The sequence below is a fragment of the Mirounga leonina genome, unplaced genomic scaffold (genome assembly GCF_011800145.1).
Source record: "Mirounga leonina isolate KUSES-001 unplaced genomic scaffold, KU_Mleo_1.0 Mir_151, whole genome shotgun sequence".
Taxonomy (NCBI): Eukaryota; Metazoa; Chordata; class Mammalia; order Carnivora; family Phocidae; genus Mirounga; species Mirounga leonina.
In genome coordinates, this window is record NW_023270377.1 from 100,149,698 (window position 1) to 100,220,573 (window position 70,876).

A 70,876-nucleotide genomic window follows, 5' to 3' on the forward strand; every position below is an offset into this window, starting at 1 on the left:
CAATTCACATGCACTAGACAATTAAGTGTTGTTAATGACCATTTCCTCGTTGTCAGTATAATAGGTACACAAGCGAGCCTGGGTCACTTCTTCGGTGTTCTCAAAGACCAGCCCAGCCCATGTGCGAAACAGAGGTTTTCATCACTCAGTTACAGGCCAGATCCCTCTGGGGAATGCGCTGTGGAGAGAGGGAGGGAGACACCAACAGCACCAGGGGGACGCCATGGCTTCCCTCAAAACTAGGGTTGGCAGATACAACCGTGTTGTATCTGAACTGAAACTGAATTTCGGATATCCAACAAATAATACTTACTGTAAATATATCCCAATAGGGTATGTATGCACTATTGGGGACATATTCCACTAAAAAAAAAATTCATTGTTTATCGGAAATTCGTATTTACCTGGGCATCCTACATTTGTATTTGCCGAATCTGCCAACAGCGTTCAACGCCCAGCAGTCTTGTGAGAGAGGCTGTGCGAATGAATGATGGGATGGCTGCCTGAGGCAGAGAGGCAGAGGTTAACGTGGAAGTCGTGTGCGAGGTGTGAGGCAGGCTTTCTGAACGGGGACGACAGTCCCTTTCCCCTGGAGTCTGCCGCGTGCCAGGCCCCCTGTTATGGGTCAGCTCTTTGAGTCCTCACATCCTCCTGGGCAGAGAATCCCGAGGATCCCAGAAGCCAGGGGGTTCCTCAAGCTGGTGAAAACCCACAAGGCCCGTGCGACCCCGAGGCCTGGCAGAATCAGGGAAGGACTCTTCAGGCGCCCAGAACTCCAGCTCGGTCAGCTGTGCTGGGCAGGAGGGGCAGTGGGAGACAGCGACCCTGCCGGCCTCGGCCTGGGACACCAGAGTCTTCTTTCTGGAGTCACCCACAACGACCCACAACAGACCCACCGCCTCCTCCTCCTTTCTTACGCTACCAATTTGTCCTGCCTCGTCTGCTTAAGGGACACAAGGAGGTCACATTACTTTTACTCTTCGAAGTTCACAATTTGTATCTCCCATCCCACCCATAACAAGAATGTCACACTCGCCTTCCAGGGGCTCCTTTTTCCTCCCAGGATAAGGCCAAGCCCCCTGGGGAGTCCTCCTCAGCCCCAGAGACTGGTCCTGATGAGCGCTAAGGAGCCAAGACCTTTGACTGCCCCAGCTCGGTGTCCTGCAGGCTGCTGTTGGATGGACGTCCATCTGCTGTGGGGCCAGAGGCTCACGCCACCATGACTGGATACATAGTGGTTCTCCAGGTGGAGGAGGGCAGAGTGGCCTGGGGTATGGCGCACACACACACACACACACACACACAGATGTACACACATATGCACAAAATTCAAAAGAGTTACTGAGGGTCATCCAAGAGCTGGGCCTGGATCCAGGTCCAGCAAGGGATACTACCCCAAGCCTGCCCTGTGACAAAGGGGACACACCATCAACAAAAACCAGACTTTACATGTGTGATAGAAAACCAGGGTGTGAGAAGTGCTACAGAGAAAGACTAACATATGGCACGGGGAGAGGGACTGGCTGCAAGAGCCATTCAGAGGAGGCATCCCTGAGGAGAGACCTGACCACAGGAAGGAGCAAGCCGGCTGTCATTTGGGGACAGAGCCATCCAGGCAGCTGGGACATCATGTTCAGAGGCCCTCAGAGGAAGTGCGTGTGGCCTGCGGGAGGACTAGGGAGAAGAAGGCCCAGGTAGCTAAAGCAGAGGGAGCTGCAGGGAAAGGGGTAGGGAAGGAACACAGAGGTGGCCAGGAGGCTGGCCACGCAGGATCTTGCCGCCAGGACTTTGGATTTGGGATTTCATCCTAAGTCAGGGAGTCCTTGGAGAGTTTTGAGCAGGGGAGTAACAGGAGCTATTTTCTGTTTTAAACACACTTTAAGGGCCCATGTGGAGAACTGGCCATAGGAGCAGGGGTGGAATGAAGACCATGAGAGAAAGCTGGCACCAGAATGCCGCAATCGGAACTCCTGCCGTCTGGCACCAGAGCCTTTTGTGAGGGTGGGCTGGCCGGGCTCATCCCAGAGTCAGGCATCTTGTGACACCAGCAGAGGACAACAAACGTGGGTGCTCCTGCTGGAATCAGGGAAAAAGGTGCAAAGCAGGGCTCCCCTGGGACACAGCTCCCCTGCCCGCCACCCTAAGCCAGGCATCTGCAGGGTAAGGGCCGTGCTCTACGGCTGGGACATGGGGTGGACGGTGGGCCAGGCTTTATTCTATTTATTCATCTGAGAGAGAGAGAGCAAGAGAGATCACAGAGGGAGGGGGAGAGGCAGTCTCCCCACTCAGCGATGCGGGGCTCAATCCCAGGACCCTGGGCTCATGACCTGAGCTGAAGGCAGACGCTTCCCCGACTGAGCCACCCAGGCGTCCAGGGCCAGGCTTTATTCTGGGAAATGATGCTGCTCTTCTTGGATAGAGAGATCTCAACCTGGCTGTGCGTCAGAAGCACTTGGAGACCATAAACACACGAAGCCTGAGCCCTAGTTCAGACCCAGCTCAGACCAGCCGGGGTAGGACTCGGGTAATAACAGTTTTTCAAGCTCCCTGGATGGATCTGCTGTGCAGCCAGAGTTGAGAAGTCCTGGCCTCTAGGATAAAGTCCACATTGCTTACAACGGGGCTCCAGGCCATTGCTTCTCCATGTTCCATCTCTAGTTTTCTTTGACAACCTCTTCTCTCCCTTCGGGGAAGCGGGGAGAGCCTGGCCTTGGTGCTGATTGGTTGCAGACAAATCTCAGCTCCTCTCTGACAGTGGGGCTCTCTGAACATGTCCGAACTTCCATTTCCTGGTACGCAGTCTCTGCTACGCCCTTCACCATGGGCTGTCCCCCACAATGGGGGGAAGTGTGAAAATTAGGAAGTGTGAAAAGTGTAAATTAGGAAGTGTGAAAAGTATACCTGGCATTAACAAGAGCTCAAAAATAGGAGAGCCCCTTACCTCACAGGGTGGGACCTAGGCATCGGTAATTTTTTAAAATTATTTTGAAATCATTTTAGACTTAAGGAAACCTTGCAAACTTCATACAGAGAGTCCCATGGATATTTTATCCAGCTTTCCCTGACGTTCACATCTACTATGGCACAATTATCCCAAACCGGAAATTAAAATTGTCATAGCGCCATTGATAATCTTCTATCGATGATTTCCATGAGCGCCCTTCTCCCTCACTTGTTTATTTATTTAGTTAGTATTCAGTGTTTATTTCTATCAGAATGGAATAATGGATGTTTATTATATGTGCTATAATACAACACTATCCTTTATTCTGTTGCTCAAATTGTTCCAGCTTTGGCCAATGGGAACTCCTTCAGCTTCACTCTGTGCCCTGTCAGCATGCCCCCATCCTTTCCAAAGTACTTCCTTACTTTATTAAAAGATATTCCAGGGGCGCCTAAGTGGCTCAGTTGGTGAAGCGTCTGCCTTCGGCTCAGGTCATGATCACAGGGTCCCATGATCCAGTCCGGCATCGGGTTCTATGCTGTGTGGAGTCTGCTTAAGTTTCTCTCTCCCTCTCCCTCTACCCCTGCCCCCCTACCCCTCTCTCTCTTTCCCTCTCTCTCAAAATAAATAAATAAATCTTAAAAAATAAAAAAATATTACAGGTTCATCTTGTATTTTCTCTGCCTCAGCTCTGGAGTCAACTATTTCTCTAGAAACCCTTTTGTTGATGTTATTATGAAGGATGCTTAGAAACTAATACCTGGGTGCTCATTGCTCCTGGGGTCTCTGCTTCTGGGCTCTCTCAGTGGACAGAGCTGGGAAATCGATGTATTTTTACCAACCCACACATATACACACATCCATATCTCTGTCTCTCTCTCTCTCTCCCCCTGTATACATCAAGAACATAAAATTGATACTGATACTTCTGATTTTTTTAAAAGACTTTATTTATTTATTTGACACAGAGTGAGCCAAGCAAGGGGAGTAGCAGAGGGAGAGGGAGAAGTGGGCTCCCCACTGAGCAAGGAGGCTGATGTGGGGCTCCATCCCAGGACCCTGGGATCATGACCTGAGCCGAAGGCAGCCGCTTAACCGACTGAGCCACCCAGGCGCCCCTTCTGATTCTAATCACCAGTTTGTTTCAGCTTTCCTTTTAACTCCTTTGTAACTTTTTTTTCCTCCCACAGTGATTAACCCCACTCTCATTATCTACAGTGTGTTTATTTGTTCACTTTTAGCACATCCGTGAAGGAATGTCCGAATTGCTCACCTATCTCCCTGTGAGAAACACGTGTTTTAACTAGATTACAGTATTTGCCTTCTTCTTGTCTTTAGCATTAGAGTTCAATTAAAATACAGTTTTCCGAAGGTAAGGCTTTTATTTTTTTTCCTCCACTCTTGTTCATGTGGTTACGCCATGCATTTGGGATAGAGTTAGGCTCGTCTGTTCCTGTTTATATTCCATCCGTGGTTCCCCCACATCCTAGTTGGGTTTAATTATCTGTTTATATTTAGGGTATGCGCAGGGTTTGCGGAACATTACCATGGTTCTGAGAGCCAGAGCCACACAAAAAGATGCTCGGGGAAGGGTCTGTCCCTCCTCATCTTACCACCCCGTTCATCCCCACCCTGTAGGTAACCAGGCTCTTCAGTTTCTGGTTTATCCTCCGAATTGGTAATTTTCGTACATCTCTCTGGAACTGAGAACCCCACTCTCCTCTCTGCATTCCTCCTCCACACTCTCGCCTCTCAGAAGTTCCCCAAACACAGCCCGCTCGGGCACACCCTGAGCCTTGGCCCTTGCTGTTCCTAAGGTGCTGTTCCAACACCTTCTGGCCTTCCCATCCCAGTTCAGACTTTCCCTGGCCCCCGTTGGCCGCCGGTTCTCTGGCACTGCACCCCCCTCTAAGGTAGGGGTTAAGTCTTTCATCTAGGCACCTAGTCTCTGCCACTACAGAGGAGGGAGGGGCCCAGCCTTGGTGCTCCAGGCACTCCCTGCCCTCAACACCCAGATTCAACACCACTTTGTCGACTGCTTCGTTCTGCACGTCCAGCCTGCCATTAGTGAGCCCCTGGCTAACCCCACCTACGCCTTCCCCCTTCCTTCCTGGGTGCCCAGCACTGCTGCTCAGGGCTTGTTACACGGCTTTGAAGCTGGGCTCCTGTCAGTGCATGTATTTACATCCATCTCCGGTTCCCCACCTAAAAAGAGGGCCAATTTCTTTTGTTTTCTCTCCCTGCCTTCCAAGGGTCATTTTACAGCCCTGGGGAGTATTGTGCGACTGTGTTGGGGATGTGGCGCCACCTGGTGGATGCCGCAAGAAAGGCCTCATCTGCTTCCCAAATACACTGTGGCCGACGATTTCCACCAGGAAACAAACCAGCTTCAAAGGTCGAATACTGTCTGTGCTTTTCTTCCTTTTTTTCAGACCACCTTTAGATGGGAAAAGGCAAGGAAACCTTCTATGCATTGTCTTCCATGATCAATCCCACAGGAAAATTTTCTTCAGTGGAATCCCTGACCCCATGAAGTTTGGGGGCTTCCTTATGGGATTAGTTAGCCCGGTTCTCCAGGGATTGTGGATATAGTCGAAGGTTGGCTGCATGAGTGAGGAGCTCAGGGTTAAACAGTGGTCTCTCAAGACCTGCCAGCTTCTTCTCTCTTGTGTTTACTCAGATTATCTCAGCTCTCTCTCTAAAGCAGAGAAATAGAAAACCATAGAACCGGAGGATAATTCACTACCGTTGCTCCATTTTACAAGTAATTATAATTGCTTCCTTTTTTAGGGCTTTAAGTTTGTGAAGCATTTTCTCAATGATCCTCAATGTCCTGAGGCACACAGACTGGCTGTTATTATCGTGACATATATGGGGAAACTGAGGCCCAGAGAGGTTCATGGACTTGCCCAATTAACAGAAGAGCCAGGTCTGGGCGGAACCCGGGCTGCCTGATTCCAAATCCACTCTTCTCGCTACCACATGAAAAAAAATCAATGGAAGTAGAAATTTTACAGTTTTATATTTCTTTACTTTTTACTTAAATGTTCAGATTTGGGGTTTCTAAGTGTCACATAATGTTATTTAGAGGCGCCTGGGTGGTGCAGCCAGTGAATCCTCTGCCTCTGGCTCAGGTCATGATCCCGGGGTCCTGGGATCGATCCCCGCATCGGGCTCCACGCTCAGCGGGGAGTCTGCTTCTCTCTCTCCCTCTGCCCCTTCCCCTGCTTGTGCTCTCTTGCCTGCTCAAATATATAAACAAAATCTTTTTAAAAATATTTATATTTTACTTAATTATTTGTTCTTTAAAATATATAATATGGAAAAAGCACAAGTTAGCAAATTTCCTAGCTCTAAAATCAGTTTGGATCTAAAGAAATCAGACAGTATGTTTACCCCAAAGGGCAGTGGCCACATTTATGTGTCCCCAGCACACAACAAGATGTTTGGCACAACATAGGATCTCAATAAATGTTTGTTGAATGAAAGAAATATGAATACTATGGGTCTAATATCCATTTACATTCTCAGGGACATGTGTTTATAGAGTGCATTCCCTATAGAAAAAAATAGGAGTTGAAGATAATAGATGAATTTCGAATCTAGAACATCAGAGATGGAAGGATGTGGAACATCATGTAGCCCCACCCAGGTAAATATGGGTGTATCTCTGCAAAATAGCAAGTTCGTGCAATCTCCTTGCCCTTTATTAAACAGGGGAAATAACAATATTAACTTTATGGGGTGGTTGTGGAGTTAGATGATTCTGACAGTGCAGTGCACAATAAATATTAGCTATTGTTAGCATCTCAGTATTTGTCGAGAGAGTGAAGCTGAGTCCTTACCTGCCACCCTACCTTCCTCAATTCCTCTGGCCACCCTCTACCATCCACCTCCCATGCTCCACTAGCTAAGCTGAGAACTGCACGTGGAAGAGAACATTCTAGATGGTGAGGGGGGTGAAGCATTGCACTAAAGAACACTAAGTCTCTCTCTTCCAGCAGGGTCTGGGAATATGGGTTTGGGTAAATGTTTAAAGTGGGAGATGGTTGGAATGTGGGCCTCCTTAAAAGTGGGGAATGGACCGATTGGCTGAGTGGTCTCTCATGTCCCTTCCAAAGATGGAGGACTTTATCTCGGGTCTCTGTCCAGACCTTACAGCCTTCCCTTTCCTACTCAGATCATACACCATTCTCCTCCACCCAGTAAATGGCATCATGGAGAGAGGTTCATTATGAAGGCAAGGAGAGCTACCTCTTCTAGAGGACATCCAGAAGGTCCCTTTATTTTTTTTTTTTAAGATTTTATTTATTTATTTGAGAGAGAATGAGATAGAGAGAGAGCACATGAGAGGGGGGAGGGTCAGAGGGAGAAGCAGACTCCCCGCCGAGCAGGGAGCCCGATGCGGGACTCGATCCCGGGACTCCAGGATCATGACCTGAGCCGAAGGCAGTCGCTTAACCAACTGAGCCACCCAGGCGCCCCTAGAAGGTCCCTTTATCCAGGGGGCAGCCGCTTACTTCCAAGGTGGAGAGCCCGTAGCACACCTCCCTCTCCTTCCTCCTACAGTGAATCCAATCAGAGCAAGCAAGCACCTTACCCAAAGGCTGTAGGTCAACAGGAGACCAGGGACCAATAGTCTGTCATTAAAAGATAGGCTGAGTTAGGGCACCTGGATGACTCAGTCGGTTAAGCGTCCAACTCTTGATCTCAGCTCAGGTCTTGATCTCAGGGTCCTGAGCTAATTGAGCTAATCTGATCCCTTCTCTCAGGAATGTGAACCTGGAAGTTAAAAAGAGATTGAACAACTTAGCAACAGGGAGAGAAGCTGGATAGTTTTGAAACAGAGAATGGGGCATGGGGCAGGCAGGGGGATAGGCCCTGAGCAACTGAACTTAGGAAGCAGTGAAGACAGGTTTATAGTGTTTGGAAAACATAAGAATAAAATAGAGACAAGCGGCAAGTCAGGATGGAACCCAAGCATGCCTCTCCCTGAGTTGCCCCAATCCCAGCCAGCCCTAGTAGTGGGGTCCCCGCCTTATAACAACCCCTCTTTTACTTAAGAAGAGAACCTGTTCCCTAACACCCAAGAGCCTAATCAGATCTCAAGACTTGGCCAAGGCACAGACACAGAAGTTTCCAACAGCAGTGCCTTCAAAAAAAGGTTGCATTTCAGATACTCTGTTGGCAGGAAGTGTGTCAGTGCCATCGTGGGAAGACTTTAGAGGAAGCAGTGCAAAACAAAGACTTTGCGATGTATACAGAAGGCTGTCAGATGATGCTTACTCCCCCAGTAACCAATAGTGCAAGCCCTTACATACAGGCACATGAGCACATGCACACACCCTGCCCCCGGTCCCACTGCCAGTATCTCCACAACTAGATACCAGCAAAAGCTAGAGCCTTGGAGCGGGGTGGTCCACTGTCTCTCCCAAAGCTAGAGCCTTGGAGCAGGGTGGTCCGCCGTCTCTCCCAAAGCTCTTTTCCTTGGGCTTACTCTTTCAGTAGGAAAGATGGAAAGAGAAACAAAGATGTTTGCTTACATGTCTACTCATTGGTGGTCCTCCTACTTGTGGGTGGTGATGTGAACAGCTGATGCTGGTAGTCACCAAGTTCCTGTCACCTTCTGCTAGCCCCTCTGCTCATCTAGCTTAATTTGTGGTGGTGGTATGGCAATAGGGGAAGCTGGTACCTCTGAAAAGAAAATATTTTATATTAAAACAATATTTAAGGTGTGCCTGCATGGCTCAAGTTGGTTAAGCGTCTGCCTTCGGCTTAGGTCATGATCTCGGGGTCCTGGGATCGAGCCCTGCATCATGCTCCTTGCTCAGCGGGAAACCTGCTTCTCCCTCTCCCCCTACCCCTCTCTCACTCTAATGTGCTCTCTCTCACTCTAATGAATAAATAAAAAATCTTTTAAAAAAATATTTAAGTATTCAGGTTGGAGTTAAGTTGAAAATTATATGATACATGATATTTTTTTCTGGATCTGCTTCTAGAGTAGTCTGCGGTGCTGTAGCCCACCCCCAATATCAAGTAGAGTAGGGCAACATGTGCCCAGAACACCTGGATTTTGGTCTCATACAATTCCCCAGCAAGAACCGAGGAGCCTCGGAAAGTTTCTGATTCTATATTTTGGAGCGAGGATAATTCAGATGGATCTGGAGCATCACTTTGTTGCCAGAAAGTTTACCTCCAAAATGATCCAGGGCAATTAAGGGATAAAGGAGCTGGTTAAAAGGGCTCCCACTGAGCAAACTGTGACAATTACGGCACATAATTGAATGTGCCAATTATATTCAACCTCCCAGCTCAGAGGTAGCTCTCCTTGCCTTCATAATGAACCTCTCTCCACGATGCCATTTACTGGGTGGAGGAGAATGGCGTCTGATCTGAGTAGGAAAGGGAAGGCTGTAAGGTCTGGACAGAGACCCGAGATAAAGTCCTCCATAGAAAGCAGAACTTCTCTGCACAACCATATGAGGCATACTAAAAAAAAAAGGAAAAGAAAAAAAAAAAGCACGTACAACTTTTTAATGATGTTTACAGTACATTGACAGAGCCAAACTATGTGTATATTATATTCAAGTTTTGGTCAATGTCAAAATTTCATCATTGCAAATCAAACAGCTAAAAGATTAATTGGAATCCTGGCAGGGGATGCAGAATCTCATCAACTCTACTCAAGAAATAAAAAATTATGGAAGATTTACTATTAAAAAAAAAAACCACAGGGGAGCCTGGGTAGCTTGATTAGTTGGGTGTCTGACTCTTGGTTTCAGCTCAGGTCATAATCTCAGGGTCATGGGATCAGGCCCCATGTTGGTCTCCCAGCTCAGTGCAGAGTCTGCTTGAGATTCTCTCTCCCCCTCTGCCTCTGCCCCTCCTCTCTCTTGCTCTCAATAAATAAATAAAATCTTTTTTTAAGATTTTATTTATTTATTTATTTATTTGAGAGAGAGAGAAAGAGCATGAGTTGGGGGGAGGAGCAAAGGGAGAGGGAGAAGCAGACTCCCCGCTGAACAGGGAGCCTGACGCCACAAGACTCGACCCAGGACCCTGTGATCGTGACCTGAGCAGAAGGCAGATGCTTAATCTACTAAGCCACCCAGGCGCCTCTAAATAAATAAATCTTTAAAAGAAAACACACGCACACAGGTTTGGAAAGTCCAATTATCCCCACAGAGACTCCACCTAATAAACACAAACTCATGATGAATCTTCCTGGAAATCATGGTGGACCTCCACCTTGGCAAGAATATACCACTAAAAGTTCAACCCAGAACGCAGCAGTATGGAGTGCCTTGATGGATGGTTCTGTGCCCCTGGCTTGGAAGACTGCATTTGTCATGTCGGGATGAATAAAAGATTCTACCTGAATTGATACTTTGGTGCTGGTTAGGTTATCTGTAATAACAAGTTTCATTCCACAGTTTCATTTGTACTTCAAGAGGTTTAAAACACGTCAGAGAATCTGTTATATTTAGTGAGTGTTTTTATTAGATTTACAAGAGTTGCTTAAGGGTTTAGAAAGATTTTGCTTATTAGATAAAAGCTACATTTGGGGGGTAGTGCATTTGAAAGAATCAGCTAAATTAAATTTGAAAATGTGATTTGAAATGTCTAAGGGAATTTGATCAATTAAGTACAGGAGTGGTGTGGTATAATTAAGGAAGATTTAATCTGTAAAGCCCATGGTTAATTGAAAGTTAATCAAAGAACAAGTAGAAAAAATTCTTATTTTATATAAAAAATAGTACTGGGTTTATTAATAAGATAATATTTGAAAATTGAGGCTCTAGGCTTAGGAGACATGGGATATTTAAGCTTACTATTTTATTTTTTTTATTTTTATTTTTTTTTAAGATTTTATTTATTCATTTGACAGGGAGATAGAGCCAGAGAACACAAGCAGAGGAAATGGCAGAGGCAGAGGGAGAAGCAGGCTCTGCACTGAGCAGGGAATCCCGATGCGGGGCTCAATCCCAGGACTCTGGGATCATGACCTGAGCCGAAGGCAGACGCTTAACCATCTGAGCCACCTAGGTGCCCCTAAGCTTACTATTTTAATCAACTAAATAATAATTAAAACACAAATCACTTTTAAGTATTCCTATCATGCCCAAAAGCCCCCTCAGAAATTTTTTTCATGAAGAAATAGAGAAGCTGAGTAGACCGGTACCAAGTAAGGAGACTGAATCAGTAATTTAAAATCTCCCCACAAAGAAAAGCTCCAGAGCTGATGGTTTCACTGGTGAATTCTACCAAATAATTATTTATTTATTTACTTACTTACTTATTTATTTTTAAAGATTTTATTTATTTGACAGAGAGAGAGACAGCAAGAGAGGGAACACAAGCAGGGGGAGTGGGAGAGGGAGAAGCGGGCTTCCCGCTGAGCAAGGAGCCCGATGCGGGGCTCAATCCCAGGACCCTGGGATCATGACCTGAGCCGAAGGCAGACGCTTAACGACTGAGCCACCCAGGCGCCCCTCTACCAAATATTTAAAGAGATAATACCAATCTTTCTCAAAATTCTGCCAAAAAATTGAAAAGGAGGAACACTTCTTAACTCATTCTGTGGGTCAGCATTACCCCACTACCAAAACCAGAAAAAGATACTAGGAAAATTCAGCAAATTTCCCTTATGAACACTGATGCAAAAGCCCTCAACAAAATACTAGTAAACTGAACTCAGCAGCACATTAAAAGGATTATACACCATGACAGAGTGGGATTAATTCCTGCAATGCAAGGACGGCTCAACATATGAAAATAGATCAACAAATACACCACATTAACAAAATAAAGCAAAAAAGCCAATTGATCATCTCAACCGATGCAAAATTTGGCAAGATTCAACACCCTTACGTGAAAAAAACACTCAACTCTTAGAAGGTGGAGGAGAGTCAGTAATGTATCCTCCAGACTGAGAAGGCACTTAAATACTGAAACACAAAGCAAGCCACTCCATACCACCTACTCTGCCAGTAACTTACTAACAGGGGCAATCCCGAGGGCTGGCCGCTGCGACCAATCCAGGTGGTACTAAGCTTTTATTCTGCACCCATTCTCTGCCGGGCCCTGACAGCAACCCACAGCTTTTATAAAGCAAGGGGCGTGGTGGTGAGGTCCCAGGGTAGTTATCTAAAGTGGTGCCACCTGTGTGCCTGACTGGCCCTCTACCAGTTATCTAAAGTCACCTGTGCCAAGATGGAGGACCAAAGATGGAGTCAGTGTTGCCAGCACTCCTACACTCAAACAAACTAGGAATAGAAGTAAACTGCCTTGGGCGCCTGGGTGGCTCAGTTGGTTAAGCGACTGCCTTTGGCTCAGGTCATGATCCTGGAGTCCTGGGATCGAGTCCCGCATCAGGCTCCCTGCTCGGCAGGGAGTCTGCTTCGTCCTCTGACCCTATCCCCTCTCATGTGCTCTCTGTCTCTCTCATTCTCTCTGTCTCAAATAAATAAATAAAATCTTAAAAAAAAAAAAAAAAAAGAAGTAAACTGCCTCCACATAATAAAAAGCCATATGAAAAACCCATAGCAAACATCATACTCAATGGTGAGAAACTGAAAGCTTTTCCTCTAAGATCCGGAAAAAGACAAGAATGCCTGCTTTCACTGGTTCTATTTAACATCGTACTAGAAGTTCTAGCCAGAGCAGTTCAGTCAGGCAAAAGGAAAAGAAAGAAAAGGCATCCAACTGGAAAGGAAGAAGTAAAATTATCTCTGCTCATAGATGATATGATCTTATAGGTAGAAAACCCTAAAGATTCCACACACAAAAAAAAAACTGTCAGAGTTAATAAATGAATTTAGCAAAGTAGCAGAATACAAAGTCAACACACAAAATTCAGTTGCTATACACTAACAATAAACAATCTGAAAGGGAAATTATGAAAATACTTCCATTTACAATAGCAACAAAAAGAACAAAATACTTAGGAATTAACTACAAAGGTGAAAGACTTATATAATGAAAACTACAAAATATTGCTGAAAGAAATTAAAGAAGACATAAATAAATGGGAACACATCCCATGTTCATGAATTGAAAGATTTCGTATTGTTAAGATGTCAGTACTATCCATGGCGGCCGCTAAGGACACCCATGAGGACCATGACACCTCCACTGAGAATGCAGATGAGTCCAACCACGATCCCCAGTTTGAGCCTATAGTTTCTCTTCCCGAGCAGGAAATTAAAACGCTGGAAGAAGATGAAGAAGAACTTTTTAAAATGCGGGCAAAGCTATTCTGATTCGCTTCAGAGAATGATCTCCCAGAATGGAAGGAACGAGGCACTGGTGACGTCAAGCTTCTGAAGCATAAGGAGAAAGGGACCATCCACCTCCTCATGAGGAGGGACAAGACCCTGAAGATATACGCCAACTATTATATCACGCCGATGATGGAACTGAAGCCGAACGCGGGCAGTGACCGTGCCTGGGTCTGGAACACCCATGCTGACTTTGCCAACGAGTGCCCCAAGCCAGAGCTGCTGGCCATCCGCTTCCTAAATGCTGAAAATGCACAGAAATTCAAAACAAAGTTTGAAGAATGCAGGAAAGAGATCGAGGAGAGAGAAAAGAAAGGGTCGGGCAAAAACGACGATGCCGAGAAGGTGACTGAGAAGCTAGAAGCTCTCTCCGTGAAGGAGGAGAGCAAGGAGTTGGAAGACACCGAGAGCAAGGCTGGAGCGGAGGAGGAGCAATAAGCCACCTCCCCTTGACTTCCTTCCGTTCTTTTCCTCCTTTTTCTTTTTTTAAATTTTGCCCTGCCCCTTCTTTTCAGTTTGTTTTTATTCTGTTTTGTTTTTACAAGGGACTTTATATAAAGAACTGAATTCAAAAAAAAAAAAAAAAAGATGTCAGTACTATCCAAAGCAATCTACAGATTAAATGCAATCCCTATCAAAATCCCAATGACATTTTTTTACAGAAATAGAAAAACCCAACCTAAAATTCATAGGGAATCTCGAGAGACCCTGAATGGCCAAAACAATCGTGGAAAAGAACAAAGTTGAAGGACTCAGACATCCTGATTTCAAAACTTACTGCAAAGCTACAGTTTTCAAAACAGTATGGTACTGGCATAATGACAGACGAATAGAACAGAATACAGAGTCCAGAAGTAAATCTTCATATATACAGTCAAATGATTTTGGACACGTGTGCCAAGACCATTCAATGAGGACAGGACAGTCTTTTCAACAAATGGTGCTGGGCAAACTGGATATCCACATGCCAAAGAATGAAGTTGGACTCTTACCTAACACTATATACAAAAAATTAACTCAAATGGATCAAAGACCTAAATGTAAGACCTAAAACTATAAAACTCTTAGAAGAAAACATAGTTGCCATATGGTGAGAGGGCTTCATGATGCTGGATTTGGCAATGATTTTTTGGATATGACACCAAATGCGAGGCAACAAGAGAAAGTAGACAAATTGGACTTCGTGAAAATTTTAAAACTTCACAAAAAAACATCAAATGACAATGTCCACAGAGTAAAATGGTAACCAACAGAATGAGAGAAAATATTTGTAAATCACGTATCTGATAAGGGATCAATACCCAGAGTCTACTGAGAACTCCTAAAACTCAATAACAAAACAACAACCCAATTAAAACATGAGCAAAGCACTTGAATAGACATTTCTCCAAAGAAGATATACGAATGACCAATAAACACATGAAAAGATGCTCAATATCACTAATCATTAGGAAAGTACAAATCAAAACTATGAGATACTATCTCACACCCATTAGGATGGATGCTATCAAAATTCTCTGAAAACAGCAAGTGTTGGTGAGGATGTAGAGAAATTGGAGCCCTGGTGTACTGTTGATGGGAATGTAAATGGTATAGCTTTGTGGGAAACGGTATGGCTGTTCCTCAAAAAAAAAAAAAAAAAAAAATAGAATTGCCATTTCATTCAGCAATTCACCTCTGGGTCTATATAAAAGATTTGAAAGTGGGATCTTGAAGAGATATTTGTACACCCATACTCATAACAGCATTATTCACAATAGCCAAAAGGTAGAAGCAACTCAATGTCTATTAACCAATGAATGGATAAACAAAATGTGGTGCATACATACAATGGAATATTTTTTAGCCTTAAAAAGAAAGGAGATCCTGTCACATGCTTTAACATGGACAAAACTTGAGGACCTTATGCTAAGTTAAATTACCCCTTCAAAAAGAGACAAATACTGTATGTTTCCACTTATATGAGATACTTAGTCAAAATTATAGAGACAGAAAGTACAGTGGTGGTTGTCAGGGACTAGAGGGCAGGGGACATGGGGAGTTGTGAGGGATAGAGCCTCAGTTTTACAATTTGAAAAGAATTATAGAGATGCTTGCTAGTGATGGTCGTACAACATTATGAATGTATTGTACAAAGACCACTGAACTGTACACTTAAAAATAGTCAGGATGGGGTGCCTGGGTGGCTCAGTTGGTTAAGCGACTGCCTTCAGCTCAGGTCATGATCCTGGAGTCCCAGGATCAAGTCCCGCATCGGGCTCCCTGCTCGGCAGGGAGCCTGCTTCTCCCTCTGACCCTCCCCCGTCTCGTGCTCTCTCTCTCTCATTCTCTCTCTCAAATAAATAAATAAAATCTTTAAAAAAAAAATAGGATGATAAATATGTGTTTTACCACAATGGGAAAAAACCAACCACCAGATGCCTCATAATCTGTCATTCCCTGGGTGCTTATCCCTATATTTATTTCCTGTTTATACCCTAATAGAGTCCCAATCACACACCCCTTGCAGGCCTCCCAAACCTCACTGCAACCTTTAGGATGCTTGGTCCACCATCTGCAAATTCCACATACCTTCATTTCCTTCTCTGAACTTTTGCTTCTCTTGCTCGCTTTCACCAAAGCTTGGCTCTCTTCCGTGAGGATACCATAGCTCCTTCAAGTGAAGTCATTTTCTTCTTTTCTTTTCTTCCTTTTCTTTCTTCTTCTTTTCTTTCTTCTTCCCCATGCTCTCTGGAAATCAGGATAGAATTGGTGTCCTCTTTGTCCCCACGGCCATTTCCTTCACAAACCCCAGTTCCTGTGAAATGCCTGCCATCAGACCATTCCAGTACACCACCAGCCTTGCTACTATGATCCACCCACCCCTTAATCACTCTCTCTCCTTTCTGAATTACTTTAGCACCCAGACCCTCGCATTCTTTACCACTCTCCCTTTCACCATTCTTGCCAACTTCAACACTGGCAGAGACAATCCATCCAACATCTTGGCCTCTTGTAACTGAGCCTCTGGTTTTAATGGTACCTGAGACATAATTTCTGGAGGTGGCTGAGGGACAACATGAAAAGGTCAATGCCACTGAAAGAAGTACTTATTATTTACATTTCCTGAGAGGAGGGAGCACACCATGCCATGTGGGGCCACATGGGAGGTACCAGGGTCAGTCAGGAAGCAAGAGGAGCACGTAGAAAGCATGGCCCAGAGCCTCTACTGAGGTTTCCATGGGAAGGAATGGTGAGGCAGGGTGGGAAGTTTGAAGAAGTTTAGGACTGGATAGTTTCAATAATTTTGGTGGGCTCTGGGCTTACAGGGGCTCTAGTTGTCCAGGACCTGGCCCTGGGATCATTTAGAACAGAGGAAATATTGGGTTGGTGTGTGAGAGCTGAAGGAGGTGGTAGGGGGTAAGGGCTCTGGATTGGTTGGTTTGTCATATGAAAGGTATGCTTGTGGTGAAAGTGGGGGGAGTCATTTGTTATCTCTAGGAATTAGCTAGTCCCGGGAGGGGCAGCCTTTCTAGGATTAGCAAGGCCCCCAAATTGTAAAACATCATAAAATAAGGAAAATTTTAAAAACGTGACTCATACACTGCCTCATTCTCAGTAATCTCTTCCACCCCACCACAGCCATTGACTCCCACAGTCATACTCTTGACCTTGCCATCACCAATATTGACACCACCTCTGAAGCGTCCATTTCCAGCCTCCCACCTTTTAATCACCAACTCCTTATACACATTAAAAAAAACACATTTTATTATGGAAATTTCCAAACATACATAAAGTAGAGCACAGTATAATGAGCTCTCCCCTAAACTTATCACGAAGCTTCAAAAACTACCAACATTTTGTTGATGTTGTTTCATCTATGCCCCTGGTTTTTGTGGTGCTATGGTGGTGGGTTTTTTTGGCTGTAATATTTTGAACTAAATAGTGGACATCATGTTCGTTGCACCTATCAATACTTCAATATGCATCTCTAACTGATAAGGACTTTTTGGTCTACCTAAATATCATGCTTCATCCCCTAGCAAAATAAGCAATTCATTAATATCACCTGATACTCAATCCATATTCAGATCTCCCTGGTGGTCTCAAAGGTGTCTTTTTTTACAGTCAGTACACTATTGGTTCAGGATCCCAACAAAAGCCACGTATTGCATTTAACTGTTAAGTCTTCCACATCTCTTATTTTATAACAGTCTCCAGGGCAGATGATATGGTTTCTCTAAAGAAATCAATGGCATAAAAAACAATGGAAAGGAGACTATTATTTAGTTCATCCTCATCTTCCCTCACAGTCTCACCTTTCCACCCAGGAGCTAAGTCCTCCTCCCTCTTTACTCCAGGGCTTGGATGGAAAAGAGAGTCAGACACAGAGGCCAGACCCACTTGGGAGAATTAGCAAGACCCACTAGGTTAAATTCGTATGGAGGCAGGAGATGTAATGGGAAATGTACAGGGACAGAGGTCCTATGCCATTCAGGGGCATGCTAGGTGCATATGAGCTGGGTACCCTGCTCAAGCTAAATGCCTCCATTTCTTCATCTGTAAAGCAGGAATAATGTACTTTATGTGCCCACAGACTTTTTCTGTAAGGGCCAGATAGTCAAAATTTTAGGCTTTCTGGATCAGACTGTCTCTGTCCTGGCTACTCAACTCTGCCCTTCTGGGAGAAAGCAGCCATAGGCAACTTTAAAGAAATGGGCATGGCTGTCTTCCAATAAAACTTTATTTACAATAACAGGTGGCCAACTGGACTTGGTCCATCCGCAGGCTGATGATCCTTGACCTAAGCGTTGCTGGGAAGATAAGGTGACAGGCGCGACGCTGCTCTGTGGGCTGTAACGCGTGGATCATTTAAGAGGAACGGGAGGGGCAGCTGCTATGGTAATAAAATTAAGCCTAGAGCGGCTCAGGGGCGGCGAACACTTCCAGACAGGAAAGGCCACGGACCCGGCAGTCAGGTGGGCATGGGCTCCGATGGGGGCTTAGCCGTAGGCCACCTCCTAACCCACGCAGGGCCGCTGTTTCCCAGACGGCTCAACGGGCGACCGAGGCTGCCTCCCGAGTGCAGAGAACGAAGCGCTAGCCCGGGTTGCTCAGCTCGCTTCGCTCACCCGGAAGCGAGGACGTCGCAGGTCGCTGCCCCCACCCCAAGGCGCTCCGGCCCCAGCCGCCAGCAGGTTAGTACCCGCGCCCCGGTCCCGCCCCCCGGAGTCTCCCCTCCCCCCGTCCCCGCCCCCAGAGCCTGCTCTGCGCCCGGCCCGCCCCCTGTAGTCCCCGCCCCTAGAGCCCGGGCGGTGTGCTCTGCGCCAGGCCCGCCCCCTGTAGTCCCCGCCCCCAGAGCGCCGGCCGGCGTGCTCTGCGCCAGGCCCGCCCCCTGTAGTCCCCGCCCCCAGAGCGCCGGCCGGCGTGCTCTGCGCCAGGCCCGCCCCCTAAGTCCCCGCCCCCAGAGCGCCGGCCGGCGTGCTCTGCGCCAGGCCCGCCCCGCGCACGTGTCGTGGTAGCCCAGGCGGCGGCATAGGAGGTGAGCCACGGGTGGGCGGGCGGTTCGCGGAGCCGGGACGGGCCCCCTCCCCAGGGTCCCCTCCACCCTAGTGGTCGAGCCGCGGAGCTGTGGGGCGCAGATTAGGCCCCCCCCGCCCAGAGTGGACGCCCAGCGGGGAGCCCTCTGCAAGGGTTCCGCAGGCCCTCCTCGCCCAGCCTGGAGCGCGGCCTTGGCGCTGGTGGGCCCGGGGGCGTTGGGACTTTGTCCAGGACCCTTGCTTTTCTAGCCTTAGCTGCTTCGTTGGGAATATAGGCCCAAGTGATGTGCCCCTTTAGGAATTTTCGTTAAAACAGGCCAGGCGGCACCCCGCGTTCTTGTTTGCAGCAACGTACTTGGTAATTAAACAGCTATCACAGGCAGGCAGGAAGACAGTAAGCTTCAACCACAGTAAAACAATTATGAACTCTTGCTGAAATATTTACGGATGAAATAAGAGGACGCCCGGGATGTGTTTCAAAATAAGCCAGTTGGAGGAGGAATGTGGGTGGGAGAAGAGAGGAAACAAGATTGGCCATGAGTTGGTTGAAATTGGCTAATGTGCTATTTTGTCTACTTTTGTAGATATTTGTAATTTAGCAATAAATTTTTTTCTGAAATGAAAAGCTTGCTGTGAGGCCCTGATAGCCTGTGTTCAAATACTGTGCCCGTGTTAGCTAGGGCTGCCAGGACAAGTACTGGGTGGCAGAAATTTATTTTCTCGGGATCTGGAGGCTCAAAGTCCAAGATTACAGTGTCAGCATGACGGTCCTTCTGAGATCACTCTCACTGGCTTGTAGATGGTCACCTTCAGGCTTGTGCCCTCTAATCTTTCCTCTGTAAGTGTCTGTGTCTTAATCTGTTCTCTTAGGGACACCTAAGAGATTAGATTAGGACCTACCCTAATGACCTCATTTAAAGACCCCATCTGTAAATAGTTACATTCTGAGAGGCTGGGGGTTAAGACTTCAGCATATGAATTTGGAGGGGACACACAACCTGTAACGTTGCCACTTTGCTAGTTTGGGGTTTCAACCAATTAATCTATCTCTGCCTCAGTTTCCAATGTTCGAAAATAGGGGCAATAGTAGTAATTAGGTCATGGAGTTGTGAGGATTCAGTAGTTGGACAATATAAAGTCTCAGAATTGTGTCTAGCATATAGGAAGTGATAAGTTGAACATAGGTGTCACCTATAAATTCGTGATCATAGGGCCTTACTGTGGGATGACGAGTGGAGTGAGGCAGTTGGGTACTTCGTGCTGAGCCTAGCCACGGGAATAAAAGTCATAGGCATGGCAGTGTCACAGGGGCTGTCTGCTACCTTGCCGGACTCATTGCCTTATGTGTGTTCATTCATATACTCATCACAGCCACCCTAGGGATGCCATTGTCGGATGCCCGTTTGGCAGATGGGGCAGGTGATGCACAGAGGTGGGGGCTGGATCTGAACTCTGGCTCTGGAGCTCATGCTCTTAACCACCTCGTTGTATTGCCTCTGTTTCAAAGGACGTGACCCTGCGGTGTGTTCAGTCTGCAGGCCGACCCAGGGGACTGTTGGCTGATTCTTTGTCCTGGCCCAGGCTGACAGCGGCGGCAGCCCTCATGGCCGGTCCGCTGTGGCGGGCCGCCACACTTGCGCACAGACATAGGACCGGCCTGTTGGTGGGTTCCTGTGCAGTCCTGTTCGGGGCCCAGATCTCCCACCACCTCGTCCCGGACCCCGTGATGCGATGGCTGTACCAGTACTGGCCTCGGGGCCAGCCCGCCCCGCTCTCCCCAGAGCTGCGGGGGCTCTTCCAAGAGGTGCTGCAGGACATCGGTGTCCCCTCCGGCCACCGCTGCGAGGCTTTCAGCACGTTCACCTTCCAGCCTGTGAGTGCTGGCTTCCCGCGACTCCCCGCGGGGGCCGTAGTGGGCATCCCAGCCACCTTCCTGGGTGGCACGTTGATCAACACCGATCACCCAGTGGTGGTACACGGGCACAGAGTGAACTGGCAGAGCCCAGCAGGCGCCCGGCTCAGAGACGCCCTGACGCTGTCCCGTGACGCCCAGAAGTTTGCCTTGGCCAAGGAAGTGGTGTACGTGGAGAGCGGTGCAGCTGCCCTCCAGGCCCTGCCGGCCCCAGCCTGCCTGGCGGGAACCTGGGCCCTGGGTGTGGGTGCCAAGCATGCCCTGGGGCTCTACGGAGGCCCCATGAATTTGCGGGCTGCCTTCAACCTGCTGGCGGCAGTGGCGGGCTTTGTGGCCTACGCCTTCTCCGCGGACTCGCTCACTCATGCCCTGGAAGCCTGGCTGGACCGCCGCGCAGCTGCGCTATCTGCAGCCTATGCCCGGGGCGGGGTGGAGTTCTATGAGAAGATTTTGTCGGGCAACGTCGCCGTGCGCAGTCTCTTGGGCAGTCGTGGAGAGAAGCTGTATACGCCCAGCGGGAACATCGTCCCCAGACACTGGTTCCGCATCAAACACCTACCCTACACGGCCCGCCGGGACCGTGTGCTGCAGATGTGGAGGGCAACACTCAACCCGAGCCGCTCCTGAGAGACTCCTCGCAAGGACAGAGGCACCTCACGCAGGCGCCACCCTGCCGTTGACTCGGGGGGCTCTCGGTGCCTCTGGACCCACAGCCCAGTGTCAGATAAATCAGAGACTCTGGAATGGAACGGCCTAGATTCTACCCCGGTCCATGATCCCAGTGACCTTGGGCAAGTCCCTTTTGAATCTGAGCCTTGGGTTCCTCAGCTGTAAAATGGGGGTGTTGTAAATTACCTGGCAGGAATTGGGGGTTGTGTGAGCTATGGATAAAAGGGCCTGGCCAAGAGGACAGGCCGAAAATAAATGGGATGTCCCTCCTTGGTCTTTGAATTCCTGCAGGCTGTGGGGGTCAGGCCACTTCTCCCCACCAGAGGTGCTTACAGGACGTGAACACTTCCCCAGAGTGAAGAACCACCCTGTAGTTCAGCTGGTGGTCTAATCTCACTTCCTTCTACTGCGGGAGAGAGAAGAGCTTTAGAGGCCCAGGTGAGAAGCTGGTGTGGCCCTGAGAGGCTGGGAAGTGGGAGCCTGAGGTGGGGTTTCAAGGGTGGTGTATCCAGCACAGATGACATGCTCAGACAGCGCCCCTGGGTCTGAAGGGGAGAGAAGGTGTTGCTGGAACCTGGTGCGACCTATGGCATGGGAGACTTGGCAGGAGCTCTGGCCAAAGGAAGAAGACGGAACAAGCCATTGCAAAACCGAGGCCCTGCAGGGAGGGCGCCTGCTGATGTAGTCCAGAGCATGGTCCGTAACCTAGAGAGGAGAGGGACTGGGGGTGGCAGGGAGGAAGCAGGGTGGAGGTGGGTGAGATGGACTGGGCCTAGTGTCACACTCGGGGCCCAGGGGAATGCTGCACCCTTGCCCTGTTTGTTTCCCTCGAGCCTTCTGGTGGAAGGTAGAGCAGACCCCACTTTTGATCCTTGGACAGGAGACCCCTTCCCAGGGAAGGTGAGGGCAGTTGTGGCCAGCGAGCCAGACTCACTCAGCCATTCATGTATTTTTATTGTCAATTATGTTTTCCCTGGAAGAATGGAAGAAGTCAGGCCTGGCGCCAGTGTAATTCAGGGCAAAGAGACGGGGCCACACCCAGGGAAGGGCACAGAGCAGGACCAGGAAGCCCACTCAGCAGTGGCAGTTCCTGCAGGAGACTGAGTGGACAGTGAGCGGGGTGGGGTGGCAGGTCTTCCTGCTGGGTCCGTCGCCGTGGCTGGAGATCAGTGTTCGGGCTCCATTCAACCAGCCCATGGGTCCCAGCGTCAGGCCTGGGCAGACACCCCATCTCTCAGGTCCCGGGATGGCAGTGGGCACATGCTTGAAGGCAGAGGTGGATGGATGAGTTAGTGAGTGGGTAAACGAGTCTCCACTCTGGGAAATGCCACTTCAAGGGGCCCCTCGGCTTGTCACCCAAGTGCTACCACCATGTGTGAGTTTCTGATCTTGGCTGGAGAAGTGTAGGTTGGGGTGTGGATTCGGTGAGCTCCACCTGCTCACCACTCCCCACCCCAACTACTTTCAGTACCGAAGGAGCAGGGCGGCGGCTTCAGGCGTCCCTGCTGACCTGCCCCAAAGGTAAGGAATGGGAGCCCCAGTGGTCAGGGGAGCGATGCCCTGAAATGGCTGCTTTGCCTCCCTCTGCTCCATGTCACCAACTGTACTCATGAGCTACTCCCAGTCCCCACGCATGCATGCGTTAGGTGGTTCCACCTCCAAAGCTTGGCTCAGAGCCCCCACCCTGTGAGCCGCCCCTCCGCCCCTGCTGCGTTCTGCACATCCCGTATGCCCAAGCGACCCTCGGTTCAGTCCTTGCTCTCCCCAGCTGGGTCCTCCTGGCCATTGTCCCCACCTCTCCCAGCTCTCGGAAGTGCAAGTCTGACTGGGTTCCGTCCTGCTTAAAACCCTTTGCGGGCATCCCCCAGCTTTCTGGCCAGAGCTGCATCTCTGAGCCCCAGCCTAATGGCCTCTCCGGCCTCTCCGGCCGCCTGGTGTCCCCCCAGCTGTATGGATCCTAGCCTCAGGAGCACTTTGGTTCCTTCACTGCTGTCTCGCTCCTTTTCCACACAGTGCCTCGCTCTGGGGCAGTCTCTCCCGCCCTCGCCCTGTCTCAGGTACTTAGAGCTCCTCCTGCAGGAATCCCGAACCTTCCCCATTCACGCCCGCCACACACCCTGTGCCTCTCCCCAGCCCTCAGTGCTAACTGTAAGTAAGTTACCATGCAGTTAGTGCTTAGCCTCCTGTCTGCTGAAACGTTCTGTCTACAAGGGCGGGGTGTTATGTCTGGATTACTGCTGTGGACTGAGGCCCTCCGTAGCATCTTTGAGGAGATGAGCAAGGCTCTGAAGCTACAGCAGGCAGGCCGGCTCCCTAGAGCCTGAGCCATTACAGTCCGGCCGGAGGCGCACATGGGTGAGGCCATCTGAATCCAGTGTGACCCTGTCCTGTCTTCCCAGCTTGGGACTTCCCAAGGGCAGGGCCCGGCCCGGCCCGGATCTGAGACTGCTGTTCTGTTGGGGGAAACAGGACACTTCTGGTATTCCCACTCAGGCCTCCAGGGCCCCCAAGGAGTTTTGGGAAAAAGGGGAGCCCCCAAGTTTTATGGTATAAGGTGCCCCTGCACATGGATTCAGGGGTTGATCCCAGAAAGATTCAAAACCATGGGCCAGGGCTTCGTCGATGGGCCAGGTGGCAGGCAGCCTGTAGGCACTGCAGGGCGTCTTTCCTCACATGCAGGCTGCATGCCTCAGTCGTCGGCATTGCCCTGCGTCCCAGGAGAACGTTGTTCTACTGAGCTCCCCCCCCCCACCGCCCCACTACATGTTCACGGTTCTCTGAGTGTGAATGTGCAAAGGTGCCCAACACCCCAGAACAATCCTCCACAGACCCCAACTAGGCTAAGTGACGGAGGGCTACGTAAACACAAACACCCTCCCCATCCCCGCCCCGTGCGTGCACATACACGCACACGTGCAGACACAGCCGGGACACAGGGAACGGGGTCCCCGAGTCGTCATGCCACCGTTTGCTCTGCCCATTCCTGACCCTAGCAGGCCCCAGTGCCTCGTCCAGGGGCCATAGCGTCGTGCCCTCTGCGGCCGTGCCTGTCGCTGGCGCATACACGTGGACCCCGCATCGGCAGGCGGGCATGGATCACAGGCCAGGGCTGACCCGTGTGGGTCCTCACCCAGTGAGGCCCCCTGCCCACCACAGCCCTACAGTGATGTCTATCGGGCCTTTATTGTGCACCAGACCCTGTGCGAGGTTCCTAGAATCTTTTTTCACTTGTCCCCAAATTGGAACAGGTAGTTGGTAATGTTATTTCAACTTTACAGGCAAGGAAAGAGCAGAGAAAGGTGAAGAAATGGGCTGCAAACCATGAAGCTTTGAAAGCGACAGAATGAGGGTTTGAAGCCAGCAGCCTGGTTCCAGACCCCCTTTGGGTTTCGCCGTGGAAACTTGTCCTGTGGCCTCTACAGCCTTTCTCCCCTGCTGGTTAGAGGTGACTTGCTGGCCTCACCTCTCATCAGGAAAAAGTCACTGAGCAGATCTTTCTGGAACTTCCAGGGGAGGCCCTTGCAGCTAACTGAAGAGGAAGGGGCCACCCAATCTATCAGATTTGGTGCTGAGGTGGGAATGGGATGGAAGGGCCAAGTCTTTTTTTTTTTTTTTTAAGATTTTATTTATTTGACAGAGACGCAGCGAGAGAGGGAGCGCAAGCAGGGGGAGTGGGAGAGGGAGAAGCAGGCTCCCCGCCGAGCAGGGAGCCCGATGTGGGACTCGATCCCAGGATCCTGGGATCATGACCTGAGCCAAAGGCAGACGCTCAACGACTGACTAAGCCACCCAGGCGCCCCGGAAGGGCCAAGTCTTACCAAGCCATCAGGCCCCAGCTGAGGACAAGGTTACCTTAGGAAGCAGAGAGAGGACACAGACTGGGCAGCCAGCTGTGGGGTCAAATGCTGGTCCTACCACTTTAGCAGAGTGACCTTGAACAAGTGATTTCACATCTTTATCCCCAAGTTTTCTTTTCTTTTCTTTTTTTTTTTAAAGATTTTATTTATTTATTTGAGAGAGAGAGAATGAGAGAGAGAGCATGAGAGGGATGAGATTTTGAACAGACCTCTTATTCCCGGGTCCCTCTGATGAAGTATCTGTTCAAGCCGTGGGCGCACGGGAGTGGGTGTGTGCAGCACGTGGCATGATCAAAGAATGAAGACAGTATTTTGACAAAGTATGGAGGTTAATTTACACTACATAATTTACACTACATTGTACATGTCACAAAAGTAAAAGTGTCACAGGTAAAATTATAAAAGGTTAATTTCTGTCAAATGCAGTAAATGAGAAAGAAAGGTCAGTATTATCAAAAATACAGTAAAGCTTACTATGTACTCTTGGGCTTCACATTTTGCAAACTTTATTTCACTTTCATTATCAAAACAATGCTGTAGGGCGCCTGGGTGGCTCAGTTGGTTAAGCTACTGCCTTCGGCTCAGGTCATGATCCTGGAGTCCCGGGATCGAGTCCCGCATCGGGCTACCTGCTCAGCAGGGAGTCTGCTTCTCCCTCTCCCGCTCCCCCCTCTTGTGCTCTCTCTCTCTCACTCTCTCTCTCAAATAAATAAATAAAATCTTAAAAAAAAAAAAAATCTCAGCAAGAGGGAATACATTAATTTTTAAAAAAAATCTCACCACAAATTCAAAAAGATTGATCCAAAAGTTGAGCCATTACGCATTCTATCATGAATACAGTGTTAAGCAATGGACACAGGCTGATAAAATTACAGGTTACGTTAGAGGGCAACATTTCATGAAGGAGGCTGTGCTGCTTTCCTATCAAACTAGTTAGAGAGTGTCTGCGTTTCCAAACTTAAGACGTTGCAGTCTCTTTTTTTTTTTAATTTTTTTAATTTATTTTTTATTTTTTAAGGTTTATTTATTTTAGAGAGAGAGCATGAGGCAGGAAGGGGCAGAGGGAGAGGGAGAAACTAGCAGACTGCACTCAGCACAGAGCCCAACAGGGGCTTGATCTCGACCCTGAGAGCACGACCTGAGCCAAACCAACAGTTGGATGCTCAACTAACTGAGCCACCCAGCGGCCCACCGCCCCCCCTTTTGAAGGTTTTATCTATTTATTTTGAGAGAGCGTGTGTGGGCATGAGCCAGGGGAGGGGCAGAGGGAGAGGGAGAGAGAGAGTTCCGAGCAGACTCCCCGCTGAGTGTGGAGGCCGATGTGGAGCTCTATCTCATGACCCCAAGATCGTGACCTGAGCTGAAACTAAAAGTTGGACACCCAACCGACCAAGCCACCCGGGCACCCCCGCTGCAGTCTCTTCTTAAAGACAAAGGTCTTGAACGGTTTAGCGCTTAGTGTTCTCAGCACAACAATGCAACTTAGCTCACAAGATACTTTGGCAACTCTTCATCTGAGCAAGAATAGGGGCTTTTGAAAAATAAGGCTTTAAGAAAGCTGACCATTTTAGGGCTAAATTTTAATGTAATGGGAAAGTTTGAAGTCTTACATTTTAAACAAAACCTCAAAATTACTAATTGGTTCAAAATGGTTTTATTGGAAAAAGTAACGAAATCTGTAACAAAAACATGGCACCGAGTGCGAAGTCTCCACCATTTTTGAGCAAAGCGTACAAAGGTTCCCAGGGCGACAGGGCAGGAGAGGGGCCCCAGAGATTCACAGCAGCAGGCGTTTTCTCTTCCTCTTCTTGACAGGAGTTGGGTAGAGAACCACTCGCCTAGCTTCATCAAACACCGAGGCCTCGCTGCAGGAGAGCCGAGCGCTCCTGGTGTTTTAGAGCACCGATCTCCTTAGCCGTGGTCAAACCCCAGGGTAGGTGATGGGAGTTGGCTTCTTCCCCTGAAGATTCTCAATTGTGTCTTTGTCGCCCCTGAGATCAAGTTTAGTCCCCACCAAGATAATGCGGGTGTTGGGACAGTGGTGTCGCACTAAAGGGTACTGCTATGCTCGAACATTTTGAAATGATGCAGGACTCCCAAGAGAAAAGCCAATTAAGAATACATCTGTTTGCGGATAGGATAAGGGACTTCATTTGTCATAACCTTCTTGTCCAGCTGTATCCCATAAGCCCAGATTCACCGGTTTTCCATCTACCAGAACATTGGCAGAGTATATTCCCCAGGAAATGCACTGTTTACGTAACTGATCAGTAGGCAAGTTTTACGCACAGCACGGTCTCCCAACACCACACACACCTGATGACCTGCATCGGGGTCGATCATCAGGCTGAGGCAGGTGGGTGCACAGGGCACAGGGTGCTGGGGCTGCTATCCTACACTGGCTTGCCCTCCACCAATGGGAAGCCGGAGCCCAGCCTACAGAGTAAGCTTTTTTTAAAAAATAAAGATTTATTTATTTATTTATTTATTTGGGAGAGAAAGTACAAGCCAGGGGAGCAGCAGAGGTGGAGGGAGAGGGAGAAGCAGACTCTTTGATGACTGCAGGGGCCAAGGTGGGCTGATCCCACAGATCCCCCAACACTGAGATCATGACCCCAGCTGAAATCAAGAGTTGGACACCCAACCAACTGAGGCTCTCAGGCACCCTGATATAGTAAGCTTTAAAGAAGATTGGTTTCCTAAATTTCTGTGCTTTTAAGTGGGACAGGTACCAGGGTGTTCAAGGTTTTGGAGTTGCTGCCCAAATACCAGCAATCCCTTGAGACTGGAACCCTCCCAGGGAACTCACTGCTGCCTAATACAGGTCTGTGTTTATAGCTTTTTGAAGTCCCAATTAGGGCAGTTCCTTAGGGGTCTTAGTTGCTGTCAGTTGACAACTTTTGGGAAATTCCTTGGCAGCACCTGAGGGCAGAGGACCCATAGGAACCTAGGGGTCGATACCAGGCCAGAGAAGAGGGAGATAGTCATTCACACCTACCACACTGGTAATTTTAAAATATTAGAACCTTCAGTGTTAGGGTGATTGTGGTAAAATTGGCACAAGCCTATTCTCTTGGTGACATTTGTAATAGCCCCCAAGATGGCCCCCGATGACCGCCACTCCTGGTGCTCTTGGCCTTTTGTCAGCCTCTCCCCTTGCTCCCCTGGTTCAAAGCAACAGAATACAGCAACATTAAGGCGGTATCACTTCTGCGATTAAGTTGCAAAAGTCCTGCTGGCAGACTCTTGTTTTCTCAGATGCATGCTTTGATAAAGCAAGTTGCCATGTTGGAGAGGCCCACATAGCAAGGAACTAAGGGCAGCCTCTGACCAACAGCTGCCTAAGAACTGAGGAAAAAAAAAAAAGAACTGAGACCCTCAGTCCAACAGCCCACGAGGAACCGAATCCTGACGACAACCGAGTGAGCTCGGAAGATGATCCATCCGCAGTCAAGCTTTTCAGAAGAGACGGCAACTTCAGCCGACACCTTCATTGTAACCTGGGACAGACCCTGAAACAAAGGACACAGCAAGGCTGTGTTTGGATCCATGACCCACCCAGAAGCAGTGAGACAGTAAATGTGGGTTGTATTAATCACATAGTTTTACGGTAATTTTTTGTGCAGCAATAGATAACTAACGTATATGATTAATTGACATAATGTTTTTACAAAGCAATTTGGCAAAACTTGATGCGATCACAAAACTATCTTTTGATCCAGTAACTTAAAACCTAGAAACTTATCCTGGAGCTATAACCCAACAGAAACCAAATAGTATATGCCCAAAGATGTACATTCTTATGGTAATTTTTTTTTTTTTAATCAAGGGCACCTGGGTGGCTCAGTGTTAAGCGTCTGCCTTCGGCTCAGGTCATGATCCCGGGGTCCTGGGATCGAGCCCTACATCGGGCTCCCTGCTCCGCAGGAAGCCTGCTTTTCCCTCTCCCACTCCCCCTGCTTGTGTTCCCTCTCTCGCTGTGTCTCTCTCTCTCAAATAAATAAATAAAAATCTTAAAAAACAAAATAAAATAAAAACGGGAAATGTTGAACAACAATGACTTAGGAAATTGTGGTACATCCATCTGTTGAATATTGTTTGGTCACCAAAAAGTGTAATTATGAAGATTCTGATAGAAATGTAGAACTATTAGTTATAAATATCAAATCTTTAGAAAATGTGAAGTACTACTTGCATGGTGATTGCAAGAATGTAGCCATGGTAAGACCTGAAAGGAAATTCACAAACTTGAAAGTAAATCTGGAGACATCTGGGTGTCTCAGTCGGTTAAGCATCTACCTTAGGCTCAGGTCCTGATCCCAGGGTCCTGGGATCGAGTCCCGCGTCGGGCCCCCTGCTTGGCAGGAAGCCTGCTTCTCCCTCTCCCTCTGTTCCTCCCCCCTGCTTGTGCTCTCTCTCTCCCTATCTCAAATAAATAAAATCTTAAAAAAATAAAATAAATAAAAAAGAAAGTAAACCTGTTAGGGTGGCATTTTGAATGACTATGCATTCGCTATATGTAAGGACTGCCTGCTGTATGTATTTACACATAAGTATGAAGGCTTACTCCGAGGGGCCCAAGGGCCCGCTCCCTCTCTCTGCGTCAAGGTGACAGATCCTGGCATCACTGCCTTTGGCTCTGTATCCTTGGGGTGTGGCCAACCTTCTGTCTGTCAGTTGCCATGACCATCATGAAAATGTGCCACTCAGATCTGCGGGGAGCAGAATTGACGGACGGCCGCAGCTGTTGTTTCTCTAGATCCGCCGCGACGTTCTCCCTGAGGCCGTGCCTCTCTCGGGCTGCTTTCAGCCAGTGGCTGGTCTGGTGGCACTATGAGGTAGGCCCAGTCCAGTGAACTGGGGGACTCCTCTGGTGGGTGACTGTGGCTCCAGAATTCCCCAGTGGCCTGGGCAGGTCTTTCTTTTTTTTTTTTTAAAGATTTTATTTATTTATTTATTTATTTGAGAGAGAGTGAGAGAGCACAAGAAGGGGGAGCGGGAGAGGGGGGAGCGGGAGAGGGAGGAGCAGACTCCCCGCTGAGCAGGGAGCCCGATGTGGGACTCGATCCCGGGACTCCAGGATCATGACCTGAGCCGAAGGCAGTCGCTTAACCAACTGAGCCACCCAGGCGCCCCAGGTCTTTCTTGTTTTTTTTTTGTTGTTGTTTGTTTGTTTGTTTGTTTTTTTAAGATTTTATTTATTTATTTGAGACAGAGAGAATGAGATACAGAGAGCATGAGAGGGAGGAGGATCAGAGGGAGAAGCAGACTCCCTGCCGAGCAGGGAGCCCGATGCGGGACTCGATCCCGGGACTCCAGGATCATGACCTGAGCCAAAGGCAGTCGCTTAACCAACTGAGCCACCCAGGCGCCCTAGGTCTTTCTTGTTTTTAAGATTCTTATTTATTTATTTGAGAGAGAGAGGGAACACAAGCAGGGGGAGTGGGAGAGGGAGAAGCAGGCTTCCCGCAGAGCAGGGAGCCCAATGTGGGACTTGATCCCACGACCCTGGGATCATGACCTGAGCCGAAGGCAGACTCTTAACGTCTGAGCTACCCAGGCACCCCCTGGGCAGATCTTTCTCAGAGTTGCTCTGAAGTCGGAGACCCTGCCTCCGCAGTCCTCTTCCATTCCCCACTCCTTTCCAGGTGTTAGACCTGCAAAGTAATATGAAGCTTCTCCCCAGCTTCTGTGCCCAACCCCTTTGCCCTTCACAGGCGTTTCCCCCGACACCTGTAATCCTGTCTCCCTGTCTATTTCTCAGAGGACCTGAACTAACAAGGTTAGTCCTCGCTCGGTCAAGTGCACTGTGAGGTCCTGGGGAGCTTGCAGTCCTGCAAAAGAGACTCTCTGACAAGTAAACAGTGAGATCGATGCCGTGAAGGCGTGAGGACCCGCTTGCTGACCACTCAGTTTTTCATACGTGCAGCACAATTTTATTTTAATCATGCCAAGTCAGTGTGTAGGAAATTTAAATGCAACAGTATGGTAAAAATAGCAGAGAATGGAAAAATCTAAAAGGGAAGTACGCATAAAGCATGAGAATTCAACATTCATTAATGCTTCATCTTCAGTTCTGACACTCGATGCTCGCAGATTTCAAAACAAACTTTGAAATCATGATGACTATTCTGAAGCGATCTCCAGCACCAGCATAAGATCCGTACACTCGGTTGGTTTGCAGTTGACTTGTTCACCACTTACATAGCGTGTAGTACAGACTTGTCCCGGGTCAGATCACAGTGTTGAGGAAAGAGGTACCTTCCTGTAATTAGAAAAGATCCCCTCAGCCGCACTCAGGTTCAGACAGCCAGTGTATAAAGAGCACAAAAACCATCACAATGTTGTTCCAAGGAACATAACTTGTTAAAGAAAATTACTTGGGGCGCCTGGGTGGCTCAGTCTGTTAAGCGTCAGACTCTTGATCTCAGCTCTGATCCTGACCTCCGGGTCGTGAGTTTAAGCCCCGAGCTGGAGCCTACTTAAAAGAGAAACAAAAAACAAACGTAAGCTCCTGTTTCCTATTAATTACTGAAGTCTCTAACAATGACAAACTGTCACCTGTGACAGTAAATGTAGGCAGTGATTCAATCAAACTTCTTAGAACACAATTAGCAATCTGACGTAACGGAACATGAGGGAAAATATGATGGGATTCTGTGATTCCACGCTGGTTCTTTTTGTCATTTTACAGGCACATCATGTTAATGTCAGACCAAGGCACAAAATGTTTAGTGCAAAACCAGTTTTCTTTTTTTTTTTTAAGATTTTATTTATTTGACATAGAAGAGGGGGAGAGAGAGCACACAAGCAGGGGAGTGGCAGGCAGAGGGAGAAGCAGGCTCCCCGCCGAGCAAGGAGCCCAATGCGGAACTCGATCCCAGGACCCTGGGATTATGACCTGAGCTGAAGGCAGACGCTTAACGACTGAGCCACCCAGGTGCCCCTAAACCAGTTTTCTTTTAAGTGCTAGCATTTTATTGTAGTCTTTTATCTTACTTTGTACCCAGTACTCTATCCTACTAGAGGCTATTTAACTTAACCAACAAAATCAAAAATGATTTCTGACTAGACTGTAGAGGACATAAACTTTTATATCATCAAACTACATCATCAAAAGTACAATAATAAAGATGAAAATGTCTCCTATTTCTTTTAGAAAGTAGTACTTTACAAGCCTGCTGCATCTTGAATGCCTTTCCTACTATTGCCTGGCAATGGACTGTTGATAGAACAAAGAACTGTTACCTTGAACTATGATAGCGCATCCCTCAGAGATTGATCAAAAAATGAAGTTTCTACAGAAGCAGGAACTATTTGAACATGGGAAAAAATCCCTCATCCGAACCGCCTTAAAGTGGTAATGGCTGCAAATTTAGACTATGCTGTCTTAGGAACCGAGATTAAGACATCTAGAGAGCAGATGAAAATGGATTTTTCCTTCAGTTTAGTCAAACTTCTGATAATCAAAGATTTCAAAGCAAATATGGCACATAATATCTCAAGCGTAAATGTAGATGGTGAGCCTGGGGGCACCTGGTTGGCTCAAAGAACATGAGGCTCTTGATCTCAGGGTCATGAGTTCGAGCCCCACACTGGGTGTAGAGATTACTTAAAATAAATAAATAAGTAAACTTTTTTAAAAAGATGGAAAGCCTAGGGAATTTTTGATTTCCTAAATATTCAAAAAAAATCTATCATTGCAAAGTATAGGACTTCTTCCCTATTTTAATCTTACGAGTTTCAAAGAAAAAGGAGTGGATTACACACACATGCTGGTAAGTAACCTACCTTCTTCCCGTCGCCTCACTTTATTACAAGAAAATTATGCAGACCTCATCATTGGTCTCCCTTTACCTAATGATCTCTGTGACCTTAATCCCTGTTGTCATACTTCTTGTATTTCAACATAACAGAGTTCAAAAGCAGCTTCTAGCCAGGAACCTGTCTCTGAACACCTGTATAACATAGGTGATAAATAACCCAAAGGCAGGGGTCAAATTTTGGGTTCCCAGTAAGCTCTAATTCATGTGAAGCTCAGAATCCTGTTTCAGACCATGGTTCTCTGGACAGAGAGAGATGGTGGTGGTCTGAACTGGGCAGCGGCTGTGGGGATGGAAAGAAGCAGGACTCAGGCTACATTTAGGAGGGAATATTGATGCGATCTGGTGGCGGGCTGGGTCTGGGGGTGTAGGAGAGGAATGTCAGAGGTCAAGGTAAGGAATGTCCACCCCCACCCCCCCAACCCCAGGTTCCAGCTTGGCAGCTGGATGTCTGCGGTGTATCCTCTGCCTTTTCTCTCTCTGCTGCAGGGCTCGCAGACGCTAAGGCCCATTCTCTTTCTGTCTCCTGGGATGTCCCTCCTCCCTTACTGACTATGCCTCCCTGGAAAGACAGTTTTGGTGGTGGTGGTAGTGGTGCTGATTGAAACCTTGCAGCCCACGGGATGCTCAAGAGCTCCCAGATCGAGGCGGCATGCGTAAGAAGACCTGAACAATGTTCTCTAAGCATCCACAGATTGTTCAGTGCAAAAGCCAATGGAGGTGAGTAACGGGTGTCCGCAGCTGGGATGCTGCCCACTCCTTCCTCAACTATGCCTCCGCCTCCGCCCTCTCCTCCTTGCACCCTCAGCCACGCTCAGCTCTGGCAGGCTTGGGGAGCACACACTGAGCTGCTGCACGGCCTGGAGTCACCTGGACTTCTTCCAGTCCAGATCCCTGGAGCCTCCCCCTGCCTGCTGCATGGGATGGTTGAGAGAGCAGGCTGCTACCCCTGGGCCCTGCAGGCTTTGCCAGGGGCTGGAGGGCCATCAGCTGGGAACCTGGCCAAAGGAACAAACTATGGAGCCAGAGCCCACGTGGAAGGAGGGAGGGGACGGGCATCCACACACCACACGACAGCACCTCACTGCTTTATAATCAGACCCTCTCTGCTTCTAGACTCTACTGTTGTCATCACAGGCAAGTCCTGCCAGCGTCTGACACCTGGACGCCAAGCACGGACAGTTAACGCGTGGCCAGAGCTGCGCTTGCGGGCACACGGCACAGTCAGGCGGGCACTGTCTGCTCACCAGCTAGCTCCAGTTTCCAAGACCTCAAATCAGTGTCAGGGTTGAATTTTCCCTAAGCTCACCCACATCCACCTCCACGTGAAAAGACCAGGGTCACAGCTCTCTTCACCGCAGAGGGTCTCCCTCACCTACCCGGGCCCCGGAGCTTCAGTCCGCTGAGCTGCTCCCCTTCAGAGCTAACGACGGCTGACCAGGGGGCTCCTTCTGGCCCCCGCTGGTTGTGGGCAGCCCCGCAGTCCTGAAGCATGCATGTCTTTGTTGATTGGTGGAGGCAGGAGAGAATTGGAATTAGGGTCCCCAGAGACCGGGGTCCAGTGGGAGGCTCATGGCCAGGGAGTAAATCTGTGGGTGCCTCTCCAGGCAGCCTTTGGCTTCAGACCCTGGGTTAAAATCCTGGCTCTGGGGCGCCTGGGTGGCTCAGTCGGTTAAGCGTCTGCCTTTGGTTCAGGTCATGATCCCGGGGTCCTGGGATCGAGTCCCACATCGGGCTCCCTGCTCCGCGGGGGGTCTGCTTCTCCCTCTCCCACTCTCCCTGCTTGTGTTCCCTCTCTCGCTGTGTCTCTGTCAAATAAATAAATAAAATCTTAAAAAAAAAAAAAAAAAGATCCTGGCTCTACAACTTACTACCCTGGGCACGTCATTCACCCTCTCCGTACCTCAGTTTCCCCCATCTGTAAATGGGAACTATGACAATGTCTGCCTTCTAGGGTTGTTTTAAGAACTTCAGAAGCTGGTATTTGTAAAGCACTCTGCACAGTGCCTGGGTCGGGGCTGGCGGTACTGGCCTCCACAGCGTCCTCCACCCTCCGGCCCCGTTTTACTGGTGTGTCTGGGACCTACCTAAGGGCTGCAGGGGGGCCATTCCCCCCCTTATTCCTAGTAAATGAGAGCCAGTGTTCAGGCAGTTTGCCGAGTCCACGACCGAGGTGTGAGGGGAAGGAAGGAGGGTGACGGCGGCCCCCCAGGGAGTCGGGCCACAGCTGCCCCACCCCCGCCCTGGCCTCCCGGTGCCTCCTTCTAACTGCAGACCCACAGCGTCCTCCACCTCTGAACTGCTTGCTGTCCGACCCATTTTGGATCCCGTACCTAAGGCTCGGCCTGCCAGCCAAACGAATGTCAGGAGCCATCTGTTGCCTGAGCCTGCGGCAGCTGCCGACAGGGAGCGGGGGGGCAGGAGGGGGGATGCTTGCATACGTATGAACCAGTTTGGTTTTGCCTCACCAGAAGATCTTCAGCCGAGCAAGGGGAGAGTCGCTAAATTACTCAGTGGTTCTATGAACCCGAGGAAAGGCGGAACTGGCAGCCCAGGGGAAGGGCAGGAGCGGGAAGCCTAGAGACCATGAAGGAGGCCCAGCAAGCAAGAGGCCCTGTGGCCTCAGGAGGAAGCCACTGTGGTGTGGTAGCCACGGGCTCGTGGCACCTCACGAGAGCACCAGGCCCATGTCCCCCTGACTGGGGCCACCTCAGCAGAGGGGGCACAGTTGGCTTTTGGTGCCCACCGAGGTGAACAGAGCTCCCACATGTCCCTGGGCCCTCAAAAGGAGTCTTCCCCTCAGCTTGTTCTGCCCAGCCGTGGACCCGCCTCCGTGGAACAGTAGTAGGGCTCCCACGTGCGGAGCAGCTGCTCTGTGCCACGCCGTCTCCTCATATCCTCTCATGTCATCACCACAGAACCCCTTAAAGAGAGGCAGGTATTCGTCCCCTGGCCCAGCTGGGAAGCAGCCGCCCAGAGAGGTTCTGTCACTTGCCCACGGACACGCAGCTGTTGCCGGTGGGACCAGGGTGGGATCCCTGGAGCCCTGGCGCAACGCCTGTGCGAGGCTCTCGACCAAAGCTGCAGAAGGAGCTCACTGGAGAAGGAGGGATCACCGGGGCTTTCTACCTCTGGGACAGCAGCACCAGCACCCTTTTGTGGAGCGGCAAAGCCTCCCGGAGACCCCAGGGAGCCCCACGTCGTGCTGGGGCGTTCTTGGGCAAGGGATTTGGAGCATGCGGGGCACCCTGGAGCCCCGACTGGAAACTTTGGGTCACTGCCTCACTGCTATGTCCTGTGGGGATCTGATGCTGGCCTGAGGCCTCTTCTGAAAAGTGGGCTCTTGGTAAAACTTCCTCCAAGTCGAGTGAAATTAAATCCGCTTTCGGAAAGGAAGCTTCTCAACCACCTGAGGCACTCATTAAATGCAGATCCCCAGGCCTGCCTGAGCACTACCAGATTAGACTGTCTGTGGACAGGACGCAGGAAGCTGCGTTTTTCACAAGCTTCTCCCTGGGGTGATTTGTGTGTGCCCTAAAGTGTGAGAATCGCTGCTCTGGATAAGCCAGTGTTCAGGTAAATGTTCTTTAAATACCCGAGGAGTGGACCCTCTCGAGCGCAGGCAGCCCCTTCGGAGGGAAAAGGCCTCGGCCATGCCCGAAGCAAAGGTGTCCTTCAGGAACCACGTGCCCCCTCACTTGACCTCTGCCCGTGGCTGGAGCCGCAGAGGACACACACATACACACACACACACACACACACACACACCCCATGCCCCAGGAAACATTTGGAAGTCCAGCCCAAATAAAGGTGATGTTAATTCACTGGCCCCATCACGTTGTCTTTTGGATGGTTAAACCAGGGATGCAAGGTAAGTGTCCACGGCGGAGGCTGAAGAACCTGGAGACCCTCAGAGATTAGCAGTGATGGAGTCCGCGCTGTGAGTGGGTTAGCTCTCTGCCACCCCTGTCGACCGGGTTCTGTCTCCACTCGCACGTTGAAGGTAGCCCTGGCCACATGACCCGCTCTGGCCAGTGGATGCGATAAGTGATGGGGTCACTTACACGTGAAAGCATTTGAGAGCCAGGGTGTCTCCATCTTCCCTTCCCCCACCGGGCCTCCAGATGTTGTGTCCCCAAGGGAGGACAGCACAGATCAGAGACCCCACCTGCCCGGGACGGACATGTGGTGAGAACTAAAAGTAAACCTGTGTGGTTTTCAGGCACAGATTTGGGGTTCTTTGTTCCCACCACATGACTTACCCCCTTCCTGCTACACTGACGAGACGAACCACCACAAGGGTTAAGCTCACTCTGCTTAGACAAGCCACATAATTTGGGCACTCAACGAGAAGAGAAGCCGGTTGTGGAGTGGCTCATTAGTAGGAGGTGAGAATTCCGCTCGCTGCAAGCGGTCCTGCCAATTCTTCCTGCTCAGGCCTTTCCAGGCTGGTGCCCGCTGATGCAGCGTTGCCTTTCTGAAAAAAACAAACAGCAAGAAAGGCTCGTGTAAAAAAGGAAAGAAATGATCTTGCTAACACAGAGCTGCTACAAATGCCTTGTGTATGGGTTGCGTGAGCGTCTGTGTGTCTTTCTGCTTTTTTTCTCCCCATCAAAAGAGCAGAAGCTCAACCAAGGTGACAGCCCCGCAGCTCGAACAAAGCAGGACGGGGAAAGCTCCATGTCTTCATTCCCCCCCTCCCTCCACACCCAGCTCTCTGAAAAGCTGAAAGCAATGCACAGATGCGAGGAGTTGTTTTCATTCTTGCGGTTGTAAGCCCCCCTCTGTTCCCATGGCAGCCTGGCGCTCTCCACCGTGCACTCTTCACAAGGGCGTTGTGTCTGCTTCCTTGTCAGGCTCTCCCAACTGCGCTGTGAATGCCTGGCGGGGGATGCCTCCCATCATGCATCCTGGCCATCCGACTGAACACCTCTGGGGGCGGCGGGGGGTGGGGAGGCGGGAGGAAGCACCGGGAGGGGAGACCTTGTGGGCCTGACAGCAGCAACTCAATCCAAAAGCATCTACTGAGCACCACTGTATGCACAGTCACTGGGCAAGGCTCTGGGGAAAAGTGTGAATTCAGAAGATACATTAATCAGTCTACAAACTTTCACATACATTATTTTTTGAACTTCACGTGGTGAGTCGTGGTGGTGAGGGAAGTTGTACATAAGTTATCCTGTCTTCCTTTAGAAGAGTGTGGGTTTGCAGGGTTTGCAGGTGGTATAACAATAAGTGGAGAGACCTTGGGCCACGCATGTTGTTTCGAGTCTTGGCTTTGCCCCCAACCTGCATGCCACCTTGGGAAGCTTCAGCCACCTGGTTTATGAAGGGGGAGGACTGGTTCTGCAGCCACAGACTTCCTGCAGGGCCCCGGCTTGGCCTGAATCCTTGGACTGTTCCCATCCACCAAACAAGAGGTATGCAGGTGCCCTGAGGCTGGGGGAGAGGCTCAGGCTTGGAGGCCGGGTCGGGATCAGGGAGAGGGGCAGAGGCCTAGAGCACCTCCTTTCTGTGGCCGCCAAGCATCCTACGTACGGGGCCCAGCGAAGGAAGCATGCAGTGAATAAATGCCTGAGTGAGGGCTGGGCAACCCGGGGGGGGGGGGGGGGGGGCGTTGTCCAGAAATCCCAGCTGTTCGAGAGCATGTGGGCAGAAGTGAGCGCCTAGAGATTAAATGCGACCAGAGGGACAAAGTCCTGGGAGGAGCGGCTGGGCAGACAGCTGTGGAGGTCAGTGGCGAGAGTACTACCTATCTCAGTAGGACGGGACCTGGGGAAACCATAGATAGCTAGTATTGTCCCTGACCTCATGGTGACCGTGGAGGTGGGGGGAGGGGCACACCATACCATCAACTTTTCATCAGCACACATTTATTGAGCACCTACTATGTGCCAGGCTCTTTTGTAGGCACTGGAAGCACAGTAATTGATCCAATCCCTGCCTTTATATTCTACTGAGGGGCACAGACAAGAAACAAAAAAGAAGTAATTATAAAGCATATAAGAACGGTGATCAGGGCTGCTGTGGGACAGGGGATCGGATAGGCTGGGTTGGGGGAACAGGTGCTTTCCCAAATAGGGTGGCCCAGGAAAGCCTACACTAAGAAGTTCGACCTTGGAGCAAAGCCCCGAACAAAGTGAGGGAGCGGAAATGTGGGAAGGATCATGGGCAAAGGCCCCGGGGCAGGAGCGTGCCCTGCACTTTTGTGGTTGGAGCCGGCGCAGGGTGGAGGGAGAAGCAGGAGAGAAATTAGAGAGGAGGGGAAGGGGCTAGATTGTGTAGGGTCTTGTGAAGGAAGGACTGAGGTCTCCTCTGCCTTGGCTCTATGCTTCCCCTGACGCCTTGCTTTAGGGATCCAGCTATCCGGAACTAGAGGCTATCCTTTCTCACCTCCAGATATTTGCACGAGCCGTCCCCTCCACCTGAAGCACCCGCAGCCCTCTCTGTGTGGCTCCTACAGGCCCTACCCACCCCGGGAAACCCAGCCTGATTCCGCACACTGGCTTCTCTCCCCTGCCCATGCACCTGCAGCCTCGCATCCCCCATGCCCATCCCCCTCCTTCTTCTGTCATTTTGTTGAATCATCTGTCCGGCGATTTCCTGGTTCCTTTCTTTCTCCTCCTGACACATCTACCTCATTCCCCTGTCCACAAGCACCTAGCAGGATTGCCGCAGCATGCCAAGATCTCACGAAATTCGGCTTGAACAGCAAGGGGAAACCAGACTTCAGGGTGGAAAGGAGCCAGGGGTGGAAAGTGAAACAGGAGACGGGGACGGGAAGCCGGTGTGCATTGTTGATGCAAAATGAACAAACCGTTTAGAATCTCTAAAAGGCAGAAAGAGAGTTTTATGGAAGCCCAAGTTAGGACAGCTTCCCGGGGAAACAGGCTCTTCACCAGGGAAGAAAGTACTCTGGAGAAGGAAGAGTTATTGCAGGGTTATACACTTTGTACATCTTGTAAAAGCCCAAAAGATTACAGATTCACATATGGGCAGGCATGGTGAGTTTGATCATAAAGGAATGCAGGAAGTAGGAGCACTGATGGATATCTCAAGGACAAAATCGTTCTCCTTGAGGCTACTCATTCCCAAAGCCAATGCACGATGCGTGCGCGGTGGGCGGTAAATCAGGCTTTGGGTTTGAACAAAGTTTACGTACAGTCATGTGAACTTAGAAAGAAAGCTAAAGTGGCTTCCCTTGTATATCAGGCCTTTAGAGCGTTTTTCTCTCATCATCATCCAGCCATGGAAGGAGGGCAGGAAAAGAGGGAGCTAGCTGTGGTGGGAGTCTGCAGACTTTCAAGGTGTGAAGCATGGAGTCTTCAGTTTACTTGTGTTGGGAGCCTGAGACTTCTCGCGGCGCTGCCCCGGGCTCTCCCGGACATTTAAACACATGCAGTCAGGCTGGGTCCGAGAACCCCGGGGAGGGTCCCACAGGACCAGCCAACAGAGTCCTTGGCTTCACGCAGAATAGAAATCAAAACAGAAAACAGGGTTTATTGAAGAGTGTGACAGGTAGAGAAGAACAGATGGAGTGTCTGGGAAACTTGGAAAGGATGGAAGAATGAGTCTTGTCACTGCTTGGGGCTACAGATTTATATTAGAAAAGGTCTAGGGTACGTGTACCTCCAGGAATCCAGGGTAGGTCCAGTCAAAGGTGAGTGTCAGGTGACCAATAGGGGTTATTCCACAAATTACCAAAGGTAGGGGCGGGCGCCTCGGTGGCTCAGTGGGTTAAGTTCAGAGTCGGATTCTTGATTTTGGCTCAGGTCATGATCTCAGGGTCCTGAGATCGAGCCTCCTGTCGGGACTTCACATGGCCTGGAGCCTGCTTGAGATTCTCTCTCTCCTTCTGCCTCTGCCCCTCCCCTGATGCTTGCATGTGCAGGCTCGCTCGCTCTCTCTCTCTCCTAAAAAAAAAATAATAATTACCGCCGTGAAGTCCGGTTTCCCCTTGCTGTGGGGGTATTGGTGACTGCATCAGCCAAGATTTGTTTGAAGCTAACGTCCCAGGACATGTTTGGGATCTGGTTCTTCTTTGGTGTTATCAGGTGGTTGAGGCCTAGCACAGCACTCAGAGAGTGATTCACTTTCTTGCTTCCACGTTGCAGTGGGAACATAGCTCTTTGCCTTATTCAGAGGCAAAATGTGGAACATGAGTCAGTGCGGGAGTAGTCCCGCAGAAAAGCCGCAGAGACAGAGCGTTTCTAACATGGAGTCCCTTCAGCTTCCCTACTCCACTTTTTCTGGCCTCCTCAAGATCTTCACCAATGACAGGCATTGACTGAGGGTCTGCAGGCCAGGCCTGTGCTGGAAATACAAGGGCTCCTGGCCTCCTCTACCTGAGAGGGCAGGTTCTGACTGCCCCCCACCGCCTCTCCTCCCGGGTGCAGGATGGGTGAGGACAGGTGAGGCAAGATCGAGTGCCAGAAGGTGGGGTGGCATGACATTTTTGAAACCTTAGATGATTTCTTCAACATTCCCCACCCCCTTTACCCGTCTTCCTTTCACCTCCCCATTTAAGCTCGGCTCCTCGCCTCTGGGAAGCGGAAGATGTGTGAGAGCAGAGAGCAGAATAAAAGCAGTCACTTCCTGGCTTTTGTTTTTCAAAAGCCCTCCCAGACCATTAAGGGCCAAGAGTTGCTCAGGGCTTGGACAAAAGACCAGGGAGTAAACCACCAGGAAAGAGAGCAAGGTTTCCTGCCCCAGCTAAGATTGCCTGGGCTGGGCAGAGGGGTCAAGGGGACGAGTTGCAGGGGAAGAGGTGAGAGGTAGGCGTGCGGGGCCCTGCTTCCTGAGCGGAGCCCCTGGGGTGTGGCAGGACCAGGTGGGGCAACAGGATGGGGGGGTGGGGCACTGGCCGTCATTTCCCAGGGAGGCACCAGGTCGGGGGAGGGGATAAATTGAAAAGAGCTTAGCTTTATCTTTTCCTTAGCTGTTCTTTCAGAAAATCCAGTGCCCCTGCGAAGCGACAGGGCCACAGAGGGCTTTCCAGGAGTCCAAATGCAACCAGTGAAGGAGCCCGAAGTCAGGACTCCATGGCTGCGGACCCAGAAGCAGCTCAGCCCATGCCTGTGAGGACAAAGGAAGAAGCCTGGTAGCTCCCTGGCCTCTAGGCATCGGCCACATAAGTGTTCCCTCTTCCCTCCACCTTTCTCTAGGACATATTCCCAGGGAAAGGACTGGGAGAAAGCCTTATTTAAAAAACAAAGCTCGGGCGCCTGGGTGGCTCAGTTGGTTAAGCGTCTGACTTTGGCTCAAGTCACGATCTCAGGCTCCTGGGGCTCCCTGCTCAGCGGGGAGCCTGCTTCTCCCTCCTCCCCTCCCCCCACTCCTGTTCTCTGTTTCTGTCTAATAAATAAAATCTAAAAAAACAAAGCTCTATCAAGTAAATTTGAAGTTCTGATTGGTTTTATTAAATAAACAGGCATCATCCCATCTACGTGCTAGATGAGGGAAGCTCCCAGAAGCTGTACAAAATGGGAGGTTTTTATAGGAAGGAGGGTGGGGCAAGAAAGGTCTTAGCAAAAGAAAGGATTGTTTCAGGCAAGGTCATTTTTCCTTTAGGGGGAAGGACAGGGGGTCTTTTTGTGCAGATTACCTCATTAGAAAATTCCTGATTGAAAGGTTCAAACTTAGTTTCTTGGGGAGTTTGAAACTACAATCGGGTTAGGTATTAAGCCTGGTTTGGTGACTTGGCCTAGCCCAGGTGACACAATTTTGGGCCTGTGGTTTTCTTTTCAACACCCTGAAGTGGTTGAAATCAAGTTACTGCAATCTCTTGGAGGAACTGGACTTCAAGAGAAATGTAAATGTAAAAAATCAGAGTAAAATAAAATTACTTTTCTTGTTCACCTAAGTCAGATGCAAACAAAAATGCTACAGGAGGAGGGGAAAAGAGGCATATTGATTACACTGGGGAGATTGGCGGGTGTGGTCACGGAAGACTTCCTGCTGGAGGGGAGGTTAAATCAAAAGATTGAAGCTTCTCCATATGTGTGCCAGTTTAAATTTCCACCAGTGTCCAAGAGATCCTGTTGTAGCCAAGACAATTCTCTATTCCAGGAAGGTGAGTCCAAGCATCTGTCAGATGCTCAAAATCCCGTGGGAACTTTTCAGGGGGCTAGTCCCAGAGCCTGGGTACAAACCTGGGTACAAACTCTGCCCAGGGGGGCTAATGCACAGGAACTGCAGGAAGCCGGCTGGGCGCTGTTTCTTGTAGATGCTCTGGATGGCCAACAGGAGGAGCAAGCTTGCCACAGCCCAAGGCCCAGGAGCCCAGGAGGACAAGGGCGGTGCAGCCCAAATGCTTAGAGCGTCCCGGCATTAATTGTCTTCTAGGGAGTGGGCTCCTTTGTGAGCGTCGGACCCACCCCTGGGCATCCATCCGCCCTCCCTCAACCCTGCAATTTCTGAAGAACAGTGCTTTCAGGTACCCCCTGAGCCTTCTGACATGCACGCACCTGGGCAAGGAGTGTCAGATCTGCCGGCCCAAGGTGGTTTCTGGGGAAAGAGGCTGGGCTGGTGTTTCTCACCTAGACTCTGCAAGCCTTCGAACAGTGGAGACGCCTCCATGAATTCTGTCACTTAAAATGGCAGGTATGGAGACATAATTATGAGCAAAGACAGCATTGCAGTAATTGGATAGAGACCAGTCTTAGTACCCTCTGATTTACTGCTGCTATTACTTCACTACTAATATATATTTTTAAGTAGGCTCTATGTCCAACGTGGGGCTTGAACTCACGACCCCGAGGTCAAGAGTCACATGCTGTACGGACAGAGCCAGCCAGGTGCCCCTACTACTACTAATAAATTATAGACTCACCAAATAATGAAATATAATGTAGCCATTAAGAACACTGTCTTCAGGAGCGCCTGGGTGGCTCAGTGGGTTAAACGACCAACTTTTTTTTTTTTAAGATTTTATTTATTTATTTGAGAGAGAGAGAGAGAGAGAGAATGAGCAGGGGGAGGGGCGGAGGGAGAAGTGAACTCACCGCTGAGCTGAGCAGGGAGCCCGATGCGAGGCTTGATTCCGGGACCCTGGGATCATAACTTGAGCTGAAGGCAGACGCTTAACTGATTGAGCCACCCAGGTGCCCCCAACATCCGACTCCTGATCTCAGCTGAGGTCATGATCTCAGGGTAATGAGTTTGAGTCCCGTGTTGGGCTCCATACTGGGCCTGGAGCTTGCTTAAAAAAAAACAACACTGTCTTCAAGGGATATTTAATGACATGGGATAGTGCTCATATTATGCTAATTCTTCTCCATTTGTCCTTCCAGAATTATTTTCTGCCCCGCTCTGCACCCCAGGAAGTGGAGCCCTGTATACTGCTTTGACCCTATTCCCTTGCCCTCTGGCTGCAGGTTGGGTTCAGCCAATGGGAGGACACCAGCAGGAGATAGAAAGGCAGGAGGAGAGACAGGCTGGGATGTGTCTTCTCCCGTTCTCCTTGCCTCTGCTCCTCCAGGACTATGGCTCCTGCTGGGCAGTCCCCTCTAAGCCCGCAGCCTCTCTGGGCTCTCTTCCCATCAGTTTCTCCCTGGCCCTTTTGGCTCTGATGGCGGTAAGAGCTTCCTGCTCTGGCCAGCTCCCGGATGCCTCAGCATCTTTTGCCAGTTCCCTTACGCTGACCTGCATCTCTGTAAATCATCCCTCACTAAATGGCTTTTCATTTGAACCATCAGCACGAATGCTGTTTCCTGCCAGGATCCTGACTAATATACAGGTTAAGTGAAAAGAGAAGAATACAAAGCTTTGAATAGGAAAAAAAAAGGCCCAGGGCTTTATCCTCTTATTTCACGGAGCACTCCCAGCGCTCCCAGCAATGCGGTGGAATGCCGTGGAGGGGATTGACCCCAGATTCAAATTTAGAAAGCATTTGAAGGAACATTCTAATAATGTCTGTATGGACGGGGAAGAATATGCTGACAAAGAAAAAGTGAAGAGGGCCTGTGAGATATTTATTCCGTTTAAGCTTATTTCCATAAAGCAACTCCCAGATCATAGTTTTTTAATGCAGAATACTCTTTAAGAATGTGCTTCGGAGACGAAGAGCAGGAGGAGGAGGAAGAAGAGGAGGAGGCAAAGGAGGCTGCTTGATAAAGTAGGCCACATGTGCTCAGATGACCTGATTTCTCCCTACGGCAAATTCCAACCCAACTTAGAATGGGAGGAGCCGACTTACGTTCTTAGACTCCCAGCGCTACACTGTGTGACCTCAGTATTTTTTTAATCTGTAAAATGATTATATTAATGCCTATCTTAAGAGCCGCTGTGATGATCGATGAGTCAGTATATGTAAAGGGTCTGGCCCTGTGCCCGGGTCGTCATGGGAACTGAACACATGTGAGTCCCCGCTTTATCCCTTCGACCATGTCTACAGCGGGCAGTTACTGCTATGTCTTCGTGGTGAAGAAGAAATGGGATGTGAGACACAACAGCTTCATATTGTTCCCTAGTGCCTGGCGCATAGCAGTGGCCCTTAATGAGTAGTCGACAAATCAGCGAGTGAACAAATGAGTCTTCTGCCGGCATCTACCCTCCCCTGGCTGGGTCCCAGGAAGACTCTTCACAGCCTCCTCTCTTTCACCGAAGGATCTTTATTCTCTTTCCCAGCACATTAGCTGTTTATTTCTGTGTAAGAAATCCCCCAAAACTTAGTGGACTAAAACTGTACACATTTATTATCTCAGAGTTTCTGGGCACAGACTAGTTGGGTCTGCCAGTTGGGGACTCACGGGTTATGCCTGAGTTGGGCTGCATTCTTATCTGGAGGCTTGACTGGGGCTGGCCTCAGAGCCTGGGCACACACTGTTGCCCATCCTGGAGATCTCACAGACTCATTCTGTTGGCAGAATTCGTCTCCTTAGACGTAGATTTAGGTCCTTGTTTTCTGGTGGGCTGTCAGAAAGAGGCCCTCTCAGCTCTTGGAGGCTGTCCACAGTTCCTCACCAAGTGGCCCTCTTCCTCCTTCTTCAAAGTCAGCATGGAAGAATCTCTTACTGCAGTCTGCTAAGGGCCATATATGTGTGTGTGTATGATCACCTTCACCATATAATGTAACTTTGTCAAAGGAGTGACTGTCCACCACCTTTGCCATATCCCTATTGTTTAGAAGCAAGTCCCAGGTTCCCTCCACACTCACTGGGAGAGGGTGGGGACTGCACAGGGTATGATTTGTTGGGGGTCATCTTAGGGTATGTGTACCACACCTATCCTCTCAGAGTCCTTTTATCTGTTGGGCGATGAACGCACATATATTTTCCTTACATATACACTATTTGCATTTCTCCCGGAACATTCAGGAAGTAATTCCTTATCCCCAGATCACTGTTGTAACATCAGGTATCCTGGCCTGATTGCTGCCGGCTTCCTTTGAGGTGATGGAAGAGGTGCCTCACCTCTAAAAGCCTTTACACTCTTCAGATTCACTATTCAGGCGGCCACTCACTTGTCCACATAGACTCACCCATGTACTGGCATCAACAGGATATGGCATAGATGATGGACTGTCACCCTTTGATAAAGTAGCATTACATGGCACTTACCAGCATATTCTTGAGCACCTGCTCTGTGCCTAATACTGTATACATAGAGATAATGCTGCTAGTCTCTGCCTTGGTAACCAACTTACTCACTTTTGTTGAGTAAAAGCATTATTTCTTTGCTTTGAGTCAAGTATGTGTTCAACTGCAAGTCACACAAGACCCAACAAACAGTGACTCGAGGAGGAGGGATTTCTTCTAATCATCTAACAAGAAGCCCGGGGCTAGGCAGTCCAGGGCTGGTGCAGCTCTTCCTCCACATCTAACTTTAGTCCTCATGGTCCCAAGACTGCTGCTATGTCACCAGGCATTGCATCCATATCTCACACAAGAAGAGGCAGGCAGGGCAAAGAGACGTGCCTTTTTATTCTGGAAGGATCGCCCTCCCCAGGGACTTCCATCTCCATCCTATTGTCCAGAATGTAATCACATAGTTAGAAGTAACTCCAAGAGAACTGGGGAAATTAATTTGGGGGCAATTGCCAGCAGGAACAAAATCAAGGTCACGTTAGTGGAAAGATGGGAAATGTATTTGGGGTAGGTCACCAGCTGGCCTACTGGGGGTCTTAGGCCAAATCTTCATGGCTTCTCCAAGCCGATGGGTTTGCAGTGACAACAATTGATTCTTTCTGGGTCCTTTGTCAACTGGCTTGGTTTATTTGCCAGAAAGGCATTATCTGAGCAACAAGAAGCTGCCCTAAAATGGAACTAATGGCTCTTCTTCCCCAAGAGCCCTGCTGTCCAGAGCTCTGGTAGTATAGCAAGGCATCTTCATGGCAAGCCTCGATGAGATGTCATCGTGCAAACAATGTTTTAGGCTAGAGGTCTCTTTTCCTTCTGTTTTTAAAAACGTGCGCAGATGTAGAGAGAATAATGTGCAGGCCCTGGAGCTGTCTGCCCTCAGATCGATGCCCTTTGTCTTTACCCTACTCTTCCCTGGGTTGCAAGGGGCTGACCCCCAGTGGCTTCATTTTGATTGCACAGTGGGCTTGAGTGAGAGGGAGCCCCCGCCAGAGACTGGAACATGGGTGGAAGGGAGAAGCAGGGTTTTTCCTCTCCTTTTCTACCTTGGACAGTGTCCCGGCAGCAGTCGTAGCTGCCCCGTGGCTCCAGCGCCCTTCCCCCACAAAGGCCCGCTGGGGTTTCTACTTTGCTAAGGGGCTCCAGCTAGAGCACCTTCTTGCCTTGTCCCTCCAACCCAGGGCTGGCGGTGGCTGACTCTAATCTCTGGGTTCTCAGCTGGGCTCCCCAGTCTCCAAGCTCCTGTGTAACCAATAGTCGGTCTCAAGTCCCTGCGCTTTACAGGTTCAGGTGCTATTTGCCTCCTGGTTAGATCCCAACTTAGAGAAGCTGTACAGTAAACACCAAACACGCATCACGTACATTTAACAATGATTACCATTCTGCCATACTTCCGTCATCTATTTTTATGTTTGGGGGGGGGGGAACATCTTGATGTTGCTAAATGATTTCAGGATGTATCTCCAAAAAATTAAGGATGTAACAAGCATATTTAAATCGTTCCCACCTAGGTTCATACATTAGCATACCTAACAAAATGAGCAAAATTTCCTTATGGTCATCTAACACCCAATTCATATTCAAATTCTCCCAATTGTTCCAAAGATGTCTATTTTACAGTTGGTTTGTTCGAATTAGGATTTAAGCAAGGTCCACACGTTGCATTTGGTAGATATGTTTCCTGAGTCTTTTGTTTTCCTGAGCGTCTTTTAATCTTGAAAAGTCCTCGCACAAGGTGTTCACACATACACGTGAGCACACACGCACACACTCGTGATTGCTAGCACGGTCACATTGAGCCCCTGACTCACCCTGCTTGTGCCCACTTCTCACAAACTGCTTCTTCAGCTTTGGTCCACCCCGCTTCTCTCCCAGGGACAGACCCTCTCCTCCCTTCTCTGGACTACCACAGAGTCGGAGTCCCTGTGACTCAGCCTGGTACTTGACTCATTTTAATGGTCTCTACATTTGTTTGTTTTGTTTCCCTAATAGTGTATAAAACCAGATGAGGCGAAACCCAAACCTCTTAATGACTTTCAACCACACAGGGATCTTAAAGGTCATCTCTTCTAAGCCTTGGCTTTTCTTTTTTATAGCTTTACAACTTGCATCAGTAGTATGTCACCACCCATTTCACAGATGAGGAAACTGAGGCTCAGGGAAGCTAAAGAATGTATGTGAGGACATACACCAAGTTGGCAACAGACAGGCATCCACTTGTGGTGGATTTTCCACTGGCCCACACCCCTCTGCCTTGCCATTTTTCGACGGCATCGAACACCGTGTGTAAAACAGAAAATGCTCGCCAAATGGCTGTTCCCGAACAGATCTTTACAGCTATGGATCTGATTTTTAACTGCTTGAGTGAGTGCAGTTGTGACCCCTTAGAGATGGTTGTTGAAAGCAAACGATTGGCTAAAAATCCCACCCCATACCACCATGCCTTTGAATTTTCAGGGAGTCTTTGATCCATTGGGTGCCAGGAGCCTTCTAGCGGTGGCTACTGGAGTCAGCCAGCTAATCTTAGGGAAAGCAGTCCCCAGAAGCAAATGTCAAAATACACTATGCCTGGGCGCCTGGGTGGCTCAGTCAGTTAAGCGTCTGCCTTCAGCTCAGGTCATGGTCCCAGGGTCCTGGGATCGAGTACCACATCCGTCTCCTTGCTCAGCAGGAAGCCTGCTTCTCCCTCTGCCTCTCCCCCCACTCATGCTCTCTCTCTCTCTCTCTGTCTCACAAAAATAAATAGATAAAATCTTAAAAAAAAAATTACAATGTACCCGTAAAACCGTAGAGACAGAAGGCAGATTGATGGTTGCCAGGGGCTGGGAGAAGGAGGAACAGGGAGTGAGCCGTTAGTGGGCATGGGGTTTTATTTTGGGGTGGTGTAAATGTTTGGAAACCAGATCGATATGGTGGTTGCACAACATTGTGAATGCACTAAATGTCACTGAATTGTTCGCTTTTAAAATGGGCAATGTTATGTCAATTTCACCACAATAAAAATAAATACACAACACTTAATGGGATTAAGCGTCACAACTCAGCCCTGCCGGACCCAGCCTCACCTAAGCCTTCCCATGATCTCAGACTGTGAAAGTGAAGACAAGATTCGAGTTGCAGGCAGCACTGTGCTGGGGAATATTTTGCTCTCCACTCTTCAGTCAAGGGAGGCCCTACAAGAGAATTGCCCTTTGAGATGGGGGGAGCCTGCAAGAAGCATACTCCTGGGTTGGAGAGAGGCTTGGGGGCAAGATGGAGAGGCCACACTGCAGTGGCTTGTGTGCCCAAGAGGGGTCCATGAGTTTCGTTGGGGTGCTGGGTTCCTTGGGCTGTCCTACCAGCACCCGCTAAGAAAGTCAACCTCAGGCCAAGGGACTCCAGCTGTCAGAGAGCTGAGGAGAGGCAGAGGGAGGGGCACACAGTTTTCCTCTTGAGAGATGGCTTTTGGACACCTGCCATCCTGAGAACAGCAATCGAGAAGCCACAAAACCCACAGAAGAGGAGGTTGCACTCGAGGAGGAGGCTTCCGAGTGAAACAAAAAGATTCTTATCCTTGCCCCACCCCTTCTCCAAGTCCCTGAGGTGGGGGGTGGGGAGAGGTACGAAGAGCAGCCCCCTAACCCCACCCCTGCACTCCCAGGCTCCCCACTACGGGCAGGCTGGTGCTGGGACAGGGGCAGGCAGGGAGCATTACATCAGATCCACAATTTAAGATTTTTAAAAAGGAAAGAGGGGCACCTGGGTGGCTCAGACGTTAAGCGTCTGCCTTCGGCTCAGGTCATGATCCCAGGGTCCTGGGATCGAGCCCTGCATCGGGCTCCCTGCTCGGCGGGAAGCCTGCTTCTCCCTCTCCCGCTCCCCCTGCTTGTGTTCCTGCTCTCGCTGTGTCTCTCTCTGTCAAATAAATAAAATCTTAAAAAAAAAAAAAAAAAAAAAAAAATATATATATATATATATATATATATATATATATATAAAGGAGAGAGACAGGACAGGAGGATATTTTTAATACCTGAAAACAACCCAAAAGCTATGAGTATGGGATCAGCCCAAGATTTTACTGAAGATTATGAAAGGAGATTTGATATACATCTTTAAAAGATTTGGAGGAAGAAAAAAAAAATCATTTCATGTTTGTGCCCCATGGAGTTGCAACTGTGAAGTCGGTTGCTTCATCTGAATTTCTGTTTTCTCATCTGTAAGATGAGGGTAATGATACCTCATGCTGGGTGGGTGCAAATGTTCAATGGACTAATATTCCTAAAGCACCTGATGCACAGGCAGTCCATAAAATGTGTGGGACGGAACAGCAGCTTTCAAAAAGCAAGCAGCTCTTCTGGACAGAAACACGCATATCCTGGGGATACTGATGCTCTTGAACAAGGCTCAGATTTTCTCACCTGGGATCTGAAATATGGCTAGGCTTTTTTTTTTTTTTTTTTCCTGAGAGCAGCGTACTTCACTAATTGAAAAGCTGGACAGAGGAAAGACCATGTGAGGACAGAGAGAGAGAAGGAGGCCATCTGCCAGCCAAGGAGAGGGGCCTCAGGAGAAACCAACCCTGCTGACGCTTTGATCTTGGACATCCAGCCTCTAGAACCACGAGAAAATGAATTTCTGTTGTTTAAGCCACCAGTCTGTGGTGTTTTGTTAGGGCAGCCCGAGCTGACTAACATAGTCAGAGACTTGTTTGTCCCACGGAATGCAGAATGACAGCCATCGGCCAAGCCCTGAAGAGGCATCACACACTTCTGCTCATGCTTTCGTGCTCCTGATATTCACCATGAGAACTGGCCCCGGATACCACTGGCCCAAGGAGGAGCAGAGAGATGTGGAGCAGACATCAACCCGAGTAGCAGTATTGGCCCTGAGTGCGGAGCCCAGAGTCCACCCCTGAGTCCTGCCTGGTCCAGACACCTGACAGCCAACTGCGGGCCCATCAGAAAGAAGTGCACACTTGCTGTCCTACACCGTCCAGGTCTAACGAAGAAGCTATGACAAAGAAACCCCCTCATGGATCTGCTGTGAGAAGAGCGTATGTAGTATACGAAAAGACTGTGCAAAGGTAAGACGTTAATATTATTTTTTAGCAAGGAGATCAAGCCTTACGCAGTCAAACTGGGGAGGTAACCAGGGGCACTCTTTGAACAGTGGCTATGGAATGAGTGTTCACTGAGGAGGAGGATGGCAGTGAGGAATCTGGATTATCAATGATTTTTCAGAAAAATGGTTGTCTTACTTTTGAGTTACATACATACATAAATGATGGGCTGACAGTCATCAAAGTTCAATTATCATGTGTCTGCGCTCTAGGTGTGGCCTAGCCCCTAGAAGAAGCTGGTGTCCCCACTGCTTTCTTGACACCCCCTGACAATTTTATTTCGATCTGCAAAGGAAATCCTTCACCTGGTTCATATCTCAGTTTTGTCAGCTTTCATATTATTGGGGCCCAGACTGATTACAAATAGGGCTTTCGATGTTCTTATCATGCCTTCCCACTTCCCTCAACCTGCCTCCCAGTTTTGGCACTAAACAATATGATATCTCATTTAATTAAATCCTCACCACTCTCCTATGAGATGGCTATCATCCTCCCTCATCTGTAAGATCTGATCTGAGGATCAGAGAAGTCACTTGCAAATCAGCAGCTGAGCTGGATTTGGGAACCAGGTTTGTCTGACTCCAAAACATGCATGTCTCCTGGAGATGGAGTCTGGGGCACACTGCCCAGAGCTGCTCTAACAAAGGCAGAGATCCCTTGCTCTGGAGACACACAGAAAGATGCTACAGAGAGGGGAAGCTGGAGCTGGTTTTGAAAGACCAAGAGATGCTCACCAGATCCTGAGGAAGGAGGAGGAAACCCAGAGGGTGCTCAAGGAGAAGACAGCCTTAGAAGCAAAGGCCTACCCCAGGGCAAATCTGATGGGGGTGGTGTAGATCAGAGCAGGGGGTGTCCTGTGCTCTCTGAACATGTTCTTTGAAAGTGTCCTTTTTTGGGGCACCTGGGTGCCCCAAAAAGTTAAGCCACTGCCTTCGGCTCAGGTCGTGGTCCTGGGATCCTGGGATCGAGCCCCACGTGGGGCTCCCTGCTCAGTGGGAAGTCTGCTTCTCCCTCCTCCACTCCCCCTGCTTGTGTTCCCTCTCTTGCTGTGTCTCTCTGTGTCAAATAAATAAAATCTTTAAAAATAAAAAAAAAGAAAGTGCCCTTTTTCTACAAGTTTTTAAAGGGGAACATGTTGGTATCAGTGGTGTGTGGAGGGGCAGGGGTAGGGGCAATGATTTACCCTGCTGAAGGCAAGAAAGGGTGCGTTGTCTATAGAGAATTGTAAAACAAACAATAAAGCCATTTGCTATGGACTGAATTGTGTCCCCCTCCCCAGATTCATATGTTGAAGCCCTAATTCCCAGTGTACTGGTATTGGAGATTTGGAGGTGCCTTTGGGAGGTAGTTAGGTGTTTTTGTTTGTTTGTTTTAAAGATTTTATGTCTTTATTTGAGAGAGAGAGAGAATATGGGGGGGAGCGGGAGAGGGAGCAGACTCCCCGCTGAGCAGGGACCTCCCCCCAACACGGGGCTCGATCCCAGGACCCCAGGACCATGATGACTTGAGCCGAAGGCAAACACCTAACCAACTGAGCCACCCAGGTGCCCCAGAGGTAATTAGGTTTTGATGGGCCCCCCAGGATGGGATTAGTGCCCTTATAAGAAGAGATACTAGAGAGCTGTCCTCTCTCTGTCCCTCTCTCTCTACTATGTGAGGACACAGTGAGAAGGCACCACCTGCAAGACAGTCGATGGCTCTCACCAGGAACTAGATCTGCCAGCACCTTGATCTTGGACTTCCAGCCTCCAGCACCATTAGAAATAAATGTCTGTTGCTTAAGCCACCTGGTCTATGGTATTTTGTTGCTGCAGCCTGAGCCGAACTAAGACACGAGTAAAAGTCAATCAGCTTTTTATTACCGTCGTACGCTGGCAGTTCTGAAGAATGTCAGTGATAAAATAGTCCTTTGCAGCTGAGACTGCTCTGACCCCTCCCCTCCTTGGTACATCACTGGTTGGCATGACTCTTGTTAGGACGGTGATGAACTTGAATCAGCAAGAAAGCAAGAGTTAGCTTGTTGGATATGTGACTAAAATGTCAGTGGGTAAATCTCATAGGGATACGTACAGTAAGTTAACATTGATATAAAGCCCGAAAGCACACAAAACAGTTCTATATATTATTTAGATAAATATACACACATATGTAACGAAAGCATAAAGATTTTCCTAGAAATACCCGACACCAAGTTTAAGATAGAAGTTTTCTAAGGTGGGGAAAGCTGGAAAGAAAAAAAAAAAGAGGTTCCCAGACATAAAGATAGCATTTCATTTCATGAGCCAGGTGGTTCATTCTATTATCCCCCATATATTTTTGTAGGGTTTCAATATTTTATTACAGAATGCAGTCAATCAATCAAGAAGCCCGCTGCCCTTCCGTGGTGGGGTGGGCCTGCCACCGGACTGGTTTTTTTTCTGTGAACTGGCTTCTCTCCCTGCCTGGGGGAGTTACTGAGCCTGGAGCTTTGGTGAAGAGCAGGGGAGCTCGGGATGTTTGAGCCCAGGGCGTGGTAGGGGACAAGGCAAGAGGTGTGGCCGAGCAGGTGAGCCGCCTGGACGATGTTGATTGTGAAGGATGTTGGGTGCCATGCTGGAGAAGTTGAGCTTTGCGTGGAGAGGGGAGTAATTGGCATAGATCAGTAGCTTAGCCACAGGGAGACGGGTGATGTTGGAAGCACACAAGAGACAGCAAAGGGGGGGGTCTGAGGTGGTGGAAGGAATGTGGAAAGAAGGGGTTGGCAGGAGAAATGGGGGCAAATCCAGCCCCATGGCTGGTCTGCCGTAGGACGGTAGCGGGTTCCAGCTGGAGGTGGAGTTTCCTGGGTAAAAATGGAAGCAGCCAGCGATTGCTATTTATAAAAATAACTACAAAGGCTTGACAACCCAGAGAGAATGCTGAAAAAGTAAATTGAGGGCTGTTGAGAAAATGCTCAGTGCTTCTCATCTTCAGAGCATTTCTGAGACATGAGGTCATGAATCCTCCTTCCAGAGCCCTGAGAGAAATAGAGGGAAGAAGGAAGGTGGGGACAAAGTGTGGGTGACTTCCCCAAAGTAGCAAAACTGGCAGTTGAAGGTTTTATCATGGGATGCCTCTTGAATGTTCACTTCTTCAGTCTGCTTCTCCATCCTGTTCATCAGACCCAGGCTGCTCAGGGACTCGAACGTGCAGCGGCAAAGGGGTTGGGAAGGGGCAGGCAGAGTTGCACAAATCATGCCAGCAGCCGGGTGGGTTACTGCAAGCTAAGATCCAGGTCCAGGGGTGCCTGGGTGGCTCAGTTGGTTAAGTGTCTGCCTTCGGCTTAGGTCATGGTCCCGGGGTCCTGGGATCGAGCCCTGCATCGGGCTCCTTCTGCCTGCTTCTCCCTCTGCCTCCTGCTCTCCCCGGCTTGTGCCCATGCTTACTCTCTCTCTGGCAAATAAATAAATAAAATCTTACCAAAAAAAAAAAAAAAAACCATATTCAAGATCCAGGTCCAGGTGATAAAGGCAAGTCTTGGCTGCTGGTCAAGGGCCATGCTGGGTAAGGGTGCAGGTAGGGCCCCAGCTGAGGGCCCGGGGATTTAACCGTGATGTTGGCACAGGAGCAAGCTTGGGGCAGGAGGAGGGTTTGAGCCCAGACAAGGCAATAGGGAGAGAATGAGGGCAGAGAGAAGATAGGAAGTGTGTGCCTCCGACACTTGAATGAGAGCTACCTGCAACTGAACTCCCGGAACCAGGCCCTTTGGCTCCATTGTTGTAAATTCTACAAGCCTACAGCGTGGAAGCTATTATCACCCTTCCATAGAAGAAGAAACCAAGAGTGAGGGTCTCACACAGTGGCAGTGACAGGATTTGAACCCAGATCCCTTTGCACTAATCCCCTTGCTCCTGGCAGACTCCCACTCATTCTTCAAGTTTCTCCCCAAGCGCCTCTTCTCTGGCAGCCGGCCTGGACTGCCCCAGAGTGGAAAGCAGTTTGCTCCTCTGTGTTCGCCTGCAGCCCAGAGCTGACTCCTTTGAGAGCGCGCATGGAGAGGAGTTCTCGGAGGCTCGTCGCTTGTTGTCTCTGCCTGGACTGCGCACACCCCCGGGGCCACCTCCTTGCTGGCTCCCACCCCTGGTGGCACCAGCTTCCCCTGCTCCCCCTGGGACTTGGGCTCGGCCCAGGTCTCCCAAGGGGTGACCTCTAACTGGCAAAGCCTCTCCCTGTGTCTTAGGTCAGAGTCCCAAGAAGAGAGGCTGGCAGGTCAGAAGCCACTGCCCAGGGCCGGAGGGGCAGGGTGACCCAAGTGGACCAGCAGGCAGTCTCCCTGTGGGCAGGACAAAGACTGAACATCTAGGTCTCAGCGCTGGGGATTCATTTGGGAACAAAACAGATGGTGGTGCGTGCGTTCCTGTGCGGAGACAGACCACACATAAACGCACCTGTAAGGTGATTTCCAACAGTGGTCTGTGCTGTGAATGTAGGGAAAGGGGATGGTGCCCGGGGCTGACTGTGGGGCCCCCTTAGCTGGGGGCAGGGGGGGCAGGGAAGGAGATGAGCACGGCCCAGGGGGGACATCCACACTCAGAATCATGTTTCCAGGGACCGCACCAACCTGCCAAATATCTGTGCCCTGCACTACTCGGAGACTGTGGCGTCAGTCTTTACTCCATGAAAAAACATGCCCAGACCAAAAGCACGGCTTCAATTTCATGGTTCAGCATATTTTCTCCAGCCTCCATGGTGAGAGATTATTTCATTGCCTTCAACAGAAGGCGTATTTGTATGTGTACATATGCTTGAGAGAAATTTACTGAAAAGATGTGGGTACGAGACCAGCTGGCCACGCTTTCCAAGCCAGGATCCTCTTTCTGCAATCTGCCCAAGAGTTCTTGTTTGCAATGCTCGAAACCCAGCTGGGGGAGGATGCAGTTTAAGAAAGGCACAGGGGCCAATTCACACTTACCCTGGAGCCCCTCTGCCCCCAAAAGGAAGGGAGGTCCTGACCTTGAAAGGAAGGATGAGGTAAAGACTTTCCAAGGAAACCTGAGAGTCTTGGGCCGTTCATCTGGTCCAGAGCATAGATTTCACATCCAGAAGTGGAAGAGGGCAATGCAGTGAATCAAGGGTCTCTCTTATAGCTTCCTCCTAAAAGGCCTTTTTTAGGGGAGCCTGGGGGGCTTAGTGCACTAAGCGTCTGCCTTCAGCTCGGGTCATGATCCCAGAGTCCTGGGATCGAGCCCCACATCGAGCCCCACATGGGGCTCCCTGCTCAGAAGGGAGTCTGCTTCTCCCCCTGACCCTCACCCCGCTCATGTTCTTTCTCTCATGCTCTCTCTCTCTCAAACAAATAAATAAAATCTTAAAAAAAAAAAAATAAAAAGCCCTTTTTAGGGTCTTAACTGTGCCAGCTCAATGGGTAGAACTCCTACCACTTTCTCAAAGTAACTTTTTCCCCCAAACCTTAAAATTGTGCTGATCTTCCAATATGTCAGGCACGGCAGTGCTTAAGAAAATGGAGGTGGTGTGGGTCCCCAGCTGGCTCGGTCAGTAGAGTACATGACTATCAATCTCAGGGTTGTGAGTTCAAGCCCCACGTTGGATATGGAGCCTACTTAAAAAAAAAAAAAGGAAAGAAGAGAGGTGGTGAAAAAAATTGTAAAATGTAAAAATCATGAGTTGAGAGGCTACCAGAATGTTTACCTATTCCTTCCCCTCCAAGCCCCCTCACTTTCTCTCTCCCTTCTTATTGCATCTGTTTCTCTTTATGGCTAGCATGAAGGAGCTTTAAAAAAAAAAAAAAAAAAAAGCACCCTGGGCAAAAACATGCCAAGGGACAAGATAAACTTGGACCCCAGGTTGGAGAAAGAGGGATAAAGGTAGTGATGTGGGCAGAATAGTGACCAGATGTCCACGTCCTAATACCCAGAACTGTGAGTGCATTAGGTTGCACGGCAAAGGGGAATTAAGGTCACTCATCAGCTGACCTTAAAATAGGGGAATATGCAGGAGGGCCCACTGGAATCCCAAGGGTTCTTGAAAGTAGAGAAGGAAAGCCAGGGTGTTGCAATGAGAGAGGGAATCCAACCACCCGTGCTGGTTTTGAAGATGGAGAGAGGCCCTATCAGCCAGAAGAAAAAGAGGCCGAATGGATTCTCCTTTCCTAGTATCAAGAAGACACTGGGATTTTATTTTATTTTATTTTATTTTTATTTTTATTTTTTAAAGATTTTATTTATTTATTTGACAGAGAGAGACACAGTGAGAGCAGGATCACAAGCAGGGGGAGAGGGCGAGGGAGAAGCAGGCTTCCCGCCGAGCAGGGAGCCCGATGCGGGGCTCGATCCCAGGACCCTGGGATCATGACCTGAGCCGAAGGCAGACACTTAACGACTGAGCCACCCAGGCGCCCCGACACTTGGGATTTTAACCCAATGAGACCCATAGGGGATTTCTAAACCTGCAGAACCGTAAGATAATAAATCCGCGTTGTTTAAGCTGCCAGGTGTACAGTAATTCATTATAGCAGCAGTAGGAAATGAACACATAGGGATGCAAAGCAAGAGATTGGAAACAAGACCCAGAGACGGCATGAAGCAGTGAGCTGCAGAACAAGAAGGCAGTTGGTTCTGGGGACAGGAAGACACAGGACAAGTTGAATTGGGTTCTTTATGGGACACCATGGACCTTGGGGTGAGGAGGCTGAATAAGATGGCTCCCCTGGCTGGCCATTGTCATACTCAGGACTGGCTACATAATGTGTGCAGCCCAGGGCAAAGGGAAAATATGGGGCACTTTGTTCAAATTTATGAAGAGTTTTGAGACAGTGACAGGGCTCCTCTGAGCCTGGAGCCTTGTGTGACTACACAGGTCACTTGCCCATGGAGACACTGCCGCTCAGCATTATTGGGGGTGTGGGGGCGCCATGTCACGTCCCTGAAGGAGTCCTGAGTTACTCAGGAACCTTTACGTGGGCCCCGACTGGTGATACTCTTTTTTGTCTGGAACCTCTCCAAGTGGCCTCAGTGCTGATCTTTGCCCCTGACTTAAGACTTTGTTTTTTATTTATTTTTTTTTTAATTTTTTTTTTTAAAGATTTTATTTATTTGCGAGACAGAGAATGAGAGCCAGAGAGCATGAGAGGGAGGAGGGGCAGAGGGAGAAGCAGACTCCCCGCTGAGCAGGGAGTCCGATGTGGGACTCTATCCCGGAACTCCAGGATCGTGACCTGAGCCGAAGGCAGTCGCCTAACCGACTGAGCCACCCAGGTGCCCTATTTATTTATTTTTTTAAAAGATTTTATTTATTTTACTTGCAGAGAGAATGGGAGAGAGCACAAGCTGGGGGAGCAGCAGAGGGAGAGGGAGAAGCAAGACTCCACACCGAGCAGGGAGCCTGACCCGGGGCTTGATCCCAGGACCCTGGGATCAAGACCTGAGCCAAAAGCTTAACCCACTAAGCCACCCAGGCGCCCCCTGACCTAAGACTTTAAAAGGAGGGTGTGCCTGATACATATTACTAGAAGCCTCTTTCTGTGCTCCTGCCTGCCTGGCTAAATCTGAGTATTTCCTTCTGCTGTTGCTGGGGACTCTTCAGCACCAACATGGGGGGAGGGTGTCCCAAATGGGTCTGAGAGAGCTTACATTGTAAGCAGGAGTCATACGCAGAATTTTTATCTTAAATCAGAGCAAAAGGAATAAACTGTACAGTTCCTAAAATGCCCATGTTTCTGGAGTTTAGAATCCCAGTTTATGTTCCTTTTGGCAAAACATGTATTTTTGCAGAAGCAACATCCCTTACAAAGTAGAGTTTCTGGAACCAGTTAGGTGGATGTAGATTTTGAGTTGTTACCGCCCACCCCCCATTCATGTGGGTGAAAGATTTAGCCACGTGTGCCACCTCCGGAGACATCCCCTCCCCCACAGCTGGCCCGGAGATGAGCAATTTAACCAGGGACCAGGCCTCTGTTTTCAATCTGGTGGCTTCAGCCGAGGGGGCCAGTGCGTGGTTACAGTCAATGGGACGGGTTACCTGGGGCCTTTGGCTTTGATGTTTCTCACGGAGGGTAAGATTTTCTTACCAGTTCCCCAAGGTCTCTGGAGAATTCGTTGCTATTATCGAAGGAATGGGGGTCACATTTCAAAGGAATTGCCGTCCGTCTCCCTACTTCCACGCTGTCCTTGCTACCAGAACAGGTCAGCGTCCAGGATGTCTTGAGTCTCTGGTTGCTGTCTGAGCCCCGGAAAGGGTACAGAAAAACTGATTGTGAAGGGTTGAGGAAGGTGCGATGGACTGAACGTTTGTGTCCCCATCCCCACCCCCGAAATCCCCACATTGAAACCTAATCCCCAGTGTGATGGTATTAAGAGTGGGGGGCCTTTGGCAGTGATTAGGTCATGAGGGGAGAGCCCTCATGAATGGGATTCGTGCCCTTATACAAGGGGCCCCACAGAGCTAGCTTGCCCCTTCCACCACGTGAGGACGGCCCTTTATGAATCAGGAAGCAGGCACTCATTAGACACAGTCTGCCAGCACCTTGATCTTGGACTTCCAGCCTCCAGAACTGTGAGGAATACATTTTGGCTGTTCAAATCATCGCATCTGAGGTCTTTTTGTTACAGCAGCCCGAATGGACTAAGACAGAAGGGAAGTGAAGAATAGATCCAGATAGGGAGAGAAATAGTAGGGAAAATTGCCATCGAATAGGGAGCCCCGTGGAGGGGCGGAAAGGAACCAGGCGCGGAATGTTGCTGTAAAGAGTTTATTATTTAGCCCGAGAGTCAGCACATGTATCAGACGGAAGGCCATTGCTGTTTGTTTTCTGCCCAAGCCCATTCTCCCCCACCTGCTTCACTGCTGGCAAAGCTCTGGTATTTTCTGTAAAAGCAGCTTTGTTTTTTTTTTTTAAGATTTATCCATTCATTTTTAGAGAGAGAGAGTGAGCATGGGGGAGGGGCAGAGGAAGAGAATCTTTCACGCAGACTCCCCACGAAGCCAGGAGTGCGGCGTGGGGCTCGATTCTACAACCCATGAGATCATGACCTGAGCCGAAACCAAGAGTCAGACGTTCAATCAACTGAGCCACTCGGGCGCCCGCGTAAAAGCAATTTTAAAACTGACATTTAATATCGTTATCTCCCAAACTTCAATGTGTGAGTGCATCACCCAGCAGTCTTATTAAAATGCAGTTTTAATTCAGTAGGTGGAACATGAGATTTTGTAGTTCTCACGAGCTCCCAGGTGATGTGGATGCTGCTTGGCGGGGGACCACACTTAAGGAGCACGACTGCAATCTACGTGCAGAAAAATGCACAAACCACAGCATACAGCTTGACGGCGAGCACCCCCGTGTAACCAAAACCCAGATTAAGAAATGGAACGTAACTTATGTCCCAGAAGCTGCCTTGTGCCTCCTTCCGATCACTCCTCCCCTCCCCACCCCATGATAATAACAGAAGTGACACCCCTCCTGACTTCTAACACCATAGGGTAGTGAGGCTTGTGTTTGAACTTTACGTAGCATATGTATGCACTGAATGTGTCTCCCTCAAATTAATATGTTGAAACTCTAACCCCCAGTGTGGCTGTATTTGGAGATGGAGTCTCCAGGGAAGTAATTAAGGTTAAATGACGTCATTAGGGTGGGGCTCTGGTCCCATAGGATTAGTGTCCTTGTAAGAAGAGATACGAGAGATTTCCCTCTTCCCATCCAGCAGCACAATTAGGAAAGACCATGTGACACCATAGAGAGAAGGTGGCTATCTAAAACCTAGAAAGAGAGTCTCCTCGAGAAACCAAATCAGCCAGAACCTTGATATTGGACCTCCAGTTTCCAGACCTGTGAGAGAATTAACTTCTGTTGTTTAAGCCAGCCAGTCTGTGGGATTTTGTTATGGCGGCCCAAACTGATAACTAACACAGCATATATTCTTGGAGGTCAAGCCCCGAGCTTGATTAGGCATCCAGCCCCACAAGGATATGTGCTCTCCACAGGCCCAGACGGCAATTTCTCTAAGCCAAGCATGGGCTTTCCACAGCCCTGTTGGTGATCGGTTTGGAAGTGGGCATGTGGTACCAATAAGGAAAGACTGCTGGGGGCTTCTGGGAAAATCTTTTTTCTGAAAAAGATGCACAGACAAAAATTCCTTTGTTTCTGTTTGATGTTGTTGTTCTTGGAATTGGAGCAGTTGCTTTATAACAATGAAGGGAAATATCTGAGGTCTAAATCAACTTCCAAGGATGAAATATTGAAAACAGGGCTGGGATAAGGGTGAGGTGAGTGGAACATTGACCTGAGGTGCAAAATTTAAGGAGGTGTCAGAAATCTCAGCAATCAAGATAAAAAATGTTTAATGCAATATTTTGAAAATAAAAGTTAATGCGAAAAATCCACAATGAGGGGTGCCTCAGTTGGTTTAGTGTCTGCCTTCGGCTCAGGTGATGATCTCTGGGTCCTGGGATCGAGTCTCACATTGGGTTCCCTGCTCAGCTGGGAGTCTGCTTCTCCCTCTCCCTCTGCCTCTCCCCCTACTTGTGCTCTCTCGAATAAATAAATAAAATCTTAAAAAAAAGAATCTACAATGAGGGGTGCCTGGATGGCTCAGTCAGTTAAGCATCTGCCTTCAGCTCAGGTCATGATCTCTGGGTCCTAGGATCGAGCCCTGCTTTGGGCTCCACGCTCAGCAGGGAATCTGCTTCTCCCTTTGCCCTCTCCCCCACTTGTGCTCTGTCTCTCTCTCTCAAATAAATAAATAAAATCTTTAAAAAAAAATCAACAATGAACAAAATATCACAATGTGAAATAGACAGGAAAGTATCAATACCATGCTAAGCAACAGGGAAGCCTGAGGCAAAAGGAAAAATAAGTAATGCTGTAAAAGTTTGATATTTTGTCTATCATAAATGTGTGTATTAATTTTCATTTTAAAAAATATTGCATTAAATACTATTTATTTTTATTACTGAATTTTTCCCATCCCCTTAAATTTTATACCCAAGGCAAGTACCTCACTCATCTCACCTAATACCAGCCCAGAGTTAAAATGAAAACTCTAGGGGCTAGGGGTGCCTGGCTGGCTCAGTTGGAGAGCACAAGATTCTTGATCTCAGGGTTGTGAGTTTGAGCCCCATGTTGGGTGTAGAGATTACTCAAATAAATAAATAAACTTAAAAAAAAACCTCTGAAAGTGTTTTACCTGCAGACTTTTCATTATGTGGAATAATAAAAGTTGTATTGTAGACGTTGTTTTTAGATGGGTTCTCGGTTTGCTACAGCTCAGAGTGTAATAACAAATACAAGATCAATTAGCTGCAAGTGACAAAAACCACTGATAAAGTGCCTAAAACAGTGAGAAAGGCACTATCTCATATTTCATAGAATCCAAATTACGGTGGACTCCAGATGTAGTATAACCAGAACTCCAGCTTTGTGTCTCTCCTGGTCTCCTATGAATGCTTTCATCCAAGAGATTTGTCTGAAGGTAAGTGTCATATAATAAAGAATGTGTCTGGTCTTTGCCCTAGGCTCCTGGCACAGGCCTTCTAAAACTCTTGTGATTTCTTGGGTGATAGGATTGTCTTTGTCTTTCATAAGGCCCTGGGATCCCACCTGAGTTTACGCTAACAAGGTGGCCCGAGATGGGGGCCGGTCACCAGAAAGACCACCCACGTGATAAGAGAGTTAGGGTTTTGAGCCAGCCCCACCTCCAAGGAGGGGAGGGGAGTTGGAGACTGAGTTCAGTCATGTGGCCAACGTTTAATAAATCTTACCTATGGAATGAAACCCCAGTAAAAACTCCAGATGCTGAAGTTCAAGTTCAGCGGAACTGCCTCATTGGTGAACACACTGACGTGCAAGGAGAGTGACGCACTCTGATTCCACGGGGGGAGGGGGGACAGGTCCTCCAAAGTTGGGACCCTCCCAGACCTTACCCCATTTTCCTGATTTTTATCCGTTATATAATAAAACTGTAATCATCAGGATAGTGCTTTCCTGAGTTCTATGAGTCATTCTAGCAAATTATTAAAACTGAGGGGTGTCATGGGAACCCCCGGATCTATAGCCAGTTGGTCAGAAATGCAAGTGGCTGGGACCCCGCTTGCCAGCTGGCATCTGAAGTGGGGAAAGTCTTGTGGGGGAACCGTGCTTTTTAACTTGTGGGGTCCACACTGACTCCAGGTGGGATTTGTATTTCTATCTGGGGGATTGTACCACAGTACACAAGCTGATGTCAGTACAGTTGATATCAGGATAGTCAGCCTCCCCCCAGAGTCACAAAAAGGCTGCTGATAGCAATAGACCTCCTAGTTTATTTCTAGCAAGGAGGGGAAAGATTATCCCCCAAACATGGAATAGATCATCTTTCCTTCAATCTTACTGTGCCCACTTCTATCACACTAGACCTGAGAGAGTCACCAGGAGAATGTCATAGATTGATTGGTTTAAGTCCAACTTCTTCTTTTTTTTTAAGATTTTATTTATTTATTTTGAGAGAGAGAGAGCGAGAGTGGGGACAAAGGGCAGAGGCAGAGGGAGAGAGAGAATCTCAAGCAGACTCCACGCCGAGTGTGGAGTCCAAGGCGGGTCTCGATCTTATGACCTTGAGATCATGACCTGAGCCCAAATCAAGAGTCAGACACTTAACCAACTGAGCCACCCAGGCGCCCCTAACCCCAACTTCTTAAGGCAATCACTGGCAAGCATAGGGGTTTGTTGTGATTGCTTTAGCTTAATCAATCTTCCCACCCTGCTAGCAAGAATTGAAAATGGGTTGGGTACCTGACTGGCTTAGTCAGTGGAGCATGTGACTCTTGATCTCGGGATTGTAGGTTCAAGTCCCACATTGGGTGTAGAGATTATGTAAAAATAAAATCTTTAAGAAAAAAGTAGAATCGAAATGGGGTCATCCTCCCTAAGCCCACATAAACTATTTTTTCAGGACTGGTAAATAATTAAACAAAGTTGAGGTTCTGTTAGGTAAGAGAAGGGGCAATGAATAATTGATGTCGGGGAGCAAGACAACAGTAGAGCACCGTATAAAAAAAGAGAATGGCCTTTGATTTGAATCTCAACTTCAATCTTTACCAGTTGTGGGCTGACTTCGAGAGTCTGTTTTCTTATCTGTAAAAAGGAAATAGAATGTCTACCTGAATGAGTGTTTGCAAATGAGCATTACATTGAACAGAAAAAGCATAGCGTGGAACATAGAGTAGTGCATAATTAATTGTGTGGCATCTGACATTTAATACGTACATAATTACATGCGCGGTAACTGACATGTAGTAGGTGCATAATTAACTGACACGCGGTGGTGCACATCCAGCCTCCTTTAGCCACTGGATTCCCAGGGCCTGAGTGCAACCTTTCATCTTTGATTAGACGAGTGCCGGGCACATGGCAGGCATTTAAGAGATGTTTGCTAAATGAAAGGATAAAAGAACATTCCTCTGAGTAACTGGAACCTTTTTCTCTTCCCTAAAGTGAAGAATTATGCAATGAACTGTGGAGCCCATTCTTGCTTTGACACTAAGAAATTTTAGCTAGCTAAATTTGAACTGCAGCTGTAACAACTAGATGGCCTTCATGGTCCACACCATCTGAACTCTTCTTTGACCTGATCTTGATTTTCTTTTCTTTCTTTTTTTTTTTAAGATTTTTTATTTTATTTATTTGAGAGAGAGAATGAGAGAGAGAGAGAGCACATGAGAGGGGGGAGGGTCAGAGGGAGAAGCAGACCCCCTGCCGAGCAAGGAGCCCGATATGGGACTCGATCCCGGGACTCCAGGATCATGACCTGAGCCGAAGGCAGTCGCTTAACCAACTGAGCCACCCAGGCGCCCCTGATCTTGATTTTCTATTTCTATTTTCCTTGGGCCTGAATGTTAACCTCTGTTTTTATCTCTTTTCCCAGAAGCATTTTGTTGTAAGTGTCCTTGGCCTAAGTCATTTTCATTGAAAGAGATAGGGCAAAACCAAACAAGCAGACAAACCAAATCCTAGCTTTAAAAAACAGCCTCTGAAGACATCGAGGACTTTCTGCCATTATTAAGTGAATCCTTTGGTTTGAGTAGCACCCAGACTTTATATCAGGCTTTGTTCCAAGGGGGTGGGAGCGCCAAAGGGAATGCTTCCAAGGAAAAAGGCTTCATTTAGAGGCGAGCCCACATTACACAGTTGGCAATGCGAAGCTGAGCGTTCTCTCAGCTTCCAGGGGGAAATGAAAGGCATTCCCCCTATAGCTTCCCTTTCAAGCTCTCACAGCTGGTGGGGCAGGAAAGCCAAGTTCTGCCCTTTTCAATGCAGGTTGTCACTCGGATGCCAGGATCTTCTGATCTATTAGCCAAACACCCAACGTGAGAAAAAGACCCATCATGCATCTTTTTGCTTATCCATCATTAAATGCTCCATTTAACACAAAAGAACCTGACTTTCTCTTTTTCTCTAATGCTGTCGCTTGAGGAGAACACCACCACTAAGAGCTTTAAAAAAAAATTACAAAAGGAAATAAAAGAAAGAAACAAGATTTGGGAGCAGACCCCCTCATTTGTAATTCTGCACCTGAGGGGCTGCATCTAGTGGAATCTGCAACCAGAAAGGGAACTTGGGAATACTCTAATGGAAACCCCCCTGTTTCACAGATTGAGAAGCAGTTGCCTGGAGAGGTAAAGGGACTCGCCCAAGATCACGCAACTAGTTAAGGGCAAAGGGCAGGACCTGACACACATCTCCTGACTCTTAATTCAGTCTTTGCTCAATACATGATAGACCTTTTCATCAGACCATTTCCTCAAACTCTTTTTAGAGATTTAATAATTCAGACAGAAAATGCCCTTGTAGGAAGGACAAACAGCAGAAGAGCCCCACTGCTTCTATGTTATTTTAACCAACAACCCCAATAGTAAAACCTAAGAGCCCAGCTTAGTTTTCTTGTCATCCCAAATCAAATAGTTTACAGGCAGACATTCCCAACTCACAAATAAGCAGCAGTTCTAACGGTGTGTTTGGGATTTGCTATTTAGAACGCAGGATGTGTCTTCGTCCCAGGAAGTCACGTGATCAAGTGTGGGTAGAACCCCAGGCCAGGTCACAAAGGCCGACTTAATCAGTAAGCAACCACACCACCGTCAAAGCAGCCCTTCGTCGTAGCATTTCCAGCAAGAGCACGTTCCGAGTTCCAGGAGGGAGGCCCCAGCAGGAAGATGTGCCTCCCAGCTGAGCTAGGGGGGTCCCAACAGAACCCTGAGCTGGCCATGGGCCTTGCATGAAAATGGGATAGTTTCAAGTGAGGAGCTGAGCTGGTTCCTTAACCTCTCTGAGCCTCTGACAAGTCAGGATGATTATCCTACCTCACGGGTAAGTTATCAGGACAAAAGAAGACAGTGCATTAAGAGGACCTATTAAAGTGCCTTGCATACATCACAAGCTATCACTTATTACTGTCGCTGCTTGGGTGGGGGCCGGGGGCGGGGGGGCGGAGGGGCGGGGGGGATGAGGGTGGGGAAAGGGGGGAGTAGAAGGATGGGCTCTGGCTGTTTAGAGAGCTGGGATGCCCTGTTTGGGAAGGCTGACTCTGGGTGGAGGAAGGCTCCTACCCTGGGCCTGATGGACAGGAGACAGTGAGGGGACCCGGATTCTTGGCCCCCACCCCTGCCCCTCAGGCAGAAGTTGGGAGGACAGGAGGGAGGCCCTGGGCAGGGCCCACAGCACTCCACCCTATAACCCTGTTATTGAAAGGGCCGGACTCAGCAGCATGCAATCACGAAGCAGACTGCCCTCTGCAATCATCTTTACCCATCCCCAGGGAACCATCTCCCCAACCTCCCATCATGCTTTTGGGCCCTTTCAAGTCTCGTTGCAGTGACTAAAATATCCAAGCCAGTGTAACAATCAAACTCTAAACTGTGTTAGATTTTAAGCTCCTGCTCCCTCCTCCCACACGCTGAGGCCTACTTCAGGCTTAGAAGCCGCCGAGGGGAGGGCTGGGGGTTTGTATGGTTGGCTTTTCTCTCCCAGCTCGGTTCTCCCCCACCCCATGCTCACTAGCTGGATTTTGAATGTCTGAGGTCAGACTCACAGGGAGAAAGGATGGAGGAAGGAGAGCAGAGCCCTGTGACCTGGCACGGGGTCCCCTGGGTGTCTGACTCAAGACAGTTACCTCTGTCCAGGCCCCTGGCTCTAGAGTGGAACTGTCCCAGTTTGCCCAGAACTGCGGGATTTTCCAGGATGCAGGACTTTCGATGCTAAAACTGGGGCAGCCCCAGGCAAACCAGGAGGATCTGGTCACCTTCCCCAGGCACATCAGACTCCCCATCTCCCTCCAAAGCAATCATTTTCTGGAGACTCTGGAGCGACCTGGAGTGGGGGCAGGCGAGAATGGGTAGGCCAGCTGTATGCTTTCTTAGCAGGTCCTGCTTAGAGGGTCCACCGGCTCTAAGATGTAGCTTCCTGGCACCTCCTAAGTGGTTCTCTTTGAGACCTCTACCTAAGCTGAAACCCATCTTCAAATATGAACAGGAGGAATTTCCAGTGCCCTGGTGAACCCTGAACTCAGTGGTCCCCCTGGGTGTTAAGAACATCTCAACAGGGATCCTCAAGAGAGAAACGGGGCAGTGTGGTGTAGGCGGTGGCCTGGGATCCAATCTTAGCTCATCCTTTCATTACCTGGGGCTGTGTTACCTTGAGCAGGTTATTGATTATCTCTGTGCCTCAGTTTCCTCACATGCAAAATGGGTTGATAATGGTACCTACTTCATAGAATTATCCAGAGGATTGTAAAAGTTAACTCATTTAACAGTGTCTGGGAGTCGGTAAGGGCACAAGAAATGCTAACTGCTACCAACATGAGTACAGCAAGCTGGGATGGTGTAACAAAAACTTTAATAAGTTTCAAATCTGTTGCAGGCATATTCTCTCAAGTTATTTTCTCAATTTTAAAGCAAATTAATGAGTCAGTGTTGCAAAGATGCCAGGGAAAAGTCAGACACTCATACACTGCTGGTGGGAATGTAAATTTATAGCCTCTCTGGAAGGTCATTTAGCAATAAGTTTCAAAAGCCCTAAAAATGCCTTTGACCCAGCAATTCCACTTCTAGGAATTTATCCTGAGGAAATAATTAGAGAACCGGCTAAAGAGTAATATGCAAGATTATTCATTGCAATACCCTGAAAACAGAAAAAGATAGGAAATAATCTAAAGATCTTAAAATAGGAAATTGGTTAAATTGTGGTTCATATGTATAGTGGAATAACAAGCAACTAATTAAGAATGAAATCTTAAATCTGTATTTATTGACATGAGAGGTTGTTCATGTTATGAACATACTTAGAAAGTGTACATTTTTTTAAGATTTTATTTATTTGAAAAGAGAGAGAGAGAAAGCGTGCAAAAGCACAAGCCGGGGGAGGGGCAGAGGGAAAGGGAGAAGCAGACTCCCTGCTGAGCAGGGAGCCTGATGTGGGACTCCATCCGAGGATCCTGGGATCATGACCCGAGCTGAAGGCAGACGCTTAACTGACTGAGCTACCCAGGCGCCCCTAGAAAGTGTACATTTTAAAATCATGTATATTCCAGGATTTTTCTGAGCATAGGGATTATTACAATCTAGTTGAAGTGAAAAAAAAAAATATATATATGTATTATTTTGTATCGTGCTTTTTTCTTTTTTGCTTAACATTATGTAAGAACTATTTTGCACCATCCAACAAATCTTCTATAAACTACAGTAGTAATAATACCATCAACTTGATGTTTCATGACTTAGATAACCAATCATTTATTGTTGGAGCAGGTTATTCCAAGTGGTTTTTTGCTAGGAATATAGTGTTACCATCTTTTTTTTTTTTTTTTTTTTTTTGCATTTTGGGAGTATTTCTTAAGATTAATGCCCCAAAGTCAAATTACTAGATCAAAGTATAGAAATGTACATGTGTATTTGAGGGGGATATAAATGTTTTTAAGGCTTTCAGTGCATACTACTTTCCAACAAGGTTATAGCCGTACACACCAAGACTCAGTCTGGAGTCAATGCTTGTCCACCTTTCTCTGCAAAGAAAGGAGATCGTACTGCTCATGTGATATCTTTCCTAGGTCTACTGTCCTGGATGAACAGATCCTGCTATTGTAGTGAAATCTGCTGGTTCTAAGTGAGACTGCACAAATACCTACAGATACAGGACCAAAAAAAAAAAAGAGGGGTGCCTGGCTGGCTCAGTCAGTAGAGCATACGACTCTTGCTCTCGGGTTGTGAGTTCCCAGGTTGGGTGTAGAAATTACTTAAAAATGAAATCTTTTAAAAAAAGAGAGAGAGAGAGGAGAAAAGTATTCCACAGTTACCAACCCCCTATCCATACTCACCAATAGATCGGTTTATAGGGCTGACAGGTAATCTGATCATGCAATAAGTAACTCAGTACAGCATTTTGGCAATTTTTAAGTGCACTTGAATGATTGTTCGTAAGCATGTCTTATTTCTGATTAATTTTGTTTATTTAGAATTATAGATTATACAAAATTCAAACGTATTAAGAAAGAAGTATCTTAGTGGAAGCCTCAGACAAAAACTGACAGATAAAAGACAAGGAGAAGCTTCAAAATGTCAAATACTCTCTTGTTCTATCCTAATAGCAGTCTAAAAAGTCTGATGGACGAAGGCATGAAGTTAAGACACAGAATCACATAAAAGAATCGCAACCAAGATAAAACAAATAATTAAAATGATGAGAGAAGAGAGGAGGATGATAAGAATTAGAACATGCCAGGAGTGCCTGGGTGGCTAAGTCAGTTAAGCCTCGGACTCTTGGTTTTGGCTCAGGTCATGATCTCAGTCAGGGTCATGAGATGGGGCCCCATGTCAGGCTCCATGCTCAGCAAAGGGTCTGCTGGAGATTCTCTCTGTCTCCCTCTCCCTCTGCTCATCCCCCACTCTTGTGCGGGAGCTCTCAAATAAATAAATAAAATCTTAAAAAAAAAAAAGAATTAGAACATGCCAAAAGCAGTACTTCATTAAGAGCAAGAGATACATTTTGAGCATAAATTCTTTGAATCGCCCAATTTAATGAACAAGAGTGAATCATAGGGACATATTTTAAAAATTGGCATTCTCAGCGATTTGACCACAAAATACTGTCATCAACAAGGAGAGCATAGACTCATAATAGACCACCACTACAAGGACACTGATTAAAAAAATGTAGAAAAAAAATCTAGCCAAATAATGTAGAAGAATGTA

The 70,876-nt window shown here is 48.6% G+C and overlaps 2 protein-coding genes, 1 long non-coding RNA gene and 1 pseudogene across 4 annotated transcripts; 3 read left to right on the forward strand and 1 right to left on the reverse strand.

The window, feature by feature from the left end:
- Positions 1-13,035: 13,035 nt before the first annotated feature.
- Positions 13,036-13,788, forward strand: LOC118011846 (ran-specific GTPase-activating protein-like). The gene is given in 1 exon segment (XM_035006660.1): positions 13,036-13,788. A coding segment is annotated over 1 exon segment (627 nt). The 3' UTR covers positions 13,663-13,788.
- Positions 13,789-18,671: 4,883 nt separating this feature from the next.
- TMEM177 (transmembrane protein 177) lies at positions 18,672-21,596 on the forward strand. 2 transcript variants are annotated; one of them, XM_035008190.1, is made up of 2 exons: positions 18,672-18,748; positions 20,278-21,596. In XM_035008190.1, exon 2 carries the CDS (start codon positions 20,350-20,352, stop codon positions 21,283-21,285), a length of 936 nt encoding a protein of 311 aa, XP_034864081.1. In that variant the 5' UTR covers positions 18,672-18,748; positions 20,278-20,349; the 3' UTR covers positions 21,286-21,596. The 2 variants fall into 2 exon arrangements, with proteins under 2 accessions (XP_034864081.1, XP_034864080.1); XM_035008189.1 differs by having other exon boundaries at positions 18,683-18,748; positions 20,254-21,596.
- Positions 21,597-26,836: 5,240 nt separating this feature from the next.
- LOC118011847 lies at positions 26,837-28,785 on the reverse strand (annotated as a pseudogene).
- A 1,038-nt stretch (positions 28,786-29,823) lies between these two features.
- On the forward strand, positions 29,824-34,261 carry LOC118011848. Its single transcript, XR_004679545.1, has 3 exons — positions 29,824-30,022; positions 33,497-33,727; positions 34,124-34,261. It is a non-coding gene; the product is annotated as an uncharacterized LOC118011848 (long non-coding RNA).
- Positions 34,262-70,876: the final 36,615 nt, after the last annotated feature.

Coding starts and splice junctions, on each gene's coding strand:
- TMEM177 (XM_035008190.1), top strand. CDS start 20,350: ATGGCCGGTCCGCTGTGGCGGGCCGCCACACTTGCGCACAGACATAGG.